The sequence below is a fragment of the Pinus tabuliformis genome, chromosome 5_2, assembly GCF_031772625.1.
Source record: "Pinus tabuliformis cultivar Carrire ecotype Pingquan chromosome 5_2, CPIR1, whole genome shotgun sequence".
Taxonomy (NCBI): Eukaryota; Viridiplantae; Streptophyta; class Pinopsida; order Pinales; family Pinaceae; genus Pinus; species Pinus tabuliformis.
The window spans coordinates 520,345,713-520,417,801 of NC_142306.1; the positions used below are offsets into that span (position 1 = coordinate 520,345,713).

At 36.1% G+C, this 72,089-nt stretch overlaps 3 protein-coding genes across 3 annotated transcripts; 1 reads left to right on the forward strand and 2 right to left on the reverse strand.

Moving 5' to 3' along the window:
- Positions 1-26,146: 26,146 nt before the first annotated feature.
- Positions 26,147-27,537, forward strand: LOC149159971 (uncharacterized). Its single transcript, XM_089433599.1, has 3 exons — positions 26,147-26,740; positions 26,896-27,267; positions 27,361-27,537. Exons 1-3 carry the CDS (start codon positions 26,147-26,149, stop codon positions 27,436-27,438), a joined length of 1,044 nt encoding a protein of 347 aa, XP_089289725.1. The 3' UTR covers positions 27,439-27,537.
- Positions 27,538-50,333: 22,796 nt separating this feature from the next.
- LOC149159972 (transcription factor bHLH36-like) lies at positions 50,334-51,232 on the reverse strand. Its single transcript, XM_089434480.1, has 3 exons — positions 51,218-51,232; positions 50,789-51,160; positions 50,334-50,701 (listed from the first exon to the last, which is right to left on the reverse strand). The coding sequence occupies exons 1-3, from the start codon at positions 51,230-51,232 to the stop codon at positions 50,606-50,608; spliced, it is 483 nt and encodes a 160-aa protein (XP_089290606.1). The 3' UTR covers positions 50,334-50,605.
- Positions 51,233-51,256: 24 nt separating this feature from the next.
- Positions 51,257-51,899, reverse strand: LOC149159973 (uncharacterized). Its single transcript, XM_089434481.1, has one exon. The coding sequence runs from the start codon at positions 51,836-51,838 to the stop codon at positions 51,257-51,259; it is 582 nt and encodes a 193-aa protein (XP_089290607.1). The 5' UTR covers positions 51,839-51,899.
- Between the last annotated feature and the right edge of the window lie 20,190 nt (positions 51,900-72,089).

The following is a 72,089-nucleotide window of genomic DNA, read 5'->3' on the forward strand; positions in this document are numbered from 1 at the left end:
ACTATTTTTAACTTTCTTATAATGTATTTAAATTTAAATTTATAATTTATTTTTAACTTTCTTGTAATGTATTTAAATGTGTATTTATAAGTTTTTTTTGTTTTTTATTTTTTAAATTTAATATTTAATTTTATTTTTAAGAAATTTGAAATATTTGTTTTTCTATTGCAGATTATTTTTTCTTAAGAGATTTGAAATATTTGTTTTTCTATTAAACATGATTTAAAATAGTTATATATAATTAATATCCAAACCTTTTAAACTATTTTTAACTTTCTTATAATGTGCTTAAATTTATATTTATAATTTTTATTGTTTTTTATTTTTTAAATTTAATATTTTATTTTATTTTTAAGAGATATGAAATATTTGTTTTTTCATTTCAAATTATTTAAAATAATTATATATAATTTTATGTATAGTTGAGATACATGTTAAATATTTTATTTTTTTATTAATAAATTATGTAAAAGATATTTTAAATTATGATTTAATAGATAAGTTAATATACCATTACATTTGAAAATAAAATTCAAACCTCAATTAATATAAAAATTTTAAGAATTGAAATATCAAATAACTTTAATATTTTTATATGTTTTGTAAATTCAAATTATTATAACAATTTGATTTAATAGGATAATATTTTTACAAAAAGTTATTGGTTCAAATAAAAAAGGATATACTATCTACATCTTTAGAAGTTTTAAATTTTGATGTTACACGGAATATTTAAAATTAATCTTCTACATCCATGATATTGACATTATTTTTTCCAAACTTTTAGAACTCTCCAATAAGGTTTATAAATAAGAGAAGTAAATCTATATGTAAAAAATATTTTAAATTATGATTTAATAAATAAGTTAATATACTATTACATTTGAAAATAAAATTTCAACCTCAATTAATATAAAATTTTAAGAATTGAAATATCAAATAGATGGAATGTTTTTATATGTTTTGTAAACTCAAATTATTATAACAATTTGATTTAATAGGATAATATTTTTATAAAAAGTTATTGGTTCAATGAAAAAAAGATAGACTATTTACATCTTTACAAGTTTTAACTCTTGATAATATATGGAGTATTTAAAATTAATCTTCCACATCCATGATATTGACATTATTTTTGCCAAACTTTTAAAATCATCCAATATGATTTCATAAATAAGAGAAGAAAATATTTAAAAAATATCAAACACTAATTTGATATCTAGCTTAACCAAACCTTAAAATTACATTATTATTGTTTTATCATCACTTACATTTTTTACAATAATGTAATTTATAAAATATTTAACTATAAAAATTAATTTCTTAATATTATTTATGTTATTAATGTGATAAAAATAAAATTAATAAAATATTTCATAACATTATTCTCTAGAAGTTTTAACTTTTGATTAGTTATATCAAGTATTTAAAATTAATCTTCCACACATTATTTTTGCCAACTTTTAGAACCATCCAATATGGTTTCATAAATAAGAGAAGCAAATCTATAAAAATCTCAAACACTAATTTGATATCTAGCTTAACCAAATATTAAAATTACATGATTATTATTTTATCATAACTTATGTTTTTGACTATAATATAATTTATAAAATATTTAACTATAAAAATTAATTTTTTAATATTATTTATATTATTAATGTGATAAGAATAAAATTAATAAAATATTTCAGAATATTATCTATATTATTGAGTCGAAGATATTCCAATGAAATGCCTCTAAGTTATTGTCATCATCTTTCAAAGTATCATATTGAGTGAAATACTTCTAAGTTAGTGTTATCATCTGTCAAAGTATCATATTGATCTCTTCGAATGAAATGCCTCTAAGTTATTGTCAACATCTTTCAAAGTATCATATTGAATGAAATACCTCTAAGTTAGTGTAATCATATTTCAAAGTATCATATTGATGTTTCTAATTACCATTTAATTAGTTATATGGAGACTCGATTTGAAATTAATCTTCAAATCCATGACATTAACATTATTTTTGCCAAACTTTTGGAACCATCCATTATGATTAATGAAGCTTATGAGATAAATAAAAAAGTCAAATCTATGAAAAATCTCATACATTGATTTCATATAATCTCATACATTGATTTCATATCTAACTTCACCAAACCTTAAAATTACATTATTATTACTTTATCATAACTTATGTTTTTAACAATAATGTAATTTATAAAATATTTTACTATAAAAATAATTTTCTTTCTATTATTTATATTATGAATGTGATAAAAAATAAAATTAATAACATATTTCATTTAATTTTTTAATACAAATTAATATCCAAATTAATAAAATATTTTATTTAATTTTTAATGTTAATTAATTTTTTTAAATAGTAGATGAATATATTTTCAAATTTAAATTTGGTATAATGTAATCATTATTTTACTAACTTTATCACTTAATTTATGTATTTTAAAATATTTTATTTATTTAAGGAAGAATAATTTTGTTATCACATTTTATATTTAAAGGTTTCAAGTTTAATTCAATAAGATATTTTAAGTGTGTTAATTTTTATTAATGATGATGATGAGAGTCTAACTTGTGTTTTATTTATTCTATTTTTAGTGCTATATTTCCTATTAAGTTTGTGATAGATATTCAGTCGAAGAGATTGGAATGAACTACCTCTAAGTTATTGTCACAATCTATCAATGTATCATATATGACTTTTATAATTAGTCTTTAATTAGATTTTAATTAGTTATATGGAGACTGAATTTGAAATTAATTTTCATATCCATGACATTGAACTTTTGGAACCATCCAATTGGTCATTGTTATTGTCTTTTTTTTTTTAATTATTTTTTTTGGTAGTTTTGAGGTGGTAAGTTATAGATGGTTGGTGGTTCATTTGGTTGTGTGAATAAGCAATGTTTTCAACAATGTATAGGGTTGGTGACCATGTAAATTTTTACAATGCTCTTTACACATGTTAATATAAATCGATGATATATAAACCTTGTGATGTTGAGGGTAAGCCCTATGTTGTTGAGGGGGAAGTGCAAAATACTAAAATCATTTATTGCTAGTGTTAGGGAAATTCAAAATGTTTTTTTACAATTTCAAAGATAATTTTCTCTAAGGAGACATTGGAGATATTGAACATCATCAACCACACTGCACTAGATTTTCCCATCAAAGTTTCATATTTTACACCAAAACTTATGAATAATTAGGAGATTATGTCTGACTCATTTTCATGACGTGGAAATTTGTTAGGTTGTGATGCGTATGTAGATTTGGAAAGATATTCATCATATTTTTCATGAATTAATATTATTTTATTTATCTTATCTGATGTCATCTACTACCTATATTTTTTCAAAATCTATCAAATATTTTCTATTGGAACTTGAAAACCCATCTTTGAAGATTAAGAGGTAATCTATGTTAGAAGAGTTATAGAATCTGTCATTTGGCATAATGTAAGTGTTTTCTCTTTATCATCTACTTACTTTTTAAAGGAATTTTGTTTACTAATTTTTATCTTCAATGATTCATTATATGTCACAATGCTTTACCATTGAAGGTGCATTTTTTACACCAAAACTTATGAATGAGCTGATGTCTTGACTCATTTTCATGATTTCTAAAATTTGTTAAGTTGTGATGCAAATTTGGATTTGGAAAGATAGTCATCATATTCTTCGTGAATTAATATTATTTTATTTATCTTATCTGATGTCATCTACTACCTGTATTTTTTTAAAATATATCAAATATTTTCTATTGGAACTTGGAAAACCATCTTTGAATATTAAGAGGCAATCTATGTTGGAAAAGTTATAGAATATGTCAATTTTGCATAATGTATGTGTTTTATGTTTATCTTGTACTTTAAAAATGCACTTTGTTTACTAATCTATATCTTCAATGATTCATCATATGTCACAATTTGTTGTGCTCTTGACCTGCGAGAAGATACTAGAATACCAAATATGCGAAGAATTATAACCCAGAACACAGAACAATGACAAATAATAGTATGTATTTTATTATTCAAAAAGAAAAGCAATGTTCACTTGCCTCTTCGAGGGGGCAACCTCTAATAGAGCAAGGCTCGATTACAAAATAAGACACGACGCTCCTCAATGGGTAGTCTCTATCCTTTTATAGGATTCATACATGCAATACCATGGGTCAGTACCATAGTTCTTATTAATATCATCTATCTAATAACATGGCCCATTTGCAACTAACTATGGTACCTTCTTTAAATGCGGGTCAACCACTTACAATTATTAATATGAGATCTATTGACTCTTTAACTAACTATAACTACGACTTGACCCTATTACATAAATAAGGGGGTTAGGGTTGGAACCTAACATTCCCTCCCCCATAAAAATAGCCTTGTCTTGAAGGCTGAAGCTGCGGAAATTGCTGAAGAACAGTGGGTGGTTCCCAGGTCACATCTTCTGGAGAGGTGTCTTTCCATTTGACGAGGACTTCCTTGATCGTGAGGCCGCACAGGTGCCATTCTTGCATGTCAAGAACCTGTTCAAGTTGGAGCCAAATTGAACCTTCTTCATCCAATTCGGGTAGACGAGCTTGAATTATACAATTGTTCCCAACCACTTTCTTGAGGAATGAGACATGGAAGACGTGATGGATTTTTTGTAGTGGGTGGCAAGGCTAGCTTGTAGGCTACTTCTCTGATGTGCTGAAGTATTTCATACAGTTCGTAAAATTTTGGAGATAATTTCTGACAACCATTGTCTTTGAGTGATGTTTGCTTATATGGTTGCAGCCTCAAGAATACTTGATCCCCTTCTTGAAATGTGCGCTTTGAATGATGTTGGTTTGCCTATTGATTCATGTGATTTTGAGCTTGATGGAGATTATCTTTGAGGTGGGAAAGCATGGTTGCACGGTTCAGTAGGAGTTGATCCACTGCTTGTACCTTAGAGCATCCTGGGATATAAGAAGTAGGTGAAGGGGGGAGTTGTCCATAAACTGCTTCATATGGAGTCATCTTGGTGGTGGCATGATAGTTAGTATTATACCACCATTCGGCTAGAGGCAACCACTGTACCCATAGATGTTGCTTTTCTGAAGTGAAACACCTGAGGCAGGTCTCCAGACATTTGTTGATTGCTTCAGTTTGACCATCAGTTTGGGGATGATAGGAAGTACTGAGTTGGAGTTGGGTACCTTGTAGCTTGAAGAGTTCCTGCCAAAATTTACTGGTGAAGATTAGGTCACGATTAGACACTATGGAAGTGGGCATTCCATGCAATTTGAAGATCATGTCCATGAAAGATTGAGCTACCAAAGAGGGTGTAAAAGGGTGGGGTAGGGTGCAAAAATGAGCATACTTAGAATGTTTGTCCACAACCACCATGATCGCTGACTTGTTGCCTGACTTCGAAAGACTAGTTATGAAATCCATAGAAACATCCATCCAGATTGAGGTAGGGATGGGAAATGGTTGTAAAGTGCTTGGGTATTTGACTGTTTCTCCTTTGTGGCACTAACACGCATCACATTCAGCTACAAAAGTAAGAGTGTCCTTTTTCATGCCTATCCGAAAGAATGAATGCTGAGTGGGAGCATAAGTCTTCTGAAAGCTTGAATGGCTTACAGTGGAAGATGAGTGCAACTCTGCCAAAATGCAACTTTTGAGGTGTTGGGTCCCTATAATACTAGTGATTAACCCATTACTATTGTAGTTATACCCCTTATTTATGTTGTTGTGCCCCTATTACCCCCATATTGTTATGTTTGTGCCCCATTGAATCCCTCTATTATTATTTTTGTGGCTTTATATTATTATTGTTAGGTCGGCTGGATTATATTGTGACTCCTTAGACTCCTATATATAGAAAGGAGGTTTTGTCATTTGTATCATCCAAGAATTGTTCATTTATGTAATGTAAAGGAGGTTTCCCCATCGAAGAGGCTGAATTCTAAGGCGTGGATCTCTCTTTTCTATCTTTTTGTGAGCTGGTTTCATAACATTTGGTATCGGAGCCAAGTTTCTAGGGTTTCGCTACTCCAAACCGGTCATCGTGGCATTTTCGCTATAACTTTTTTTCTGTGACGTTTCAGAAGTCGCAAAACAAACCCACTTGAGAAGAAATCGCTCTGAACCTTGGGTCCAAATTTCAGAGCTTTTCGCATGATATTTTCGGAGATATGATCTGAGGAAGTTGGTCTTTTTGCAGACTCCTGAATTACACCCAAAACATGTGACCTGGGGAAAATCGTCATAACTTTCTTTTTGAGCATCGGATCGAAATTTTGTAAGAAGGTGCAAAACGAGGACGGACTGTAGTTTTCTTTTATATATTTTTCAGAGTCAAAGGTTGAAGCAGTGACACGTGGCACTTCATACAAGTTCGCTCTACTGAAATAGTCTATAATCAGGTAACTGCGGGAGATTGTGCATAACTCTTTCTTGAAGAATCCAATTTGGATCAGACTAGTGGCATTGGAAAGAGGACATACAAGGCTACTACAGGTCACAATTTCAGAACTGGATGATTCAAAATTACAGAGATACATCAGATTCAATATCAGGCTTCTACAAAGTAAAAAAAGGTGTGTAGTTTTTTTTTAAATTTTTGCATAAGCTTGGTTTGAAGGAATTCAAAGGGCATAGTAAAGCATTATTATCGGTAACTGATGCCCCGAGGAAAGAAAATGCAAACACCTAGTAAGGAACCTGAAAGCTCTAGCATGATTCATGAAGAAGAGGAAGAAATGCTACATGATATATCAAAATTACAAGAACAAGTGCAACAAATGTCACACTCACAAAATCTAACAGATGCTAAGATAAATGGCGTGGAATCTAAGATAAATGGCGTGAAATCTAAGATAAAGGGCATGGAAGCTAAGATGGATGATCTGAAGACAGATTTGAGGACAGATTTGAAGACAGACATGGCAGATTTGAAGACAGATTTGACAAAGTTTCTACAAGAAATACTTACTAATGGTGAAAAGGTTGTAAAGGAAACTCATGATGTGAACAAAAGAAATGTTAATCATGATTCCATAGACTCTAATGTTGGATCGAAGACCCACCATATTCCAAAAATTGATATGAGGAAGTTTGATGGCAAGGATCCCGCCACATGGATATTACAGGTGGAGCAATTCTTCGATCTCAATAATGTGCAAAACACACAAAAGGTACGTATGGAAACTTTATATTTGGAACCAAATCAATTTGTATGGTATCAATGCCTTTGTTCTCGTAAACAATTTATCACTTGGGAAATTTTTACAGAAGAATTGATAACACATTATGAGGATACAAAAAGCAACACTTTTTTTAGCCAATTGATAAGTCTCAAACAAAAGGGCTCAATAATGGAGCACATTGAGGAGTTCCAAAAATTGAACATAAGGGTAAAAGATATTCGAGAGGAGCATAGGATTGATGTGTTCATAGGGTCTTTAAAGGATAATATCCAACATGATGTGCGCCTTTGGGAACCTGATTCATTAGAGAAGGCATTCAGAGTAGCAAGAAAAATGGAAAGTAAAATTATGGCAACTAGGAAGCATACCATTCACAACTATAAAGATGGAAGTGTTGTTGCCCATAGTCTTCCACAACCTACAAGGTTGACACCACAACAATTGGAAGAAAAAAGAGCAAAAAGACTTTGTTACAATTGTGATAGCAAATACACAAAAGGTCATAAGTGTGCTCAGAATAAATTATTCTACATAGATTGTGAAGAGGAAGAAGAAAATGAGCAAGAAAGGTCAAAAGAAGAGGATATATTCCAGGAACAAAGCCTAGATGAAGAACAAATAGATCCGACCATATCTTGTAATGCATTGGCAGGAATTACCACTCCTCAAACCATCAAGATAGAAGGACAAATCAAGAAGAAAAAGGTAATAGTGTTGATTGATTCAGGAAGCACCCACAATTTTATTCATTGTAGGGTAGCAAAAGAATTGAATTGATTCCTATATCTAGCACCAGAGTGTCAAGTGATGATTGCAAATGGAGGAACAATAAATTGTTCTGGAGAGTGCCATAATATCAAGCTATCCATGGGAGAATATGTATTGACTAGCCCAATGCTTTCCATTCCAATGGGAGGTGTTGATGTTGTACTAGGAGTCCAATGGCTACAATCCTTGGGTACGATAGCTTTTAATTTTCAAGAACTTTTCATGAGATTTTCTGTGGAAGGAAAGGAAGTTGAATTAAGGGGTATTGCAGGGAAACCAGGAAAGATAATCAGCTCTAATGGCATGACAAAGCTTCTAAAAAAGGAGCAAAGAGGTGTAATTGCATAATTATGTTCGCTAGATGTTTCCACATTGGAATCATCTATTTCTCCAGATCTCCAAAAGTCCTGGACAATCATTCCAAGGTATTTGAGACTCCCAAAGGTCTCCCACCTATGCGTGATCATGGTCATGCTATTCATCTGATTCCAGGAAGTGTTCCTCCAAACATCAGGCCGTACAGATATCCATATGTCCAAAAAAGTGATAATTGAACGTATGGTTGCAGAAATGCTAGAGGCTGGTATAATTCAACCGAGTCAAAGTTCTTTCTCAGCTCTAGTAGTATTGGTGCACAAGAAGGATGGATCATGGCGCATGTGTCCAGATTATAGGCAGCTCAACAAGCTCACTATTAAAGATAAGTTCCCCATTCTTGTCATTGATGAATTACTGGATGAATTGCATGGATTAATTTACTTCACCAAGTTGGATCTTCGTTCGGGATATCATCAAATCAGAATGAAGATTGAAGACATTCCGAAAACGACATTTAGAACTCATGAGGGTCATTATGAATTTTTGGTCATGCCTTTTGACCTTACCAATGCACCTTCAACATTTCAAGGTTTGATGAATTCAATTTTCAAATCATTCCTTAGAAAATTTGTGTTGGTATTTTTTGATGATATACTAATCTACAACAAGTCTTGGAAGGATCATGTTGAACATGTTGACAAGGTGCTACAACTATTGGAGGAGAAACAATTATATGCAAAAAGATCCAAATGTTTCTTTGGAGTGCAGGAGGTGGAATATTTGGGTCATATTGTATCTCATGAAGGAGTTAAGGTAGACCCTAGCAAAATTAAAGCCATTAAGGAATGGAAAATCCCCACATCCATAAAGCATCTACGAGGATTTCTTGGGTTGACAGGGTATTATCCCAAGTTCGTTAAGAATTATGGGAGAATAGCAGCACCTCTAACAACATTATTGAAGAAAGATTCATTTTCATGGACTCCGGAAGCAACAAAGGCCTTTAAACATCTTAAAGAGGCAATGTGCCAAGCACCGGTCTTAGCTGCATCGGACTTCACAAAAACCTTTATTGTGGAATGTGATGCTTCAGGAAATGGAATTGGTGCTATTCTAATGCAAGATGAAAGACCCATTGCTTTTGAAAGTCGTCCAATCAAGGGAAAGTTTTTAAGCAAAGCTATTTATGAGAAGGAAATGTTGGCAATACTCCATGCACTTAAGAAATGGTGACCCTACCATATGGGAAGACACTTCAAGGTAAAAACGGATCATGATAGCCTTAAATACTTTTTAGAACAAAGATTATCCTCTGAAGAGCAACAAAAGTGGGTCACAAAGATGTTGGGTTATGGCTTTGAAATCATCTACAAAAAAGGGAAGCAAAATGTGGTGGCAGATGCACTCTCAAGAAAGGATGAGGATATGGAAGCATTGTTGTGTGCCATTTCTATTATCCAACCAGATTGGATAAATGAAGCAAAGGAGGAATGGAAGAATGACGAAGAAGTATGGGCACTTATTCAAAAGCTACAACAAGATTCCAGTACTTCTGATACATTTAGCTGGAAAAATGATTCGTTATGGTACAAAGATAGCTTATACCTCTGTAAGAATTCCCAGCTAAAACAAAAGATTCTTATGGAATTGCACACTTCTCCCTTAGGAGGGCACTCAGGATTTTTAAAAACTTACCACAAGGTTAAGAAGGAATTTTTTTGGGATGGCCTTAAATCAGATATTCAAAAGTTTGTGACGGAATGTTTGGTTTGCCAACAAAATAAAGTTGAAACAATTAAGACACCAGGTCTATTACAACCTTTATCCATTCCAAGCCAACGTTGGGAGGAGGTTTCAATGGATTTTATCACAGGTTTACCCAAGTCTGAGGGAAAGAGTGTCATCATGGTGGTAGTGGACAGACTTACCAAGTATGCACACTTTTGTGCATTATCACATCCATTTAAAGCCAGTACAGTTTCTACTGCATTTATGGAAACAATTCAAAAGCTACATGGAAATCCAAAGATTATTGTAAGTGACAGAGATCCCATTTTCACTGGAAATTTTTGGACAGAATTATTTTATTGTCTTGGTACTCAATTAGCTCATAGCTCATCTTATCATCCTCAATCTGATGGGCAAACTGAGATAGTAAACAAATGTTTGGAGGGATATCTTCGTTGCTTTGTATATGATAAACAGACATAATGGGTCAAATGGTTGCCTCTGGCTGAATGGTGGTATAACACTTCCTTCCATACAGCAACAAAAATGACCCCATTTATGGAACTTTATGGGTACCAACCACCATCAATCACATCATATTTAAGAGAAAATTCTAAGGTTCAGGCAGTGGAACATCACATCGAACATCAACAACAAGTCCTCCAACTCTTAAAGGATAACCTTGTGTTGGCACAAAATAGAATGAAACAACAGGCAGATCAACATCGCAGTGAAAGAAGTTTTGATGTAGGTGATTGGGTATTCCTACGGCTACAACCATATAAGGAAATGTCCCTAAAGCAAGCTAAGAAGGATAATAAATTATCACCAAAGTATTATGGTCCGTACAAGGTGTTGGAAAAGATTGGTACTCTGGCATACAAATTGGAGCTTCCTGCAGCTTCTCGATTGCACCTAGTTTTCCATGTTTCATGTTTAAAGAAGGTTATAGGCGACAAGCTCCCAGTTCAAACAATATTGCCAGAACTTGATGAGGAAGGAAAAATTATATTGGAACCGGAAGTAGCCACAGAAACAAGAACTCGACAGCTACGAAATCGATCAATTTCAGAGTATCTTATCAAGTGGAAGAACTTCTGAAGATTCCACATGGGAGGATGAGAATTTTATGCAAAAGTATCCAGAACTGCTCAAGCGTTGAGGAAAACACCTTTTTGAAGGAGAGGGGCATGTTGGGTCCCTATAATACTAGTGATTACCCCATTACTATTGTAGTTATACCCCTTATTTATATTGTTGTGCCCCTATTACCCCCATATTGTTATTTCTGTGCCCCATAGATTCCCTCTATTGTTATCTTTGTGGCTTTATATTATTATTGTTAGGTTGGCTGGATTATATTGTGACTCCTTAGACTCCTATATATAGAAAGGAGGTTTTGTCATTTGTATCATCCAAGAATTGTTCATTTATGTAATCTAAAGGAGGTTGCCCCCTCGAAGAGGCTGAATTCTAAGGCGTGGATCTCTCTTTTCTATCTTTTTGTGAGCTCGTTTCATAACATGAGGGTGGATGTTGGTGATATCACTACTTTGTCCTTGTAGTGAAGAATCTCATCCTGCCAAGAGTAGCATGCCGTGGAATTTGGATCTACTTATAATTTATTAATGAGTTGGGAGAGCGAAGGATGTGAAAACCATTCCTTGCGAGCCTCTTCAATCCACTCTGGAATGGGAAGAGAGATTGCTAGCATGGTTCTTTCCTCCCCAAATTGGCGTGATAAAGCATCTGCTACGACATTTTCGCGCCCTTTCCTGTAAATTATCTCATAATCATAGCCCAACATTTTGGCTAGCCATTTATTTTGTTGTGGCGAAGATAGGCATTGCTCCAAAAAAATTTAAGGCTTTGATGGTCTATGTGGATTTGGAAATGCCGCCCCAATAAGTATGGTCACCAAGTATCCACTGCATGTAAGATGGCCATCATCTCCTTCTCATAGGTATATTGTCCCAAATTTGTCCCCCTTATTTGTTGGCTAGTGAAGACCAAGGGTTGACCTTCCTGCATTAAGACAGCCCCAATACCTATACATGAAGCATCACATTCAATCACAAAATATTTGGTGAAGTCAGGTAGTGTTACACTAAAAAATGTCACCATGACTATTTACAGTTAGTATGGCTTAATCAACAGTCATGCTACCCTCTTAGGCAAGTCTTATGCCTCTGCTATCCATCTCAAAACTCAAAGAAGAGAGAAAGTCTTGTAAAAAATGTGTTTATCTCTGGGGTCGCAGGTTCTCTCTAGCCTTACCTGCGGGGACGCTTACCATGTTCACAAAAGCTGCGTCCATGGACGCTCTGTATGTTAAGGGACAGGTGCGTCCTTCTGTAAAAGGCAAAATGCGCGAGTTTCATCTTAAAAAAGTTACTTGTGGTTACTTCTAGAACCTTCTAGAGGTCGGTTTGATGAAATGGATGCGCCTCCAGTTGGTTCATGTATCTCTATTAAGGGGGAACTTATCCCATCAATAAGGGAGCTATCCCACCCAAAGAGGGGGATTATCCCATTGATAGTGGACCTGAATAACCTCTTTACAGCACTATAAATAAAGACATTGAGCCAGAGGGAGGGGAGGTTGGAGCTATACATTTTCTTTGGGTAAATGCTGCAGGATTTAGGTCTTCCATTAGAACCTTTGTGAAGAGAGATTGTCTTTACTTGATTCTACTTGGAAGTGGGTGAGCTTTGTCAAAGTAGAGGAAAACCCTTGATGGACCCTGGGACGAACTTGCACAACACCAAGGCCAGGTTGTAAGAGTTTCTTTGTTTCGTTATTAATACAAACTGGTTTATTTTTCTCAATAGCTTGTGTTAATGAGTTATTTCATGTGTTCCTTGGTCTGCATGTTGAATATATGTTTTATTATATGAAATGCAAGTGCTTGGTAATTGTTTGATTGTTTGTGGTTGCAGGAATTGACTTGAAGGAGGAGCTCATCCGGATTGGCAAGGACAGACTACAACAACAGCGTTTTGGAATAAGGTAAGCCTAAACACTTGTAGTTTTCATGTTGTAAAAGGTGTATTTAGAGAAAGATCACTCCATTTTGTCTTGTTTGTCATTAGAATGTCTTAGACTTCTAGGAAGGTCAGTCGTGTCCGCACCCTTGACAGATTCCGTGTGACAGGTAGTGCCAATATGAGAGTGGAACACATGGCATGTGTTGAGAGCTATAAATGCCTGTTGCCTTTCATCATTCCAGAGGAATGAATTTTTCTTGAGAAGGTGAGTGAGGGGTCTAGCAATGTGACCATAGTTGCGGACAAATTTACGATAGTAGTCGATGAGACCCAAAAATCCTCTCAAACTCTTCAAGGTATTTGGTTGGGGCCAATCCTGCATTGCCTGGATCTTTTTAGGATACACCTTGACACCTTGACACCCCACAATGTGGCCCAAATACTCGACTTCCTTCATGCCAAAAGAGCACTTGGACAATTTGACAAATAATTTATGCTTCCGGAGCATTTGCAAGAGCAGGTCTACATGTTGAAGATGTTTTTCCCAAGTGAGGCTCTAGATGAAGATGTCATCAAAGAAAACAAGGACAAATTTTCTGAGATATGGTTTGAGCAGGTGATTCATGAGGCTCTGAAAAGTGGATGGGGTATTACAAAGACCAAACGAAATTACCAAGAATTCATAATGGCCTTCATGAGTTCGGAAATCAGTCTTTGGAATGTCTACTTCTTTCATGCGAATTTGGTGATAGCCCGAGCGAAGGTCTAGCTTAGTAAAGAATTGAGCCCCATTTAGTTCATCTAGCAAATCATCAACAATGGGGTTGGGAAATTTATCTTTGACCGTCAGCTTATTGAGGCCCTGAATTTTGGACACATATGCCATTCCCCGTCTTTCGTGAGCACCATGACCACAGACGATGAATAAGGACTAATGCTAGGATGAATGCCAGCGGCTTCCAAGAGTTCCTTGATGATTTTTTCAATTTCATTCTTTCGGGTGAAAGGGTATCTATATGGGCACACGTTTGGTGGTTGTGCCCCTGGGACCAAAGTAATGCTATGATCATGTTCCCCTCTTGAGCATGGAAGCTCATGAGGTTTGTCAAAGACCTGTAGATGGTTGTTTAAGACCTGTTAATGATCTGATAATCACCATATGAGTGACCTAAGTTGAATATTTATTAAACAAAAGGTATTACAGACTCATGTGCTGGTGTGTGTGTTCTGTTTTATTGAAACAACGGATCGATAAGATTTCCAATACATAGAAAATAAGTGGAAAGACAACAGAGAAATACAGTAAGCAACGTAAAGACACAAACAATTTTTAATAAGGAGTTCACCCTATTCTCCAGGGCTACGTATCCGGTCCAGCTTCAGTGGTGGCCTTGTTTTATTGTGTCTTTCAGCAGAGAAATTACAATACGGGGACTCAATATGAGTTCTCCTGAAGTAGATTTTGCTTGGCAGGGTGGTTCTTGGATTCCCCAAGCCACTTGGAGTACACAGACTCTTTTCCTTCCTACCAGCTCTGTGACCCTTGGTCTACAGTGGAAAGATCCAATTGTGATGCTCAGTCCAGACAGATTCCTCTATGGGAAGGCTTGAATCTTCAAGATCTCTGGTGCTCGACGCTGCCTGTGGTCAGCTCGACCCTCTGTCTCCTCTGCTTGGCTTTACTATTCTCTGTGTTCAGTCCTCCTCTTAGGGTTCACTGTTCACTGTCTCTCTTGGTCGCTTTGACTCCTCTCAATTCGCGTTCCCCCCTCCACTCTCTTGCGGTTCAACTATCTATGTTCATGGCTTTAGCCATTCGATCCCTATGCCTGTTCGATTCCTCTCCAGCCTGCGTCGATTCTCCTTCTGTAGCTGCACTTGGAGTTCCCTATTCGGCATCAGCATGAACACCCAAGGAGTAGCCACGTGTCCCCATTTAATTGCTGCCAGCATGCTTCGTCGGTTCGTTTCTTCAGTTACGTTGTGCATGCGTTCTTCCTCCAACGTGGTAGTCAAACGGACTCCAAATCTCTTTAGAATGTGACTTAATTGCCTGTAGATTCCGCTTCTTTCCATCGGGCACAATCTCAGCCATCCGATCTAGGTTCCTCAAGGTCCGATGTCATACGGACGTCGAGCGTGGTTGACTTGCTCGACCGATAGCACGCGATCAATGGAAGTTTTCTCTCACCTCTACTGCCACGTGCCAATCGGTGTATGGAATCGCTCCGCTCCTGTCCAAAACCTCTTACCATTCAAGGGCGCCCCGATCAAAACTGCCAGTTTCCAGAGCGCGGGTCCCACCTTTGTATTTTAACACTTTTACCTTTTCTCACCTATGATCATCCGGTTTCCCCAAGCAACCGGTTCCTCGGGCTTTCCCATTTTGGCTCTGTTTGCCTAGAGATGTGCGATTAGCGCCTAGGCGCTAAGGCACTAATCACGCATAAAAAATCACCTCCTTTTCCTGATTCAAGGCTCCCAGGGGCTACTTTGACCTCCCGCGCAGTCTCCATGGGCCTCAGTCAGTGCGCTTTGACCGAGGTCCTCGTCGTTCCACACTGGCTGCAATTGCCGCTGGTTCAGGGTGTTTTTGATGCCATTTTCGATTCTTTAAAGATTTGTTTCATCCCGATACAGTCAAGGTTATTTGACAGTCGTTTATGGATCCAATTCGGATCACGACCTTCCCACTAAAAAAAAAATCTTTTGGACCACCAAAAGTTGGTTTTCTTCAAGCATCGACTAAGTGAGGAAACTGCTGTCTCACTTGTCCAATCTCAATCCACTTTGCATTGCTCGGTTTTGAACCTTTAAGCCCAATCCTGAGGTATTCCATTTGTCCACTACGCATCGTCCTTACCTTCCTGTCCAACATTGTGTCTTCCCGTAATTCACTTAGATATTTAGGTAGCAAGTCGTCAACAGAGGGTAATTGACTCTATTCTTCAGGGTCCTTAATCATTGAAGGTTCAAACAACCTCAAGCAATCTGCATTCACGACTGCGTAGATGTGCATGTAAGCTGGTATGTCAAGGCGAAAAGCATTTTCACCAATCTTCTCAAGTATTTTGAAGGGTCCATACCAATAGGTTTTAGCTTTTTACCTTCACCTTGCATCCTGTCCTTGCTGATATATAGCCAGACTTGGTCTCCAACTTGAAAATTATGCTCCATCCGACGCTTATCATGCTTAGCCTTGTACTTGGCCTGGCTCTTTTCCAGCTATTCCTATACTTCCTAGTGGATCTCCTGGATCTGCTCAATGAACCTAGTTGTCTTGTCCACATCACTGTGTCTATCAACCATGGTATCTTTACCAAAGACAAAATCCAAAGGAGACCTTGGTATGAAACCAAAACAGGTCTCAAAAGGAGATCTCTGAGTAGAAGAGTGTTTGGCTCTATTGTAAACATGCTGCACATAACACAAGCATTCATCCCAAAGCTTAGGATGTTTGCTGCAATATCCTCTCAGTAAGTGGATCACCATTCTGTTAACCACTTCTGTCTGGCCATCTTTTTGTGGATGAAAAGTTGTGCTTTTCTTTAATTTGGTGTCCATTAGTTCCCACAGACTGGACCAAAGCTTCCCCACAAATCAGGTGTCTCGATGAGATACAATAGAAGTGGGTAATCCAAAATGAACCCCTACATGTTCAAAGAATAATTTTGCAGTTTATTCAGCTGTAATCTGCTTACTACAGGGTATCAGAATACACATTTTGTTGAACCTATCCACAATCACATATAGATAATTATGACCTTTCCTAGATTTAGGTAGCCCTCTAATGAAATCCATGGAAATGCTTTCCTAAGGGTGAGAAGGAACTGGCAATGGAGTGTACAAGCCTAGTTTTCTATTGCTGGGCTTGCTTTTAGCACACATAGCACACCCCTTTACATATCTAGAAACTGTCTCACTCATTTTCGGCCAATAACAGAACCTTTGCAGCTATGCAACTATTTTACTTACCCCAAAGTGACTTGATATCAGAGAAGTGTGTGCTTCCCTAATTATCTTTGCTCTCTCAATTTGTGGAATGCAGGGTTTCCCACAATGATATAAGAGCCAGCCCTTCACACGATAGTCCAATTCTTCTACTCTTTTGCCTTCACTCAAAGTTGCATATACATCTTTAAAATCCATATCCTGAGCATATTTTTCTATGTAGCTTTCATGCAGCACAGAATTATGCTTAAGTATGGTAGATGCATTTATAATGGATCTAGATAACATGTCTGCAACCTTGTTATGTATGCCCTTTTTATATCTGATGACTAAATGAAAATGTTGTAGAAAACCCATCCATCTATAATGTCTTGATTGCTGCAACTTAGTTTGGGAGTGTAGGTACTGAAGTGGTTGATGATCATTATGTATTACTGTTTCTTTGCCCATTAAGTAATGTTTCCACTTTTTCACACTCTAAACTAATGCATACAATTCTTTATCATATGTAGTATAGTTAACTACTGCAAGATTAAAAGTCTCAGAATGATAACATATGGGTTTACCGTGGTGTGTCAACACTGCTCCCATGGCATGGTCACTGGCATTAGTTTGGATCTCAAATCATCTTTGTAGATCTGGCAGTGCTAGTATAGGTGTTGTACTAATTTTTTCTTTCAAGGTGTCGAAGGCTTTTTGTTGTTTGCCTCCCCATTGAAACACCTTGTTCAATCCTGTCAAAGCATGTAAGGGAGCTACAATTGATGAAAAATTTGAAATGAACTTCCTCCAATACTGTGCTGCTCCTAAGAAGCTTCTCACTTCTTTAGCAGACTTGGGGTTAGGCCGGTTTACTATGTCTGCCACTTTTGAAGGATCTATTTTTAATTCACCTCCGCCTACGATGTGACCCAAATAATTTAGAGAGGTTTTTCCAAATTCACATTTGGAGAGTTTAACATAAAGTTTTTCTCTTTTCAACACATCTAATGTCTGCTTAACATGCTTTAAATGTTCTTCCCACGTCTTACTAAAAATCAGAATGTCATCCAGATACAGAATAACAAAATCATCAAGAAAAGGTATGAGCACATCATTCATTAATCTCATGAAAGTAGTAGGAGCATTAGTTAGGCCAAAAGGCATAACAAGCCATTCATACAATCCCTGCTTTGTTTTGAAAGTAGTCTTCCATGCATCTTGCTCTACAACTCTGACCTGATGGTATCCACTGTGCAAATCCAGCTTGGTGAAATAAACAGCTTCCTTCAATTGATCTGAAAGATCATCTATGCGAGGAAGGGGATAACAATTTTTTATTGTTATCTTATTCAGTGCTCAGTAATCAATGCACATTCTCGATGAGACATCTTTCTTACTCACCAAAACGATTGGTGACCCACATCCTGATGTGCTAGGCCTGATGAACCCTTTCTCGAGCAGCTCCTGCACCTGCTTCTTGATTTCAGCATTCTCTAAAGCAGACAACCTATACATCCCAATGTTAGGCAAAGGAACATCTTGCTACAAAATAATATCATGTACTATTCCCTTTTTGGGTGGCAGACCTTTAGGTTCCTTAAATAAGACATCATACTCTGAAACAATATTTTCTATATCAGCTTGCTGATCAGCATTACAGCCCTTAAATACATTGGTTTTATCAAGTATCTTTTCCTTTACAACCATCAGTAAGAACTGTTAGCATGAATTTATCATTCTTTTCATTTGCCCTGAGATTATGAGAGTATAATTATTCTTGAGCTTATGAGCTCTTACAAAGTATTCGAATCCATCTTTAATAAGTAGATACTTGTTCTTAGCTATATAGAAAATAACCTTTCTATCATACAAGTAAGGACTTCCTAAAACAATTGCACATATATCCAAAGGAATTACATCTAACTTAACCTCATCTACAAATGCTGAACCAAAAGAAAACTTGAGTTTACAGTGTCTAGTCACTTGTAGTTGTGCTTTATCATTTAACCAACCTAATGGGTATGGCTTCTTATGAGGTGTAGTTGCTAATCCCAATTTCCTTACAATTGCTTCAAAAATTAGATTTACTTGTGAGCCACTATCAAACAAAGTATCAATCTTTTGATTTTTGCAAACAACTCGAATATGGAAAAGCTCATGTCTTTTTCTCTCATATTCTTCATCAATAACAGATTGAGCAGAATTACTAGTAGATGCTTCAGAATTCTTACCTTTTATACCTGTGGCTGCAATGATTGTCTCATCTCCCGAATCTGACCCCAAATCTTTCTGAATAGCTGCAGCAGTCTTCTTCTTCTTGCCCTCGGACTTCTTAGGTCTCAGCTCTGGATGCAGAATCCAACAATGCTCATCATCATGCCCCTCCCTTTTACAGTGAGTACATGAAGCTTTGCCCTTCTGTGTAGTGTTAGCCTTCCTTGCTTTCCACTTCTGCTTTCTTTTCTCCTTGCTCTTGCTTACAGTGGGTTGGGATGGCCCCCCAACTTCCGGATTTCCATTCTTTCCTCTAGCTTCTAGATGAGTAGCTTGTACATATACCTCATCTATACTAGTGGGATTAAACATGAGGATCATATGCCTCATGTAGCTGTGTAGACCACCAATGTACTTCAAAAGATTTTCTAGTGAGTCTAATGAGATGCCCAACATTAATGCTCTCTTTCTGAACTCTTGAGTATACCCTTGCACACTTTGCCCCTTCAACTGCCAAAGAGTTTGCCAACTCATCATGGCTTGTCGCATGTAGGCCAATGGATAGAACTTCTTTTTTATTGCAGCAACAAATTCACTCTAGACAGAGATGGTCTTACCATGCTTCTTCATATCAACTTGGGTTCTGCCTTCCCACCAAACCAAGGCAGTGCCTCCTAAGCATAGGCTTGTGAGCTGTATCTTATCCTTGGCTGAGTCTATGTTCTGTACTCTGCAATACACATCAATTTGTCTAATCCACTTGTCCAACTTTTCAACATTTAGCTCTCCATCATATATAGGAAAATCAAATTTAACATCCAGTTTAATCAAAGATGCTTTCTTACTATGCACAGGGCTATTAGGAGGTGTAGGAAAGCTTTCTTCTTTCCCCTTTCCTTTTGAGCGATCATGGGAATGAGATTAATCTTCTTCTTTATCTTGTCTAGAGCCTGATGAATCTTCATCCTTATGCTTTCTAAAGTCCCTATACATTTCTTCTACCATAGACGTTATAGCTAGGAAACTTTCTATGAGTTGAGGGTCTGGCCCTATAGAACCTTCCTCTGACATTGTCTTCCGAGAATAGACTCTCCCAATTTCAGGATTAGTTTCCACCAACTCTCCTTCTCCTAATTTGAGCTTTGATCTAGTGAGCATTCACAGCTAAACCAACACAAGCTTGTCTAACCTTACAGCCTATAGCTCTGATACCACTTGATCTGATAATCACCCTGTGAGTGACCTCAGTTGAAGATTTATTAAACAAAAGGTATTAAAAACTCATGTGCTGGTGTGTGTGGTCTGTGTTATTGAAATAACAAATCGATAAGATTGCCAATACACAGCAAATAACTGGAAAGACAACAGAGAAATACAGTAAGCAACGTAAAGACACAAATTTTTTTAATAAGGAGTTCACCCTATTCTCCAGGGCTACGTCTCCAGTCCAGCTTCAGTGGTGGCCTTGTTTTATTGTGTATTTCAGTAGAGAAATTACAATACAGGGACTCAATATGAGTTCTCCTGAAGCAGATTTTGCTTGGCAGGGTGGTTCTTGGATTCCCCAAGCCACTCGGAGTACACAAACTCTTTTCCTTCCTACCAGCTTTGTTACCCTTGGTCTACAGTGGAGAGAGCCAATTTTGATGCTCAGTCTGGATAGATTCCTCTATTGGAAGGCTTGAATCTTCAAGCTCTCTGGTGGTCGACGCTGCTTGTGGTCAGCTCGGCCCTTTATCTCCTCTGCTTGGCTTTACTGTTCTCTGTGTTCAGTCCTCCTCTTAGGGTTCACTATTCACTGTCTCTCTTGGTCGCTTGGACTCCTCTGAATTCGGGTTCCCCCCTCCACTCTCTTGCAGTTTGACTGTCTTTGTTCATGGCTTTAGCCATTGGATCCCTATGCCTGTTCGGTTCCTCTCCCGCCTACGTCGATTCTCCTTCTGTAGCTGCGCTTGGAGTTCCCTGTTCGGCGTCAGCATGAACCCCCAGGGAGTGGCCACATGTCCCCATTTAACTGGTGCCAGCATGCTTTGTCGGTTCGTTTCTTCAGTTACATTGTGGATGCATTCTTCCTCCACCGTGGCAGTCAAACGAACTCCAAATCTCTTTAGAATGCGACCTAATTCCCATTAGATTCCGCTTCTTTCCATTGGGCACAATCTCAGCCGTCCGATCTGGGCTCCTCGAGATCCGACGTCATACGCACATCGAGCGTGGTTGACTTTCTCGACCAATAGCGCACCATCAACGGTGGTTTTCTCTCACCTCTGCTGCCACGCGTCGATCGGTGTATGGAATCGCTCCACTCCTGTCCAAAACATCTTACCATTCAAGGGCGCCCTAATCAAAACTGCCAGTTTCTAGAGCGTGGGACCCACGTTTGTATTTTAGCACTTTTACCTTTTCTCGCCCACGATCCTCCTGTTTCCCCACGCGACCTGGTGCTCGGGCTTTCCCATTTTGGCCCTGTTCGCTCGCGCATCAAAAATCGCCTCCTTTTCCTGATTCGGGGCTCCCAGGGGCTGCTTTGACCTCCCGCGCAGTCTCCATGGGCCTCGGTCAGTGAGCTTTGACCGAGGTCCTCGTCATTCCACGCTGGCTGCCATTGCCACTGGTTTAGGGTGATTTTGATGTTGTTTTGGATTCTTTAAAGATTTGTTTCATCCCGATATAGTCAAGGTTCTTTGACAGTGGTTTATGGATCCGATTCGGATCAGTTGCATCTCAAGATGAATATGCAGAGAAGTGGGCTCGAAGGCCTGGATGGCATTAAATTAGGCGATAACTTCATGGTGGCCGTTTTTTAACAACTTTTCCATCCGATGCGAGCTGATGATAGAAGGAGCACCTGCCTGGAGTCCGCGGAGGGTATGTGTGTGGTCATTCTGCTTAAAGCTCATATATAACTCGTGGAAATCCATTGTGATTGGGTCGAGTGTGCAGAGCCATTTAGCCCCCAAGACAATGTCATAGCCACCCATGTTGATGGCAAACATGTGGGTCTTTAGGTGGTAATCCCCCATTTGAATTTTGACATTTTCACAGTGACCGTCACATTTCATTTCCCCCCTATCACCAATCTGGACCTAGAAATTAGAGACTCCTCTGACAAAACAATGCACTGCTTCTGCGACTCTTTGATGGATAAATTTATGCATGCTGCCACTGTCAATCAAGACAACTATAGGGCGATGTTTAACAAAACCTCTGATTTTGAGAGTTTGGGGAGAAGAAATGCCTACCAAAGCATGCTGCGAGATAACTGGCTCTTCTGGTGTAGCTGGGAGCTCATTGTCCTGCTAGTTGTCCTCATCTTCCTCCTCTAGTTCCTCAAAGGGTGGGGATTCCTCAGTAGCATCAATTTGAAATAATTTGGGTTCCTTGCATTTATGCCCTGGGGAGTATTTGTCACCATAGTAGTAACACAATGCTTGTTTTCTTCTTTCCGCCATTTCTGTTGGTGACACCTTTTGAACCTTAAGTGTTTGGGTAGTGCTCGGAGCCTGGGTGGGGTGTCCCTTGGCTATGAAATTTGGACGAGGCAACTGGGCCGCTAACACGCATTCCACTTCATGAGCCATCGTGCAAGCTGCTAGCCATGTGGTTGGGTAGTGCATCCAGACATGGGCTTGTATGGCATCTTTGAGACCACTGATAAAACATTCCAAGTAGAATTCATCTGCTAGACCTCCTGTGTGGAAGGCTAATGCTTCAAAGGCTTTAATATATTCTTGTACTGTGCCTATCTATCTGAGCTTAGTAAGACAACCCAAAAAGTTAGATTCATGTTCAAAGCAATCAGAAAGGGCTTTTGAGAATTATGCCAAGTCATTGGCCTTGCATAGCATCATTAATGCCACTACCACCATTGCCATGTTTCTTGGTCCAAGTAAAGGCTGCCCACACTTAGCTTAGTCTCATAATCTCTGATGTGATTCAATGTGAAATATTGCTCCATTTCTGATAGCCAATGGCCGGATGAGAGCCATCAACTTTATACATGTCCAACTTGGGTGGTCAAGGGTGGGACTGTTGGTGGTTTCCATAAGGGTGAACAGAATTGCTAGATTCGTCCTCATGGTTTTCATTAAAAGCATATGCCTCCAATTGTAACCCTTACTTGCCCTTTGTGATTACGTCATTTAAGGACTGGACTTGCTTCGTTAAGTCCTCCAACTTTTGTTCAAGGGTGTCTATCTTCTCATTCGCCATAGCTTGAGCTCTGGTTTGTACCATGTATAGATCCAATGCACTTGTTGTTATTGTGAAAAAAAAATTGGGACCACCCGAAAATTTGAAGCCGAAAAGTGAATGGTACCACCTTGCTCTGCCCGTTGTCCTAATTCTTATGGGCTAAGTCTCCTATAAGCGTCTCGGGAGGGCCTCCAACTTTTCTTTTTGTTTACTCCGAACGAAGTTTTACTCCTCGCTTGGGAATACTACAATAGCCAATTATGAGAAAAGTTAACATGACCAATGTCTTGTGAGAATCACCCCAAGGTATAGGAGCCACAAGCTTCCCTGCACAAATAGTCAGATCTGTCTGTGAAACCCTCAACTACAGAGTGTGAGTAGGAATGTGGCAGTGACCGAACTCTCGTTGCTAGATCTGAATGGCGGATCTGATTGTTGCGGCTGCAACAAAACCCAAGTTGCTAGATCTGATATGCCAAAGAAGATGATGAGCGATTTGTAGAGAGATAAGGGAACTATGGTCTCAAGGAGTGTCAGGTGCTACAGATCGCAATATACATAAGGGTCCAACAGTAGTACTCGGCCCAATATTTCAGGGCACTAACTAAGGAGGATCAACTGTACCCTTAGCTGTACTACCCGACTACCCTATCATACGCGCGAATAATCTCCCCGAGTGTTGTTATCAGTGTACTGTAGCAGCAAGATGATTAACGGTTTATCTACGACGAGGTTTCAGGTGACCCTAGGGGGCTTCCAATATACCCAGAGGGTACGTGGAAGATAGTCCGTGCACGGTTCTATCTAATGCGCTACTACTCAAAGGGGTACCCACAAGGGTTATAAGGGAGTCCAAGAAGGATGACCACCTCTTGTATTTCCTGCGTGCATGCCTCCCCAAATTTGCATGTTTATGCGCTCAATGACAAATCCCGTGGTTTAAAGATGGCGGAACACATCTCTAGCCAAAAAAGAAAATTATGCTAAAAATGGAGATCCCAGCAGCCTTGGAAAGTGCTATGATACCACTTGTTATGCTCTTGGCCTACGAGAAGATACTAGAATACCAAATGTGTGAAGAATTATAATCTAGAACATAGAACAATGAGAAATAACAGCATGTATTTTATTATTTAGAAAGGAAAGTAATGTTCACTTCCCTCTTCGAGGGGGCAAACTCCAATAGAGCAGGGCTCGATTACTAAATAATGAAAATATTGATATGTGTGGTAGTGACTTAATAAGCTAGAAATATTTTCATGGTCATTTTTAAATGAGAAAATAATATTAAAATTGTTATAACTATTTACATTCGTTTGAAAAATATTAGTTTTAAATATATATTAAGAATAATGATAAATGACATAGCTATGTATATGATTAGAGATAAGTGACATTAGAACATGGCTTTATAAATAATTAATACTATAAATAAATGTCCAATCACTTCAAATATTTATCTCATTTTTGGCATTTCCCCATTTTCCAATAACTCTTATCTCTTTTAATACAACTCTTCTTATCATATTCATAATTTTATTCTATTGATACAATCCACTCATTTTAATTTTCTCTTATTTTGAGTAGATTTCAAATTTATTAATTTTCTTATCAATTATGTTTGGATGAATAAAACATTTTTTAAATAATTTTTTAACCTTTATTACAACAAAAACATTCAAACAGTATTCATTGCAATTTATATTGAAAAGAAATCAACAATTGTCCATATCATTACTTACGAAACATAATTTAAATAATTATAATAGTGAACTAAATTAAAATCATAAACATTAACATCAAGCATGTGTATCTTTCAAAAAAAAATGATGCGCATATGAATATGAATGGTCGAAGTATTTTTTAACAAGGTTTACAGCTTGACACTTGATTTAAGGAATAATATATTTTAAAAAATATTAATATAATGTGATATTTGTCCCGTCTACTTTAAATAATTATAATAGTGACCTAAATTAAAACCATAAAAATTATCATCAAGCATGTGTATCTTTCAAAAAATGTCTTAGCGGTATCCTTCAAAAAATGTTTTTAGCTATAAATGGTATGATGCGCATATGAATGGTCAATGTATGTTTTCACGAGGTTTACAGCTTGACACATGATTTACGGAATCATATATTTTAAAAAATATGGTCCATCTACTTTAAGTTATATAATTTAAAGGGCAACATTATATGACTCGCCCAAAATAATACGTTCCGAATCATTCTTTCCCTCCAAACCTAAAAATTTAGATAGCTTTCTAAGTAGGGTTAGAACATGTGCAGGGATGAGGTTCCTTCGTCTATTCCTTTTCCAATAGTGGAACAAATTCCCTAATCTATTCCTTTTGCGGGTTACCAGCTCATCGTAATCACAAAGAAACAGTAACTTGTTTACTCTATATGCTGGAAAATCATATTTTCGTTGAAATTTGGTAAAACAAAAACTTTAGAAATGATACCGTAGGGTTTTAAGGTGTTTCAAAATGTGAGAAAAATAAAAGAAACCAGGAAGAATTGTTTATCCATCGTATGAAATACCCAAAACTTTACCCCCAGAAACGCATGCAAAACGAATTAATTTTTTATCTAAAAGTCTAAAATAAACGTTTTTATCCTACAGTAAAATTCAACAATAATGATTTACTTTTACGTGTCCCTCAAATCTGAACGGAAAGAACAGCCTTCCTCTGGCAAGGAATACATCTGACTGGAACAGAGAGTTGAAAATTCTGATTTTTTGTTTGGTAACCGATCCTCAGTCCTCTTCATTTATCTGGCTGCGGCGGGGAGAGTTGAGAATGGAAGATTGGTGGAGGAGAAGCTATTCCTGTAAATGTGCATACGAGCCGTGTTCATCATCTTACTCTCAAGCAGCAGCGTGTCTTCCTCATATTGATACTAATGTAGGCATTCACATGCAAACGCAGACCCAATCGATGAATTTTCTGGAACCCGGAACTTGTATTGATGCCGATGCCCCTGCAGTGGTAATACTTGATGCTCTATCCACCGAAAAGCCGCATGATTCCGGCCTGCTCGGAACAGCTTCTTTAGGGCCGGTGGTGCAGCTTGATCAGACTCCCGAGGATGATGCTTCACAGGCGCTCACTCAATATTGGCCAAAATTCGTAGCCAACTTTGGCGATCCCACTCAAATTCTAACCTGTAACTCGGCAGCGAATTCTTTGCTGGATACCAGCAACCCTAGTTTGCCACCGACGCGGATCCATCGAAAGAAGAAAGCAGCGGGAGGAGGTGGTGGTGATGATGATCATGAGGCCAGCAGGGTACGTGTTGGGAATGTTCAGAAACTGGTGGAAAGGCAGAGGCGAAATAAGATGAAAGCGCTTTGTTCAACACTGATATCGCTACTCCCCGAGGAGTACCGCAAGGTTAGGTTTTCTATAAATAAAAGTATTAAAAGCAAAAGAAAAGAGGCAGTGGCTTTACTTGTATTTGCCATTTTTTAAGATGAAACATATTAATAAAAGTGTTTACAGCAAAACAAAACGGGCAATGATTTTATTTGTTATTGTTATGTGTGTAGACAAAATACACATTACCGGACAAACTGCTGGAAGCCATTAAATATATTTCTCATTTACAAGACAAGGTAATAGAGGTCGGAAAGAAAAGAGATGAGCTAAAATTCATGGCCACTGTTAAACCATTTTCCACCAGCTCATGTGTTTATAAAAACCTACAAGCTTCCCAGGCTCGAGCCCCCATTGAACCGGAAAAACATCAGACAATTAGGGTTGGCAAATTTGGTCCAGGCATTCAAGTCACCGTAAACACTTTCAAAAACCAGATTGAGTTGTCTATTCTGCTAATGGTTTTGCAAGAAGCCGGACTTGAAGTCGTTGATGCTACTGTTTCTGCTATAAATGATAGGGTCTTTTATAGCATTCAGTCAAAGGTAATGTATTATTGTATTAAACCATTGACTCTGGATGTTTATCTGATTTTTTTTCTCAGGGTAGTTTAACGTTTCTACTTCTTAACCTTGCAGCTCTCAGATTTTCGCCAATTTGATAGCGCTGTCCTACACGGGAGAATTGATCATTTGATGAATGGAAATCTTCCATAAGATTCCATGATAAAGTAATGTATAGTTTACTCTTCTTCTGGCTGCATATTTCTGTTGAAATGGATATTCTTGTGGCTGCATATATAGTTCACTTTTCTTCTGGCTGCATAAATCTGTTGAAATGGATATTCACTTCTCGAACAAGGCTGTTCGAGACTACTGTAAATTTAAGACTACTGTAACAGACTTAAAACAAACTTGTCTAAATAAATATAAGCACTTTTTCCTCTCTGTGGGAGCAGTTTTTTTTGGTTGGTCTATTGCGGCCATAGGAATTCTCTTTTCAATTTTCTCTGTTATTCTTCTTATCTTCTATAAATAAATATAAGCACTCTTTCCACTATGTAGGAGTAGAAATTATATTCTCTGCCATAAGCACTTTTTCCTCTCTGTGGGAGCAGTTTTTCTTTTGGTCGGTCTATTGCGGTCATAGGATTTCTCTTTTCATTTTTCTCCGTTATTCTTCTTATCTTCTATAAATAAATATAAGCACTCTTTCCACTATGTAGGAGTAGACATTATATTCTCTGCCTTATGAAATGCCTAAGCATAAAGCTTCTGTGTATGTCTTCGTTCCCATGCTTAAATAAATGAGAATAAACATTTGTTATAAGTTTTGTATTTTGAAAGGTCACATGCTTAAATAAATGAGAACAAGTACTTTTTATAAGTTTTGTATTTTGAATCCTGTTTTGTTACTAAGAGTATGCAAAGTTTCTTAACTAAGTAAGAATAAGGCATTTTTTACTATTTTTGTATTTTGAATCCTGTTTGGTTAGGAAGAGTATCAAAAGAAACTTTTGTGTGAGAACAAAGAGTATCAAAAGAAACTTTTGTGTGAGAACTTTCTTTGGCATGGCAATTTATGGAGAATTTTCATTTAAAAAAAATAAAATTATGTAAACTATTAATATGTTTGGATGTTATTTTCACATTTACAAAAAAAATTGGGTGAAGTGTCAGCAGGTTTATTTTATTTTATTGTATTTTGTGAAATTGCTAAAAAGTTTATACTCTTTAGTTATTAAAAATATGTCAGTTTAATTGTTTTAAGTTTTTGTTTTATTTTGTTAATAATATTTTTGTTATGATTGTTTTCTTTTACGGTTTAAAATATTTGATTTGTTTTAACACATTGAAGAATTATTTGAGCACATAAATTGTGCTGAGTACATAGCTTAAATTTTTGATTCAACAAATCTTTAGAGATTTTCGAGCAATATTGACTCAAAAAATTTTAAAATATAAAAAAATTAATTTACAAGGAATATTTTATTTTATATTTATATTTTAAAAATAAATTTATTTTACTGTATTCTTTTGTAAAATAAATATTTGTATTTCATTCTAAGAAAAATGTTACATAAAAGTGTTAAAAGGTTTTTTTTGGCCAAGTACTACAAAAATGTGACCATATCCAAATTTTTGTTGTACCTGTTTAAGAGAAACAAACAAGAAAGTGCATAAAAGTGTTAAAAGGTTTTTTTTGGCCCAGTACTACAAAAATGTGACCATATCCAAATTTTTGTTGTACCTGTTTAAGAGAAACAAACAAGAAGGTGCTTGTAAATTCAAAATGCAAAATATATAAAAAAACAAAGAAAGAAACCAATAATTGATAAACTAAAAAACAGATTAAGAGGAAGGATCTGAGTTCTCTTTATCTGAGTGATATAAATAAAAATATTAAAAAGAAACGTGGCAGGGCAATTACTTTTATTTGCCAATTTTTTAATATGAAACCCAAGTGTTTAAAGAAAAAGAAAAGGGTCAATGATTTCAATTGCGTTTGTTATTTTTGTAAGACAAAATACACATTTGGACGAAACTGATGGAAGCCACTAAATACATTTCTTATTTCCAAGATAAGCTAATAGAGATCCGAAAGAAAACATATGAAGTAAAGAAAATAAGCTAATAGAGCTCGGAAAGAAAACATATGAACTAAACCCACTGCTAAACCATTTTGCACCGCTCATGTGTTTATGAAAACCTGCAAGCTTCGCAGGCTCATCCTCCATTGTATGGGAGAAGCATTTGACAATCAGGGTTGGAAAATTTGGTTCCGGCATTTAGGTCATTGTTATTAGAAATTATAATTATTCCAGCATGTTAAAGTTGGTTAAATTTAGGAGAGTGAGTTAATTCAAATGCATTGAGTTTAAATTAAGTTATATTTTGGGAAAAATCAAATTAAAAAAGTGTATATATGGAATAATTTTGAATGAGTAGCTCCTTCAAAAAAAATATAAATACATCTCACAAAATTTAATTTATTGTAAAAATCAAATTTATGTAATCAATCAAAAAAAGCAACCGCTCTTGTGGTTTTTGCGAGTTAATTATTGTGTTCTCTTTCCAACAGAGCTAAAATCACAAAGCTAGAAGATATAGATTGGGTATCCACAACGTGGCTAGCATAGGCCACAGGCAACAGTCGAAGTCTTTCTGCGGCTGCCGTGAACAACCATGATCACGTACTCGAGGAAGTGAGTCCCGTTGCTAATTAAAGAGAGGCACATCTCTTCAGCCGCAGGTTATTTTGGGGTCGAAAGTCTACCCTGCCGTGAGTGTTGAAAAGTGAGCGAGCAGTTGGAAGTATGAAAGGTTTCTCATCATGTCACCGTGGAACACAAGTGTTGTTAACACAGGATAAGGTTTGAATTGTTGGAAAAAATTATTTGCGAAGTTGTTTTTAAAGAAAGCCACGTTGGATGAAGTGCGTTAGAGGTTATTCAAAGATTTCATTATTTTACTAGTTACAAAGCTTTATAAATGAGCTACTTTTATTTCATTATTTTACGAGTTACAAAGCTTTATAAATGAGCTCCTTTATTAAAAGGTGCTTTGATAAAGTGTTTTTGTAATATTTTTTATAAAGTTAAAATAAAATGTTCTTATTGAACCACTTTATGTATTTACAAAGGGTTAGTTTAGTAAAATAAATAAATAAATAAATAAATAAAATAAAAATAAAATAAAATAAAATGTTGTTTTAGTTGAAGATTGTGTTTTACAACTAGGGATATTATATATATATATATATTTTGGGGACATATGGAAAATAGTCTTATGTAATTGAGAGATATTAAAAATTATATATAATTATATATATATTTTGGGGACATATGGAAAATAGTCTTATGCAATCAAGGACGCAGCTATAAGAGAGTAAAGATAATATTGATGGGTCGCAAAGTGGGATTGAAGAAGATTAAGAAAATGAATGAAAAGAAGAGGCAAAGATTGTTATGGTGTTTAAAGAGATTGAGGCAGCAAACTAGAAACTAAGAAGTCTAGCAGAAGACAAAGAAGAAATCTAGTTTGATTGGTGTATCATGCATGTGATACCACCTCCTATGTTTACTGATTCCCTAGGGTTGAGTTTCATTCTAAAAACAATGAATGGAATGGTTATGTGCAACGTAGAAAAATCTACATCTTCTAATGAAGCATGAAAGATCTTGGAAGAAGGATTTGGTGCAAAAGGAAGTGACATGCAACACTAAGATGTGGCACAATTTTTTGAGTAAGCCCCAAATTTGAGGGTAGATGACCAAGACTTCAAGACCATAAAATTGAAACCCATTATGCAAGGATGCATATAGATGAAAAAAAATGCAACAAAGATTGCAAAGGTAAAAGCCAAAAAATCTCTGTGTGATGTAGAGAAAAAACATATAAATACTCAAAAACTCTATTGATTCAAATCATCTTGAATCTCAATGTAAAAACAAAAGCCTTATTAAATAGTAGCATAACCAGAAAGATACACTTGGGCCAACACTATTTAAGTGAAGAACAAGTAATAAGCAGTGATACGATATTATGAGGACTCGCAAGAATCACTTTCGAATTAATATAAGACCTAACGTAGATAACAGTAAGGAGGTTGGACCGGCTAGTTAAAAGAACACAGGTGCCCACACACATAACACCTTCAAAAAGTAAACCGAATAACCAAAAGGACTTAGTCCCATAGTGACAAATGATTGGTTGGAATATAGTACCGTAGCATAGATTTGGAGATGTATCATTGTATAAAAGAGAAATTGTGTTGGTACGGAGATAGGTCCTGCAATTTATGTGTCAAAAAAATGGCTCAACTTAAGAATTGAAGGTAAGAATTGAAGGTTTTCCTATGAACGACCTTGGCATGGGTTTTTTTACCAAATCCCTAAAACCTTAAGAGCTCCCACACGCAATAATAGATTAGTTTAATGTTTTTTTCCCAAATCCCTAAAACCTTAAGAGCTCCCACATGCAATAATAGATTAGTTTAAGGTTTGGCAATAATATATTAGTTTAAGGTTTGTTTAGGCTTTTAATATAAAATCGTAAAAGTGAAAGTGACGACGCTCCTTAAGAGCTCCCACTTGCAATAATAGATTAGTTTAAGGTTTGGCAATAATATATTAGTTTAAGGTTTGTTTAGGCTTTTAATATAAAATCGTAAAAGTGAAAGTACGACGCTCTCTAATTGGTGTCAAAGGTAATAACAAGCGAATAGACTCAATTTTTGATGAAAACGAAATCATTTCACGAACCATTGATTGAGTAATTGATATTTCCAAACAAATTCCCAAAGGAAGGTAATAATAACGATTGGGGGATTTTAATTTATTAAGTCAGTAACTAAATAAAACATATGAAAACGAAATCATTTTACGAACCATTGATTGAGTAATTGACATTTCCAAACAAATTCCCCACGGAATGTAATAATAACTATCAATAACGATAGGGGATTTTAATTTATTAAGTTAGTAACTAAACAAATAATGTCAAGTTTATTACAATAACCATTAGTGGTCATGAATAAGTCAATTTTTTTTTATGCCACGCGATGTATGCCCAAGGCTTAATAGACTTTAAGGGCTTCAGGTCATAGTGCATTGGGGAATGACTATAGGATGGTGAAGGAGTTAACAAAAATAACTTTGTGCAAGAACCCAAATGACATTCGGTGCAACACTTTTTGCACATTTATGGGACAAATATTGTTACCACTTTATACATATATAGACGTTAACACACACCATTACTAGGCAGGGAAAATAGGGAGAAAAAACTAAGAGAAGTTCATATTGCTAATGAAAGAAAACAAGTTCAAAACATACTTGTTGAAAAATAATGTCTGAAAGTAGAAGAAAATGACAATCTAAGGAGCAACCCTGTCACTAAATTCTAGTGCAGGGTCTAGAATGAGTGATAATAGAAGGAATGAAACCCTTCACAACTAAAGGACAACAAGAAGTGAATTTCATGGCTCGAGGTGGTGAAGATGATGGGGAGTAAATGCAGTAGTGAGTGGTGGAGTTAGTGAGACATAGGGTTTAACATGCTAGCTTGTTCAATGATTAAAGCATAACCCAGTGGAATGTGTCAACCCAACTCACTTGTCATGATTCAGGGTGAGTTGTCGTAGGTATAGCAAGCTAGACAAATAAGAGTTTTAAATAATGGGCACATATATGTCAAAGTAACTCCAACATGTCAACCAAATTTAGTACGAGATCAACAACACCGCCAATCATAAATACAATGCATAATAAAAGTGTCAAGCCTTATGGAGGCCATTTCCCATTAAATGACACAACTATGACCATTTTACGTAAATGTAATCAAAACCACATTAACCAATTTCTGTCAGTGACCCATATATTCTAGCCGATAGATTCACATATATATTATAATTTGTTTAAGCATGCTGATGTGTTTTATTGTTCAAAAATATAGATCATATCAACCATAAAATTTATAGGAGATTATTTCCACAAAAAACATTAATCCTTTTATCTAATAACACTGCAAGCTTGTGCCACGAGTGATATATTAATTCACAATGTCAAGTTTTATTCATAATGTATACCATGTGTATACATGCACTCATCCAAACCATATAGTATAAGCTTTCAAAAATTATTCACATATGTACATATGACATGCCTCATGATGGTAGTTAACCATCATAGCTTATATCTAACAAAACCTTTCGGATAAACCCTAAGCCATATCATAAAGTTTAAGACCACATATATAGCCATGTTATTTGCAAAAAAGCAATGTCATACAACAACCCAAGTTTTATATGTATCAAACCAATGGATACCACATATGCCATGATAATTACACTTCTCATTGAGATGATCTAAGAAATAACCTACCAACCACAGTCAAGGAAGGATATTCTTCAATTATTTATATTTAGGTGGGTTTCCGTGTGTTATAAAACAAAGAGGGAGAAGAAACATGTCATTCTAATGATGTGTAATTTTATGTAGTGAATATTAGTTGGAGTTTAAAAGCTATAATTTGAAAACACATGCTAATTTATCGCCCATAAATTTCCTCTTGGGAGGGGTCTAACTTATAAGGTATTTTTTTTTTTATATATATAACATATTTAATGAGTAATTTTAGTTATGAGATAGCTTGTTGGGTGTAGTGATGATAGAGAATCGCAATGGTTTGTGGGATTTTAATTAGTCAACACTAATAATTTTTTGTGACAAACATTTATATGTGCCTAATCAAGCTATAAAGTTTTGATGTACAATTTTTTGTATATATACATAGTTATTTAGTAATGGAAATGAATGGAGATTTTTTGTTTCAATGAAATTTATTTACTAATAATTATTGACAATAATCACTAAGCATTATTGTGAAAACTTTGTGATTACAAATTAAAGATTTGGTGATGATTATTAGTTTTCTTAAGAAATATTAAAAAAATCATAATGAAATCATAATGTAAGTATTATTGCATCTTTAAAGTTTGAGGTTTAGTTGATGATTAATAATTGTCACTTTTGGTAAAAGGATTGAAGATGCACCTAGCAAATTATTTTTAAACAAATTATAGAAGCACTGTAAAAGAGTTTATTGGCCACCTTTTATAATATCATATAATAGATATTCCCACTCATAAATGTTAACGATTTTTTTCATATACTTTTCAATCAACTCTTGTCACTATAAATTGTTTTTAGATACCATAAAATTCTATTAATAATACTTCTCCTCAACCTTATAAATTATTTTTTACCTATCCATAATGCTGTTTTAACAATATATATGGTTACCATTTTTAAATTCCAAACACCAATTTTTAGATTCCAAACACAAAACCGATATAAAAATTCCTATTAAGCATATACTATTGAATGCTACCAAAACAATATACATATGATGATTATTACTAATTACATCGTAAGGCGTTCCCCTCTTAAATCAACTCTCCTATCTGCCACTCTTCATTGTTCTACACCGTCGAATCAAGTGTTAGACGATTGGAGAATGGTGTACCGTCAGATTGATATAGTTTCATATAATAACTGTTTGTGTTACCAAATTGATAGTGAAAAAGTTAACCTAATGAAATGGGTTGCTGATATGAGCAGCACAGGTTGGGTAGAGAGATGAGGGGCAGAGGCCGAGCAATGGAACACAACCCAGTATCTGATAAAATGGCTTCATGTAAAATGCATGAGGAGGTGCCTCAGCTTGGCCCGCGGAGCCACCAATATCAAGAAACAACCCTTGATTTCAAGAACATTAACTAGGCACTCATACGCTCTATTCTACCCATAGGAGTACTCGGCTTCACTTTTGGAACGATTGGTGACGGTTTTTACATTTGGTGAGGGTTTCTTTCTTCTAACAGAAGAGAAAGCCCTGACTCATACACTGATTGGCCTCTCTCCTTATAGTAACTTGTGAGTGGCACCAACTTCAAAACAACCTCAACAAGAATTCCATCATGAAAAAATCTAAAAAGGTATCAACTAGGACTTCATACAACATGCTCCCTAATTATCCTAACAACATGGAAAGGTGCCTAAGAAAAATTAGGATCAAGTGTCATGGAAGTGCCTCTTCCTCACTGATAGTCTTTGCCATAATGAACAAATCTAAAATATAGTACTGAGCATCTTCAAAACCCTCTTAGCCCTACATTAAGCAGAGACATAAATCAAAATTGATGGTCTAACACAAAGTTAGAATTTGGGGGACTCTAATTCCCGAAGTTCCTCAGCAGTGAATCAGATGCAGATGGAGAAAATTCTACAAATGCACCACTTAAGGTACGAATTCAAATAATAAATTGGAATTAATAGTATGCACGATTGAATTTCTGAGTTTTAGTAGAACTAGCTTTAGTTATTTTTTTGTTACATGTCGGGTGTCAAGATTGATTTGACATTAAAAATTATATATTTTTAAGCTATAATCATATGGAAAAGTTCATATTCAAATCTAGAAGTAGTAGAGTATGTGTATCTGGAGACTTTAGTCTTGTATAGTAATTTGGTGTCAGGTCGGTCTCATACAACAATTGCTTGATGTCTCATGTGAGGGTTATCTTAAAATTGAATTATTATTATTAGTGTTGAGAAATGAAATATGACTACATTCAAGGTTAAAAGCAGATCACTAAATAAATCAGAAAACTGTCATTTTAATATTTTATGAGTTAAGATATATTGTGACCTGTTACAAATAATTTGCATAGAGGGCAAGGACAAGCTTGTAAAGCTTGCTCCATTCAACCAAATACTTGGGCAAAAGAAAGCATGAAAATAAGTTTGGAGTTAAGCTCATTAGAAATAATAGCCCATAAATTTCCATGGAATTATGGCCAATCAAGCATAACTGAAAGTGTAGACAAATAGGGCAAGATGCAATAGAAAACCTAGCATCCAGTACCTTGGATGTGCCTCGTCTTGCCTCCTCTTCGTTGAAAGTCTCTACTATAATGAACCAATCTCAACAGGAACTAGGCCTTTTGATGTTTCTCAAGTGGTATTATGTATTAGAATTCATTCATCTACTTTGGTCATTCTTTTTTATCAGATTCTATTCAAGTGGTAATCTCTATTAGAGTTCATTCATTTACTTTGGTCATTCCTTTTTACTAGATTCTATTCTAATTTATGACTATCTTATATTTTAAATGTAGTCAAGAATGATCATATCGTCATTAGGTTCTTTTCAATATTCAACTATATTTGGTTTGTTTGTCCTTACAAGAGCCACTGACATTTTCTATAGCAACATGTGAATGCTAAGTTTGTATCACAATTAGAGAGTCAACCCACAAACGTAGTCCAACAAGGTTTACTCTTTATTCTAGCCAGAATTTCAAGTTTATATTTATTCTTTTTAGATGGAATTTCTGCATTTCATTACTGTTGTTCATGTTAAGAAGATGTACATGTGTACGTTGTGACCCTGGTGATGAATCTGTTGATGTTGGTAGGGATGAGATGCCTGCAACGAACTTCCCTAGTGTTGCTATTGAGAAATATACAACAAAAGTTAGCATCAAATGTAGTACCTCAAGTAGCTCAAGCAGTGATTCTAGATCTTCCTCTAGTGCTATTGTATTTGGACAGGAGTTGGGCCTTTTGATGTTTCTCAAGTGGTATTTTGTGTTAGACTTCATTCATTTACTTTGGTCATTATTTTTTATCAATTTCTAATTCCCGAAGTTCCTCAGGTAGTGAGTCAGATGCAAATGAAGTACATTCTACAGATGCACCAATTAAGGTATGAATTCAAATAATAAACTGGAATTAGTAGTATGCACGGTTGAATTGGTGAGTTTTAGCAAAACTAGCTTCAATTATTTTTTTGTTGTGTCGGGTGTGAAGATTGATTTGACATTAAAAATTACATATTATTAAGCTGTAATCAGATGAAAAAGTTTTAATTACATATTTTTAAGCTATAATCAGATGAAAATGTTCATATTCAAATTCAGAAGTGGTAGGGTATGTATATCATTGAAGAATTTAGTTTTGTACAACAATTTGGTGTCAGGCTAGTCTCATACAACAATTGTTGATGTCTGGCATGAGGATAATGTTAAAATTGAATTATTATTGTGAATGGTGAGAAATGAAATATGACTATATTCAAGGTTAAAAATAGAGCAATAAATAAATCAGAAAACTGTCATTTTAATCTTTTATGAGTTGAGATATATTGTGACCTGTTACAAATAATTTGCATAGAGGGCAGGGAAAAGTTTGTAAATCTTGCTCCATTCGACCAAATACTTGCATAGAAGGCAGGGAAAAGACAATAAAGTTTGTTCCACTCAACCAAACACTTGCTAGGACACTAGAGAGGCAAGTCATTTCAGTCACAAGAATTTTCTTTCACCGACTTTGGCAGAAGAAAGCATGAAAATAAGTTTGGAGTTTACCTCATTCAAAATAACAACCCATAAATTTCCATGGAATTATGGCCAATCAAGCATAACTGAAAGTGTATACAAATGGGGCAAGATGCAATAAAATCCTAGAACCATGGAAAAGTCCCTGTGAAAAATTGGGATCGAGTACCCTAGATGTGCTTCCTCTTGCCTCCTCTTTGCTGACAGTCTTTGCTATAATGAAACAATCTAAAATATAGTACTGAGCTTATATTTAAAAACTGATATAGATCAGAATTAATGGTCTAACAACAAAGTGAAAATTTGTGGGGCTCAGATTTCGAGTTTTATTCACCAGCAGTAGTGACACTCTAGCGATAGCCAGTAGCTGGGGCATCTGTCTTTGGAATAATGGCAATTCAAAAGTAACTGAAAGTGTATACTAATATGAATGAATTAGATTTGAAACTTCAAGAAGATGCAATAGAAATCCTACCAACATGGAAAGGCACCTATGAAAAATTTTGATCAACTATCCCAGAAGTGCCTCTTCTTCGCTAATAGTCTCTGCCATAATGAACTAGTCTAAAATATAGTACTGAGTTCATCTTTAAAACCCTCTTGGCCCTACATTGAGCAGAGATATAAATTGAAACTTATGGTATAACAACAAAGTTAGAATTTAGGGGATTGTAATTCCCAAAGTTCCTCAGGTAGTGAGTCAGATGCAGATGAAGCACATTCTACAGATGCACCACTTAAGGCATGAATTCAAATAATAAATTGGAATTAATAGTATGCACGATTGAATTTCTGAGTTTTAGCAGAACTAGCTTCAGTTATCTTTTTGTTATGTGTCGGGTGTCAAGATTGATTTGACATTAAAAATTATATATTTTTAAGCTATAATGAGATGAAATTTCATATTCAAATCTGGAAGTGGTAGAGTATGTATATCACTGGAGACTTTAGTCTCATACAACAATTTGGTGTCAGGAAGGTTTCATGTAGTAATTGCTTGATGTCTGGCATGAGGGTGATCTTAAAATTGAATTATTATTATTAATGTTGAGAAATGAAATATGACTACATTCAAGGTTAAAAACAGAGCACTAAATAAATCAAAAAACTGTCATTTTAATATTGTATGAGTTGAGATATATTGTGACCTATTACAAATAATTTGCATAGAGGTCAGGGACAAGCCAATGAAGTTTGTTCCATTCAACCAAATACTTGCTAGGACATTACAGAGGCAAGTCCTTTTGGTCACAAGAATTTTCTTTCACTGAATTGGGCAAAAGAAAGCATGAAAATAAGTTTGGAGTTAACCTCTATCAAAATAATAGCCCATGAATGTCCATGGAATTATGGCCAATCAAGCATAACTGAAAGTGTAGAAAAGTAGGGCAAGATGCAATAGAAATCCTATCACCATGGAAAAACACATGTGAAAAATTTGGATCCAGTACCGTGGATGTACCTCCTCTTCGTTGACAGTTTCTGCTATAATGAACCAATCTAAAATATAGTACTGAGCTTATATTTAAAAAATGATATATATCAGAATTAATGGTCTAACAAGAAAGTGAAAATTTGTGGGACTTAGATTTCATGTTACATTCACCAGCAGTAGTCACACTCTTGCAGTAGCCTGTAACCGGGGTAGTTGTCATTATAATAATGGAAAATAAAACACGACTAAAAGTGTAGACTAATAGGACTGAATTAGATTTGAAACTTCAGGAAGATGCCATAGAAATCCTACCACCATGGAAAGGTGCCTAAGAAAAATTGGGATCAAGTGTCATGGAAGTGCCTCTTCTTCACTGATAGTCTCTGCCATAATGAACCAATCTTAAATATAGTGCTGAGTTCATCTTAAAAACCCCTTGGCCCTACATTGAGTAGAGATATAAATCAAAATTGATGGTCTAACAACACAGTTAGTATTCGGGGGATTGAGATTTTGAGTTCCATTCACCAGCAGTAGTGACACTCTTAACTGGGGTAGCTATCCTTGGGCACTGTAGCTTAGAGCTGATAGTGATTATACAAACTTAGCTACAACTGGATTGTTGTGCTTGGGCACTTGCTCTCTACCGTGTTCTTCTTATTAACTCTAAGAAGAATTATATTCCACATCTCGTTCATCAAACGAGGAAGTATGATGTAACTTGGCTCTCCTGCGGTGCCTGTTGAAGTATACTAGAAAGAAAATTACAACTTCAGTAATGGCTGCAATACCTAGATACAGGCCAATGGCTTCCACGGGAGCCCTTGTGAATCTCGAATTCCCAGCATGATCAACATTAGTTTTGTTTACAAATGGGTTCACCCTTAGATTTGATAAGGCTAAAAGTGGTGGATCCACTCCAACATCCAGGCTCTAGTTGGTAGCATAATGCTAAAAGGCATGGCTCCATTCCAACAACCAGGCTTTAGTTAATAAAAGCATTGATGACCATCGAATAACTTTGTGTGTCATTTGGCTACAAGGAACATAGCGAGAAGCTTGCCATAGATTTTGGTTATAAACATATGCCTAAATCAACTATCCAAATTACCAAGAACCCTCACGTTTGTGGGCGCTACCACAATGCCACAAAGCTCATTCCAATGATCACCAGGAAGGGAATTGTTGTGAGAGATGCAAATTGTTTCCATTGTTTCTCTAATGGACTGTGTTCTTGCATTGATTGTTATAACACTAATTGAAAATCATCTCATACAAAACTACATGACTGCAAGCATAAGAAATTACTTACCTTTTGTGACAAGCATGTGTTTGACAGAGGAAAATGGAAGTAATGTTGTCTTATGTTCTCTTGGTAAAGAAAAGTGAGCTCCTAAAGCAAATCAACTATACCTCAATTCTGAGTATGTTTATGGTAATGATAATATGGCACAAAAGTCTAAAGTTGGTCCTATAGGTGTAAAGCACAGATATCTTGGAAGATATGAATCGAAAGACGTGAAGAGGAATAAATTGATCCTATCCAAAGAAAGATAGCTGCTGAGTACATGAACCAGTGTGTTGATACATTCTTAAGGAAGCACACTAGTCTAAGTCAGAATGAGGAGGAAAAAAAGTTGATATTAATGCTTTTGATGATGATTCTTTATTGGAGCTACAAAACCTTGTTTCCAATTGCCTCAAAGAGATAGGCGAAGGCACCAGAAATTCCATAGAATTTTAGAACCTTTGGGAGCCTTCACTATTGTCTACTACTACTATGTTTAATTGTATTAGTCGAGATATTTAAAACTTTTGTTACGAATTTAGGATGAGCATGGTAGTGTCAATTTCTAAAGCTATACTTTTATTGTAATTCTAGCTTATTGTGTGCTTTTTATCCCCATTCAGGCTTATAATTGGCAATTGTAAGTCCTGGGCCTTGGAACCCATTCTTTAGTTCTATAGAACTGCATGCTTATGTCATGAATATATTGAATGGCCTCTCCCCTTATAGTAACTCATGAGAGAAACCAATCTTAGAACAACCTAAACAGGAATTCCATCGTGAAAAATTCTAAAAAGGTATCAGCTAGGACTTCAGACAATATGCTCCCTAATTACCCTTATGCATTGGAGGTTGCGGGGGATTCAAATGGAAGGAGGCAGAAGGCTCAATATCTAAAATTTGAAATGTTTAGAGCTTCCGCTAGGTTTGATTCTGAGACTGCCTCTGATGATTCCTATTCCCTCAAGGGAGTCTATAAATCTTACCTCTAGGAAACATCTTGCCATCTTCACAGACTAATTCTTTCTTTTATGTGCCCTGGGACTCCATGAAAGTAGAACCCCTATCTCCTGAGAGATTTCCCTTTTATTCCAGGGAGAGAGTGGCAACTATCATAATTTTCTAATAGTTGGAATTCGTTACAGGTCATCCCTCTTGAGCTCCAACAAATTTTGTTCACATAACATTTATGTAAAACTAAATAATTCACAAAGTCCTCAAGGATTCCCAAGCCAACTTACTCATTGTCTCATGTAATTAATAAAAAATAAAAAATAAATAACAATAATTTATGTTACGAGAGGGTGTTACATCTTCCCCCCTTGGTGTAACACCATCCTCAGTGTTTTCTATCCCATAGAACAAATTAGGATAGGCTTGAAGCATAAGATTTTCATTTTCGGAGGTGCCCTCCTCTAGGATAAAGTGCATCCATTGCACCTTAACATGGGTGACAACTCACTTCTATAACGTTTCTTCTTTATTATCGAGGAGACAATATGGTTCTACCAAGGTCTCTCCATCTAGTTCAACCTTTTAAACCACCATTAACTATGATTAGTTCATATTTCCTCAATTCATTGGGTACATATTTTTTTTTAAATTTAATTCATCGCTTACCTATATGTCTTGCCAGTTAACAATGTGTCTAGAGTCATACACATTTTTTTAACAGGGAAACATGGAAGACATTCTGAACCTTTACACATCTTGGCAGACCAAGCTGTTAGGCTACCGACCTTATTCTTTCCAAAATATCTAAAGGTCCACAGTAGTGCAGTGCCAATTTAGCACAACCACCCCACTGTAACGTAATTTTCTTGGGTTTAATTTGTACGTAAACATTGTCCCCCACCAACACTTTATGAGTTCTTTTCCTATTCTCATACATGTTTTGCTCATCTTGGGTAGCTTTTAAATTCTTCCGTACTCTTTTAACATCTTGCTCGATTTCCTTGAGTATGTGAGGTCCTAACATCATCCTATCTTCTAAACTACTCTAGTTAGCAGGAATTTTACATCTTCTTCCATATAGTACCTCATAGGGAATCATTTTTAATGATTCATGGTAACTATTACTATAGGAAAATTTGACCAAGTGGAGGTATTCTTCCCGCTTGGTTGGTTGTTGTATTACATACATCCGTAACATGTCTTCCAACACTTGATTCACTCATTCAGTTTCACCATCCATCTAAGGATGGTATGCGGTGCTAAACTGGATTTGTGTACCTATACCTGTAAGAGATCCTTCCAAAATGTGGATGTGAACTTCAATTCCCTGTCTGAAATCACCACGTTCAACATGCCATGTAGTCACAACATTTCTCTCATAAATATGTCTTCAATTTCCACCATCTTATGGGTAGATTTAACATGAGTAAATTGGGCTCTTTTACGTAATTTTTATACCACTTCCATCATAGAGTCATGTTGTTTTTTTCTTTTGGGTAGCCAAGTTATAAAATATAGCGTAATCATCTCTCATTTCCATTCAAGAGTAGGGAGAGGATTAAGCAAGTCTGCAGGTTGATGATGCTTAACTTTTACTCGATGGCATTCCAAACATTTATTTAGATACTTAGTGATGTATTTCCTCATACCAGGCCAAAAATACTCCCTCTTGATGGCAGAGAATAATACTTTCTACCCTAGATGAGCAACATAGGGACTATGGTGATATTCATCCAACAACATCTCCCTAATAACCATTTCATTAGGAACATATATCCTTCCTTTGTAATTCAATTGATTATTACCATTTATACTATATTCAAATTTCTTACGACAGTTCTACATTTGCTTGGTTTTCTTCCATAAAAATTCATACTCTAGGTCCTCAAGAGAAATTTCTTTAAGTTTTTCAAATACATCAAATTTAATGCAGTGATACCAAATTTCATAAACACACTACAACTTCATACTTAAGGTATCTTCTACTCGATTCTCCTTTCCTTTATGGTGTCTTGTATCAAAATTGAACTCACTCAAAAATGCAATCCACCTGGCTTGTTATGCATTCGAATTAATCTTTTTGAAGAAACTGGTTAAACTACTATGATCTGTCATTAATTAAAATTTCTTCCCCAGTAAATAATGGCAACACACTGCTAAAGCGTGTACTAATACAGTAACCTCTAAATCGTAAGTTGAATACCACTGATCATGATCCTTCAACTTAACTGACTCATAAATTAGTACCTTTCCCTCCTATATTAAGACTCCTCCCACTCCATCTTGACCTAGATTCATGCATACTACAAACTCCTTCTCTAGATCAATAACTTTTAACATCGACATTGATGTCAATAAGTATTTCAATTGTTCGAAACTACGTTTGCATTCAACTGCACACTTAAAAATTATCCCTTTTTTGGTAGTGATGTTATGTGGTAAGAAATTTTGGAAAAACCCTCAATGAAACGATGATAATACCTAGCTAATCCCATGAAATACCAAATGTCCACAACATTTCTGATTTTTTCTCGACCAACAATAATACCTTCGAAAGATATTACATGTCATAGATATTGTATGTGCTCCTAGAAAAAGTCACATTTACTGAATTTACATAGAGCTCGTTTTCTCTTAAAGTTTGTAGAACTATTTACAAATGTTCCTTATGCTCCTCTACGTTCTTCGAATATATCATAATATCATGGATAAAATCAGAACAAACTTGTCTAAATAGGGGTGAAATTTTCCATTCACCAAACTCATGAAGGTTGTTGGAGCATTTGTAAGCTTAAAGGGAAACATAATAAACTCATAGTATCTGTAATGTGTTCTAAACGTTGTTTTACAAACATCCTCATCCTTAATTTTTATTTGGTGATACCAAAATCGTAGGTCAATCATAGAGAAGACTGAGGCACCCTTAGCTTGGTCAAATAAATCGTCTATTCTTGGCAAAGGCTACTTATTTTTTACAGTTAATTTATTCAACTATCTATAATCAATACATAATCACAAGGTGCAATATGTTTTCGTTACGAACAACACTAGTCCTCCCCAGGGTGATACACTCAAGTGAATGTATCCCTTATCGAGTATATCTTGTAATTTCATATTAAGTTTAGCTAATTTAGGGATTCTCATACAGTATGAGGCTTTTGACACTGGGGTTTCTATAGGAATTATTTCTTTTGTAATGTCAATGTTCCTTCTTGCTGGTAACCCCTGAATCTCTTCGAGGAATACATCAACAAATTTTTGAACTATAGGTATGATTTCCATAGACGCCATTTTGTCCTTGTGGTTGGTAAAACCCACATGTAGTACAAAAAAATGACAACCTTCCTGGGCACATTTCTTCAATTGATTTGTAGTAATAGATTGTAAGTTAATATTTCTTTTAATACCCTGAATTTGATGTATATTCCTTCCTTCTATGAGGAAATTAATATGTTATCTTTACAATTTATCAACGTCCAATGCCCCTACAACCAATCCATCCCAATCAACACGCCATAAGGTCCTAGAGGTGACACATTTAAATCTACCTTGGTTTGTTGTCCTCCCATTTCTATAGGAAAACTTTCCACCTTGGTGACTACCTTCTATTTGGCCCCAGTGGCTAGTTGTACTAACCAAGAGTTTTTAAACTAAATACTTGTACATTGATATAACTTAACTATCTTCGGATTGACATAACTATTATTTTCCCCTAGATCAATTAAAATAGAGATAGGATGACTAGACATCTTACCTTCAAATTCTACCATCACAAGTTAGTACTTTGATTGACGATCTTTCAAAGCTACATTAATTCTTGGTAAATTTCTAGCTACAACTCCCATATTAGAGGCTTCTTGAACACTCACAGTTGGTTTTATCCTAGCTTGGTGGGGAATTTTTTTTAATGGCGCGGTTCCCCACAACCCCAACGCTACAGGGGTGGCTTTTGTGGCTGTTCTGATTCTAATTTATTTGGTACTTCTGTCTATTTGAAATCATAATTCGATCTAGCTTTTTGCTCTCTTTTTCCTGAGCATCCTCCCAATTGCTTCCTGGCTACATATTTATTACCAAGAAACTTGGCTATCATATTATGATTAAGAAAGCTTTTCTGTCCCTTTTTATCCATCCAGCTTTTGTTGTTTTCTCCTTTTTTCTACATCTTCTAATATAAAATAAGAGCTTTCCTAATGGTCTCATCCCTTGTCTTCGGATTATCAAAATCGAACCTCTCCTTCCTGTATCACAATAGGCTGCTTATAAAACATTGCACCTTCGCTTTCTCTTCTCGTATATAAGGGAAATAACATAAAAGAGAGGTAAACCTGGTTTCAAACTCATCCATGGATTGCTGCCCCAATTTTTGATCATGAAGCTCTTTCACCTTCTCATCATAGAATCTTTCTTTTAGCTTTTTATCCTTCAGATATTTTTGGAAGATGTCCCAAGTCACTTCTTGCTCATCAATTCTATGCATTGTTTTGATTTCCTCCCACCATAAGGTGGATTTTCCTTACAATTGATAATCCCTAGCCCAACTTTTAAGTTATCATTATACTCATAAATATGAAAATATTTTTTCATATTAACCAGCCAAGCTTCTGCAACCTCTTTTTCCTCTCCATCGAACTATGGGGGCTTTTTTTTAAATTACCGCTACAATTCTATCTTCCACCTCTTAGCCTCCCTATCAACAGAGGTGTTACCAGACCCTTCCTCATTATCCATTCGAGCTCCTTCACTTTCTACATGTTCTATCTGTTGTCATTGTGTCTCTTCCCTATTTCCTTATCTATACTAGGATCTAGATTCCTCTATTTTTTTCTATCTGAGAGACTTTTCAAGATCATTTCTTGTTCTAGCCTTAATCTCTCTTTATTGTCCCTTAAATTCATCATCCCATCTCGCAACTATTGGACGGTCTCTAACAACATAGCATTCAAATTTGTAGTTCCTTCCTCTAATTGGACCCACATCACCAGATTGGTTTGAGGTCCCACTGTGGGTCCCTTAGGTGGGGTGGTTCAAACTCCCCTCCTCATGTTGCTTCAAATACTCCTCACTTTCTCTCTATGCATTATGAACACTGGTTATTTTCAATTTCCCACAAGGTTGCAGTGTTGCAACCTATGGCTTTGATACCACTTGTCACATACTTACCAATTAACACATAATTTAACCAAGCATAAAAAAAATCTATTATCGTGAATAAGATCAACCACATATATTTAAAAAGAAATTGTGTTAATATAAGCCACACATCAGTATACATGTTCAGATATTTCAAAGGTGTAATTCATGTTTTAATTAATTACACACTTGATATTTACAAAGATTATAGCATTCATCGTTGACCCCATTTTTTCGGTACTCCGACCTTAAACCATCATTATATATATAGACCATTGCATAGTGGAACATTCTTGAAGGGCTTCTAACCACCAACTGCCAGTCCATAATGGCGTGGGTGGATTAGTCATAGTCGTTTATGGCTTACTCCTTGATCTAACAACTGAGGTTTTTCTAGGAAGGGTTATGGTAACTAACCCCTACCATGACATCCTCCTCTCTCCATCATTTCGCACCTGCAAGTTGGGCATAACAACTCAGTGATTCTGGGTGGATCCAACCAGAGCTTTAGTAAATTTACCTAGCCTACACAATGGTAATAAGTTAACACAATCTTTAGGTATTTAGATTATTTTCCAAGAAGGAGTTTACTTAAGTCCATTTAAATCTTGGCTAAACTTTGCAACTTTTTTACCTTGCATGGTTACACCATCACGACTTCAACTAGATTGCAACCCTTTGGTGTTCTGGAAAGTTTCAATGAATGGTTTCTCTTGACATGACAATGAATTTAATCATTGAATGTCGATTCCCAAGGTAACATTCTCGTTGCAAGGAAAACCCATAATTATTTGTTTACCCTAAATGCTTTTCAAGGTTTCTTATAACGTTGTCGAATGAACTTGGCAGGTTGAACTTTGTCCCCCAGCAAGTCCTCTCACTTCACAAATTAAGTTTTCGGGCTCATCCATGAACCCAATAGAATTTTCCAGGTATGTCTCCAAATAACGTATGTTCTAGTACCTTCCCCTCGGCCCCCGAGACCAAGCCCCAAATTTTGTCTCTTTGTAGATACCCACGACATATTCCTCGCAATCTCTTTCCTAGGAGAGTCTGAGAGACCATATCGTGCAGATTTTATATTAGGTTTTTTAGTGTTTCTCTATTTTAGGTTCGGCTATGAAATATTAATGAATTAAGTGGACCCATGTGAGGGTTCTATTTTACTTTTCAAGTTATGCAATCCTTAAAATGTCACTGAAATGGACATAATTTTGTTATATGTATATAACGTCATGTTTCTAGTTATAAATTAAACCTTGCGGACCAACCTCTAGATTATGGTCTCAGACAATGAGACTCGTGCTCGAGCACGATGTAGTTTTTGTTTTTGCTATGAAATTTCTGAAACAATGAACTTCAGTTATTAGGAAATTGTAAATATTATTGCCAAGCAGATTTCGGTTAATTCCATGTTTAATTATGGATTTTTTAATTTCATTTCCAACTTGATACCTATCTTTTTAAATCTTCTCTATTGGGTTTCTATTTTTTGGTTACATACATAGGGTTACAGGTATTTTTCCACCTGAATTTATTATCAAGTTTGGATAATAGTTTCACTCCCTAGCTGCAGAGGGGGACTGAACTTGGCTTTTGGTTCCTCTACCGTGGCCAAGTCTCAACCCTCTCTAGGACCACCAGCAACCCTTAATAAATATTCCTTATAAGATAAATATTAAAAGAAATCTAACACAGAGATTATGTAAATGGTTATTCCTTAGGAAAAATCATAATAATGGTTTGTTTGTCTTTGTTTCCCCCTGGCCTAGTTGCTTCCTTATAAATTTCCATCGTTCTCTCAAGTCAGTCATAGAAATGGGGCTAATATCGATTACCTAAGAGGTCCCCACTCTTATTGTTCGGTTATGGATTAGTCTCAGGGATAACATACAGTCAAAAATATACTCATTATGTTCATTAAATATAAACAAAAGATCACTATGTACGCACGAAATAGTTTATGTAACTTTCATTATGTTCACTAATTATAAAAAAAGGAGCAATGTATATGCAAGCAATAATTTTTGTAACTTTCCAATGACTCTTTCACATATTGCTTTTACAGTTTGCAAATCTGTCATATTAACATAAGGGGTAAAATTTACATAGATCCACTAATGTGCAATTACATTGTTTCTTTTCTTTCCACATATTCATTTCTGACACTATAACAAAATGAATAAGATTAATTAAACCAACTAATTTTACTTAAAGAATACATACAAGTATACAAATTTACTAGTAAACACTTATCTGATTCACAGTCTTCCAAGAATTCAACAGTGCTGAGTTGATCCTCCTCACCATGGGAAGGGTAATTACATCCACTTCTAGCCTCGAGCTTCCACTTTAGAGAAATATGCACAGTCTCATGAAAATCCAATAATAGACATCAGGACCACCGTCAAGTCCAATACCATCTCATTCTATATATGTTCAAGGTTTTCCTCTAGCCCAGGTCCAATTCAAGATTACCTCTAGGCAACATATTTCCAACTTCACAGACTACTTCTTTCTTTTATGTCCCCTAGGACTCCAAGAAAGCAGAACCCCTCTCAGATATTTCTCTTTTATTCTGGTAAAGAATGAAAACTATCATAATTGTCTAACGCTTAGAATTCATTTCACATCAACCCTCCTGAACTCCAATAAAAATAATTCACATAACATTTATGTAAAATTAAATAATTCACAAAGTCCACTAGGCTTCCCAAGCCCACTTACTCATGGTCTCACGCAATTTATAAAAGCAAAAATAAATAACTAACAATAATTTATGTTACTTAGGGGCGTTACATAATAGCTATAAATTAAGATCTATTTCACAATATAAATTAAAATAATGATTCTATAACCATATTTAAATTTAATTAATAAGAAAGTAAAATCTTAACATTAATATATCAAGAATTTTAACCATGCATATTCATGGCAACATTACCACTTTCAATAAACTTACAATATAACAAGATTGTTAATCATGTATATTCACACTCACTTTACCACCTACAAAAAAGTTACAATATAACATGATTCTTAACCATACATATTCACCACTACATTCCCATGGATGCTATTAACTTGTAAATAGGGTGTTTTCTAATAGCGTAGGCCAGTACCATGGATTATCAATACCACATGCCCAAAAATCATAACTCAATTCAGGATCAAAATATTTTATTTTAATTGAAGTTTATAACATTTTCTTAAATAAATTTAAAATAAAAAGGGATATAAATACTTTTGAGATACATATAAACTCTCTATTTTCATTAGTACTAAAAATATTTTGTGAATATTTTATAGAGATTAAATTAATCTAATATAAATAATATCGAGATGTGAAATTTATATAATATAAATAATATTATTAAGAACTAACATAAATTCATGTTAACTAAAGTATTTGATAAATAAATATCTTAATATACAAATATCCTCTCAAGATTTATATTAATTTTTTTATATACTATAGATTTAAATTAAAATAAATAAAAAATAATATAAAAAGTTAATTATTAATAAATATCTTCCAACAAAATACTTCCACAACCACCTAAATAATATTTAAACTTTACTGTAAAACCTAAAAAAACAAACTTATGTCCCTAAAACACACATTTTCTAAATTGGAAAATTGATAAATAAAAATGAATTACAACTTATTTGACTATTAAAAAGCGGAAATTTTTTCAAGAAAATCCACCGAAATAAACATTTGCATATACAATTGTCTTTCCGGATAAGGAACTTCTATAAGACTAAAGTTTCAAGGGTACACGGTTTTCCTGACATGATAAACATTAAACAAAAGGATTTGTAAAAATTGCTTTGCTTTCCATGATTTACAATGGGAAGAACGCCCTGACACGCGACAAGTTTTATGTTAAGTGCAGAAGCTTTATTTGTGCACTTTATTAGGAAGATAAGAGCAATAACACTGAAAAGTGAAAACAAAATGACAACCTGAACTCAAGTGACACACATGTTTATCCTCCCATATAGAGGAAAAAGTGCTTAAACTTATTTAGACAAATTGTTTAAGTTTAATAAATTGAACTTAAGTAAAGTCTGTTTTTGAATTTACACCTAGTAGCAGAGAGCTTTGTTGGCGAAGTCAGTAACCATTTTAAAGAAATAGGTAGCCAGAAGAAAGGTGAACTATATATTACTCTGTCATTGAACATTTTGGAAGGCTTCCATCGATCAGTTGGCCAATTCTCCTGTGAAGCAAAGCGCTATTGAAGTGGCGAAAATCTAACATCTGCAGGATTAAAATAGAAACATTAGAATACTTGAAGAAAAGCAATGCAGCTTGAGGGTTTACAGTGTACACACAATAAAAGATTACCTTCGAATGAATGGTATAAAAGACTCTATCATTTATAGTAGTAACCGTAGCGTTCACAACTTCAAGTCCGGCTTCCTCTAACTCAGTTAGAAGACTAGAGAAGTCGATCTGGTTCTTGAAAATATTTACAGTGACTTGAATACCTGGACCAAATTTGCTAACCCTTATAGTCTGAAATTTGTCCCGTACATTGGAGGATCGAAGCTCCGAAGCTTGCAGGGTTTTATAATTACAGAAGCTGTTGGAAAATGGGTTAACAGTGGCCGGATATTTTAGCACTTCTCTTTTCTTTTCGAGCTCTATTAACTTGTTTTGCAAATGACGAATGTGTTTAACGGCTTCCAGCAGTTTGTCCGATAATGTGCATTTTGTCTACAAAAATGGCAAACACAGATATAACTATTGTCCCTTTTCTTTTCTTTTTAATACTTTTATGATATGCATCGGATACAAATAAACCTCACCTTATTATAGTCTTGAGGGAGTAGCGATAACAGTGTCGAACCGCCTCTGCCTCTCCACCAGTTTGTGAAGATGCGCATTCCCAATACTTTCCTTGACGGCCTCGTTATAATGACCTCCTCCTCCCGCGGCCGCTTTCTTCGTTCGACGGCTCCGCGTCGGTTGGAAAATAGGGTTTACAGGACTCACCAACGAACATACCGGCGATCTACAGGTTAGGGTTTGAACTAGATCGCCAATGTTGGCTACGAATTGCTGCGGATATTGCTCGACCGCCGGTGACGAATTGTCCTCAGCAATCTGATGAATCTGCACCGCCGGTCCTATAGAAGCTATTCCGAGCGAGCCGTAATCATGTGGCCTTTTGGTGCAGAGGTCTTCAAATATTAGTGCCACAGCATCGTCATCAATACAAGCTTCGGTTTCAGCAAACTTCACTGGTTTGGTTGGTGTTTGGATCTGAACACCTTCATTAGTATGAATATTACCATAATAATGAGGAAGACACGCTGCTGCCTGAGAATACGAGGACGAACACGGTTGAAATGAATATCTATACGGATAGGTTTTGCTCTGCAAATCTTCCATTTTGAACTCTCCTGCCTGATTAATGAAGATTAGTGAGGACCAATTACCAAATGGAAAATCAGAACCATCAACTCTCTAATCCAACTAGGTGTCTTGCTTGCAAGGCGGAAGGGACTGGTTTTTCCTTTCAGATGTTAGGGAAAAGTAAAGTGGAATGATGGTTACTGGGGTGGATATGGTCTAATCGTTAGGTAGAGACGTTTGATCCGATAAGATTATATATATTTGGAAATAGTTAGATAAGGATGTTTGATCCAATAAAATTATATATATTTGAAAATAGTTAAATGAGAAAGTTTCATAATACAAAATTATACATAATTGAAAACTGTTTTCGATCAGAATTTTCAGTTAAAATATAGAATCAAGGAACCTGAATACAGTTTCTCCTTGACTCTGATAAGCCGCAAAAGGAAACGAGGGAGGAATGTGTTGAACGCTTAGCCGCAAAAGAAACAGAGGGAGGAATGTGTTGAGGACTTAGCCGCAAAAGAAACAGAGGGAGGAAGTGGAATGCACAAAGAAATCACATCCTCGCACTTGGTAACGTAGTTAATGACTGAGGTAAACTTGAAAAATAGATTGCGTTTGACGTATTGGGCGCATATTATTTTCGACGAGTAATATCGTGTGGTCCACTCATAATTGTCATTGTCATTGTCATTGGTAAAGTAGATTACAGGTGGAGACATTGCATTTGTGTTTCAGAGGTAAGGGGAGAGGTAAGGGGTTAGATGCTGTTGGATGCTGTTGGAGTGTCCTATTGCAGCTCCTAAGGTTGTTCCTAAGGTTACAAGTGGAGACATTTCATTTGTGTTTCTGAGGTTGGTTGCTAACGTTGGCATTAGAGATATTGCTTGGATTTATGTTCGACACCTTCCCTGCTCTTCTGTTGTGAAAAGAGTAAGAGAGCTTACCCATGTTTAGAGGAACATTCACTATAAAGCTAATTTATAGATCTTTATGTTAAGAGAAAATATTATGACTTTTTATTAAATGTTATTTCTTTAGTTATGGCTTTCTATAAAATGAGAACACATTTAAAGGAAAACATTGTAGATGAGTTCATGGAGGAATAAGTAGCATATTAAAAGTATAATGTGTGTAAATATGAATTGTAGTGTGAAAAGTTAAAGGAAGCAACTGGAGGTTAACAGAAGCCTTAGATGGCTTACGAGAAACTATGGAACAGTTATGGAACTATGGTTTGTGGGGTTACTCTCTTAGGGCTGAGAGGGGAATCCAACATTGCTATTTAGTGGAATTAGTAACTTTAGAAGATGTAGATAATCTGTAACTTTAATCTTAGAAGTCGTAGGATAGGCATGAGACAAAAAATACAAAGTAGTTGGGGCATACATGTTGAACGCGGTTGAGTTCAAGAGAAAGCTTAAACTATATATTTATTTTGGTAATGAAACCCAGAAGCTTCAAGTTAAATATGGAACTAGCTAAGAAATTTATGCATATCCCAACTGCTTATTTCCTGGATTCATTACATAAGTATCCATTTACTGGCAATAAGATTTATAAATTCCTAAAAAAAAGAAAATTGCAGTGCATCATTTCAGGCTTTCTTTAGAAAAGAGATAGATTATACTTGTTCAAGCATCAATCTTGTCAAGCGAAACCCTCATCCAGAAGTTGGGTTACAAGGTTCAAACACACACACACACATATAACCAGAAAATAGTGACAGTGTAAGGAAAATAGAATAAATTTAATAAATTTGAATCACCATAGTGACAATCTAAGGAATGTAGAGAGGCCAAAAGAGAAGTTGGAACCCTCACGGGTCTACATAATTCGCTAACACAAATGTGATCACCCTTAAGGAAGAAGAATAAAAAGTCAAGTGAAAAATTTGTTGGCATTATGATACAAGTGTTTTCCTTGATGGAAACTCACTGAGATGAAAGATCATAGTACAACAGGCTAACAACAAAGAATTCCAGATGAGACTACACAAAATGAAGAAAGATAGGTATACGTAGGTTTGCCTTGACAAAGCTGCATATACACGCAGGTTCACTGACCACAAGTAGCATATACATACACATGCACTTTCACAGAAGGAAAAGCGCGCATACCTTGGAAAAATAAGTTTTTGGTCCGAGGTATTTCGTAAATGGTATTTTGATCCATGGTATTGGTCCAGGGTATTTGGTCCGAGGTATTGGCCCTAGTTATTTGGTTCAAGGTATTGGTCCTAAGTGGTTTTGGTCCATGATATTGAGAAAGGCCTAAAACTACAAAAGGAGGAGAAGATCATTAGGCTAGGTGTCTAAGTATCGAATATATGATGAAGTTTGAGATCTAGTATGTAGGTTATTGGCTTATGATGTTGTGCTTGATCTGAACCAAGGATGAACCTTAACGGTTGATGAAGGATAAGATCTAATGATGGATCAGGATCTTAAGGCTTGAGATGAATTATCATTATGTGGTTTGATCATGTATAGTCTAGATTTGAATACTGATGCATGTGTTATTCTGTAATTATTATGATCTGGGTATAACTAAAGTCTGGAATAGCTACAGAATTATGAATTAATATTTGCAAATGTATATTCTGGTTGGCTTTGAGAAAACCGCTTATACACACAGGTTCGACGCATGGAAGTATCGTATACCTTATAAAATATGTTTCAGTTATTTCTGTTTGCTATTCCAGAGTTCTGGGTTCTGGTTACTGTATTCTAGTGACAGTATTCTGACTGATCAGATTGACTGTGATTTAACGAGGGGTTGTCAGAGTGATTGATTGATTTGGCTATCGTTGATTCAGAAAGTCATGATTGAGTCTCGGTGATTGGTTGATACAGATGTATTTGATGATTAAATTGTAGTTATGATGTTGTTCATGGATCCAGTCTGAAAATTTATGAAACGTGGTCCTTGGAGGAAGAAAGAAGGTCGTAGCCTTCTTTAGGTCATTGCCTACATACTATTAAACATATAGGCTAGTACAAGAGTTAGGGGGTTGTATCTCCCTTCCAGTAGAAGCTAGAGAATGAGAGAAGGTTGTAACCTTCTGCAGGCAGAAGCTTGCATACTAGGATAAGTCTGCACCATTACAAGATTTTAAATAGATTTTCTTATTATTAAAAGAAGACAGAGATGACAACAGTAGGTGGTTTTCACCCACATTGGTTTTCCACCTTATATCTTGGTGTTCATGTGTGTTTCCTATCTATGATGCTTTATTCTACTTTTACTACAGTGTCTAATAAATCTCTGATATACTGGTTACATTTCAATGCATGATAAATTGGGTAAATCAAAAGTTCTCTGCATATATGTTCGTTGCTTTAAGTACAGTCGTGTATACACGCTAGTTCACTTAGCTAAAGTAGCGTATACAAATCTGTTTGAGAAATTAAATTATTGATCTGATAATATTGATTCACCCCACCTCTCAGTGTTATTTCCAACAAAATCTACATGATATAATCCCTCAGACTCTGTCGAGAAGGAGTTACAACAAGGAATCTATTGTGGGAACCTATAAGAGATAAAAAACTGGGGATTCACCTTAGAAGTTGTAGGAGAGGAAGCAGACAAAAACCAGTAAATAGTTGGGGCATACCTGTTGAACGCATCTAGGTTCAAGACCTCATACAGAGGTTGGTTTGCAAGGTTTAGACACACAAATACATAAGCAAAAAAAAGTGACAATCTAAGGACTGTAGAATAAATTTAATAAATTTAAATCACCTTTGTCGTCAGATTAGAAATTGAGCCATCAACGGCTAAGGTTAATCCACTTGGGCTAATGGAGACTAGCAGTTGTTGGTTGGAAGCTCTTCTAGAATGCTCCAATAGGTATAAAAACATCTTGATACCAACGGGTTAAGGATGGAGTAGGGCAACCGGAGTCATTTTCAGAAGTTAAATATTACATTAACAATGATGGTAAATCAAAGGTGCCTTAATCAATTCATGCGGAGTGCCTTGAGAATTTAATAAAATATATGTATAGCCATCGTAGAGTTATTTAATTATGATTTTCGTCATAAAAAGATTGAACGGGTATTGTTAATTTGTCATTTATTTATGTTAATAGGATGAGGCCCCATTGTTGATGTTAAGGTTGTATGGTAGGTTTTAAATCCATGTGTCATTCAAGATTTTATGATTTTTTAATTTGAACTTTTATTAACATTAACCTAGAGCTCGATATGTGTAGAGACTGATAGGTTCAAACACACACACACACACACACACACACATACACACATATATAAAACTAGAAAACAATGATAGTCTAAGCATTGTAGAATAAATTTAAAAATTTAAATCACCTCCACCATCAGATTAGAAATCAAGCCTTGAATGGAAAAGGTTAATCCACTCGAGATGATGGAGACTAGAAGTTTCTGGTTGGAAGCTCTTCTAGAATGTTCCAACAGGTATAAAACCATCTTGATATCGATGCATTAAGGACGAAGTAGCAACAACCAGGGTCAATTGCAAAACTTAAATATTACATTAACAATGATGGTAAATCAAAGGTGCCTTAATTAAATTATGTAGAGTGCCTTGAGAATTTAATAAACTATATGTATAGCTGTTATGGAGTTAACTAATAATTGTTTTCACCATAAAAACATTTGAACGTGTATTAGTAATGTGTCATTTATTTATTTAAGAGGGTGAGGCCCCGTTGTTGATATTACAGTTGTATGCTAGCTTGTAAAGCCATGTAGCATTTAAAATTTTATGATTGTTTAATTTAAAGTTTTATTAACATTAACCTTGTGCTTGATATGTGTAGAGACTGATAGGTTCACACACACACACACACACACACACACATATATATATAACCAGAAAATAGTGACACTCTAAGAGGTGTAGAATAAATTTAAGAAACTTAAATTACCATAGTGACAATCTAAGCATTGTAGAGAGACCAAAAGCAAAGTTGGAACCCTCATGGGTTTGCGCAATTTGCTAACACATATGATCTAACCTTTAAATGAAGAACAATAAAAACCCAAGTGAAGAACCTACTCTACCAGGAAAGAGTTACAACAAGGAATTCGTTGTGTGAACCTGCAAGAGATAAAAAATTAAGGCTTCGTCTTGGAATCCATATGATAGGTAGTAGACAAAAACTAATAAGTAGTTGGGGCATACTTGTTGGACACGATTGGGTTCAAGAACTCATCTAGTGGTTGGGCCATAAGGTTTACACACAAACACACACATATAATGAGAAAACAGTGGCAGTCTAAGGATTGTTGAAAAAATTTAATAAGTTTAAATCACCTATATGGTCGGATTAGAAATTGAGCCAAGAACGGCTAAGGTTAATCCACTTGGACTGATGGAGATTGGAAGTTTCAGTTTGTAATATCTTTTGGAATGTTCTAACGGGTATAAAACCATTTTGATACTCAAGGGTTAAGGATGGAGTATGACCAACCAAGGTCAATTGTAGAACTTAAATATTACATTAACAATGATTGTAAATCCAAGGTGCCTTAATTAAATGTTATGGAGTGACGTGACAATTTAATAAACTATATGTATAGCTATTGTGGATTTAAGTAATTATGATTTTGATCATAAAAACATTTGAATGAGTATTATTAACATGTCATTTATTTATGTTAAGAGGGTGAGGCCATGTTGTTGATGTTGGGATGTATGCTAACTTGTAAAGCCATGTGGCATTTAAAATTTTATGATTTTTTAATTTGAAGTTTTATTAACATTAACCTAGAGATTGATATCCCCGGATGCGGGTGATGGTATGTCACACAGGGACGAGCCACATGCCCAGCATGTGCCGCCCCGTGCCAACGACTTAGAGTTATGAATCACCGCCGCCGAGGTATAACATTCAGCTGCCCGAGCGATGGGCATTCAATGCTGAGCAGAGTGAAGAGACGGGGAGGCAGGGAGCAGTTATGGAGGGCTCTGTTCGAGGGAATGTTGAGAGATATTATAGGGAAGTCGGATCATTGCAGATGCATCGGCTTGTTAAGGTCTGGGAGGTGCAGGCGTGGAAAATCTCCGGACGGGTGGGCGCTTTCCTCCCTCAAAGCGCAATCACTGCATCCTGGTATTGTGAATTTGATGAATGGCTCAGAAAAGAGCGGAACTCCAAGAGCAATTGGAGCGAATTTGAGACGGAAACTGCGGTCTCTCGCTCGGGCAAAGTTTGCTCCGGGTTTGCTACTTCTGTGCGTGGTCTTTGGGCAGTGGAGCTCCGCCCTGCATCATCTTGGGTACTGTTATCCTTTGGCGATCACAGAGGGGACTTCAAACCCACGCGCTTGGTCCTGGAACCAGCTGAAGAAGACGTGGAATCTATGGCTCGATTGCGGGAGAGACAACCGAGTAGAAGGGGACCAGGACGAGGTGCTTCTTCTCGCCCCCCTGCAGCAGATGCGCACCATCACTGCTGCTGCTGCTACTGCTACAGGAGAGCGAAAGCCACCCCAATTCAAGCCAACCAGTTCATGGAGGTCGGGAGCTCCAGCGGAGGGGAGCCGGTGCTTCCAGCATTTGGCTCAGTCATTTTCACCTTGGGCAGCTCGAAGGATAATGCAGGCATCAATGCACATATCTCGGTCCTCTTTACCAAGGTTCCTGAGGAGAATGAAGATGGAAAGCCACCAGTTTCGGCTGAGCCACCTCCAGAAGGCAATCGTGAGGAGAGTCCAGTGCTGCAGCCATCAATTGAAGAAGGAACTTCAGGGAAAGAGCCCAAGCAAGCCCCTCCCCAACTTCCAGAGCAGGAACCTCTGGCCACTGCAAAGGATCCAATGGCAATGTGGGCAGGAGTCCCTGAAGGTCAAGGATGGTGCTACGTCGTGGAGGAAGAGCCTGAAGATTGATCCCCAGAAGCACGCTCCAGCCCTCTCTTCTCTCTCTCGGCTATGGTCTACCTCAAAGGTCTCTCTCGGCTACGTTACTGTGTCAGTTTATTTTCAGTTCTTAACTATGTCTTGTATTCTGCGGTCATGCGTCTGGGAGAGGATTCACGTGAAGTTTTTTGAATGGAAGCCCCTGCGTGGGCTGTATCGCTACTGTCTAAGCTCAATTCTGTTACATGTTCTGTTTCTTGTTCTGGTATAGCCGTGTCATTATTGTCTTTGTTTTGGTCTGTTTAGGAAGTGTCTTGGTATATTCAGGAGGTGCTGCCCCTGCGAGGGAGCATTTTGGTGTCAAGCTAAGTCATCCAAGGTGCCACAGTTGGCCCTGGACAGCATGTCTCTCTGCATGTAAAGTTTACTTGTAAATATAATATAATAGATTAGCTAGTTTTACCGAGAAAAAAAAACCTAGAGATTGATATGCGTACACACTAATAGTTTTGAAAATCAACTTTATATTACATACAAACAAACCTGAACATAATTACTATTTCAATGGGTAATTTTTTTTTATTGAAACAAGATATTAACATTAATTTAGAGCATGTGAAAACCAGATATTTATTTTGGTAATGAAACCCAGAAGCTCAAAATTAAATATGGAACTAGGTAAGAAATTTATGCATAACTCAACTGCCTATTTCCTAGATTCATTACATAAGTCTCTATTTACTGGAAATAAATTTACAAAGTCTTTAAAAAAAAGAACTGCAGTTCATCATTTCAGGCTTTTTTTTAGCAAATAGGTATATTATACATGTTTGAGTATCAATCTTGCTGACCAAAACCCTCGTCCATAGGTCGGGCTGTAAGGTTCAAACGCACAAACACACACATAACCATAAAATAGTGACAGTCTAAGGACTGGAGAGAGACCAAAAACGAAGCTGGAAGCCTCATGGGTCTGCACAAATGACTAACACATCTGAGCTAACCTTTAAATGAAGAACAATAAAAACCCAAGTGAAAAATCGACAGGATATAGTCCCTCAGATGCTACTAGAAACAGTTATAGTAAGGAATCCATTGTGGGAACTTTAAGAGATAAAAAATCAGGGCTTGGTCATGGAAGTCATAAGATATGGACTAGAAAAAATCTATAAAGTAGTTGGGGCATATCTATTGAACACGCCTGGTTTGAAGAGGAATCTTAAAAGCTCCTCTCGTGGAATTGGAAGGACCTAGTGAGTAAAACGGTTCACATCAGAATTAGCATTGAAAAGTATTTAGGATAACCAAACGAAGATGGGATTTCTTGAAATGGACGTGTTACCTTCGAAAGCCACGTCCAACGAGTAAGTGCACCCTTGTACTGAGAAAATTCCCCAATGAATTCGGTCGGAGCACCATAAGTTTCAATCCTGTTAAGAACCCCAACAATGTGACCCTGCATGGTAAAGAACTACAAAAATTTAGCTAGTAGTACAATGAATTTAAGTAATCGTAAAGACTTTATAAATTGAAGAATGTACCAGTGAATACCTTTGCAGAAGTTGCATGAAACATTGTGGTCATTTGGTTGAATTTTTCCTGCAGCCGCAGATTCAACTTCCAAAACTTGCAGGAGTGGAATGGTGCTGAAAGGAGGAAATCAGCATAGAGGTTGGTTAACCTAACCCTATTTGAGTAAACCTATGCCATCGAATTAGAATGGACCTTTTACCTTCGAAAGTTGTGTTCAATGAGTAAGTGTGTCCTTGTATTGAGAAAAATCCCTAGTGAATTTGGCCAAAGTGCCATAAGTTTCAAGCCTATTGAAAACCCCAATAGTGTAACCTTACATCGTAAAGAACTGTAGAAATTTAGCCAATATTACAATGGATTTAAGTAACGGTAAAAAAATATATGAACTAAAGAATGTACTCATGAATACCTGTGCAGAACCTAGGTGAAACGTTGTGATCATTTGGTTGAATTTCACTTGCATCTGCAAAGTCGCTTTACCAAATTGCAGATGTGGAATGGCACTGAAAGGAGGCGGTCATGGTACGGGTTGATTACCCTAACCCTATCCAGGCAAACCTCCATCGTCAGATTAGAAATCACACCATCAACGACTAAGGTTAATCCACTTGGGTTGATGGAGACTGGAAGTTGTCGGTTGGAAAATCTTTTGGAATGTTCCAGCAGGTTAAGGACAGAGTACCAACAACTCGAGTGAATTGTAGAACTCAAATATTACATTAACAACACTAGTAAATCAAAGGTTCCTTAATTAAATAATGTGGAGTGCCCTAAGAATATAATAAACTATATATATAATAGTTGTGGAGTTCATTAATTATTATATTCACCATAAATACATTTGAACAAGTATCGTTAATGTGATATGTTGACCATAAAAACATTTGAACCAGTATTATTAAAGGAAAAATGTGGAGATGTACCTTGCATTGTTTCTCTCTGGTGCACACGTGACCAAAACAAGATTTAGTTACTTTTTAAATATAACACATAAACACTGAGTAATTGTATTTTTGTTCACTATAATAGTAACATTATTTTGGGATTCCAATCACTCAAACATGATCAAATATTGCTAAAGATTCCTTGCATATAAATGAATATTATGGTCCAATCAAAAAAGAACCACCTCTTTAAATATAGTAATATGTAAAATTAACTTTCAATATGCATGATGAACTGATCAGGGCTATCACCATATTTGTTTGTAAAATCATTGATTAATACCCTTGGTAAGTTGAGAGCCATAACGCATCATTTCCACTTGAATATTTGATGAATATATATATTTTTAGTTACCCAAGGAAACATCACACATCCCACTTAGTTTTTCCCTATTTGACCATGAAATACATTATAATTCTTTGGGTTTCTGTTGTACAACAACTTGTTTGATATCATTCTCGATTTTCTTGGCCTATGTAGTGGCCTCCCTTGGATTGCATGACATGCTAATTGTTGTCACATAAATTGAAACGAATATAATCTTTTTAATTTATTAAAAGTAATTGACCTTTTTTCTAAATAAATTTTTCTTATATATAAATGAATGTGTTGATGGTGCTGGACCCGCCAACATGTCAAGGGAATCTCCCCGGTAAGAATTCCCAATTGGACCTCAGACCGTTTGGTGTAGGAGTCCTAGTAGTGGGCTGTATGGTAATGCCTTGGATGCGATTTTGCACAGAGGCAAGTATAATAACTCTTTTGGTAGAAAGGGTGTGACCACTTTAGTGAGTCAAGGAAGGTGCATGAAAGGTTCTAACACATGTGGGTTGAGATGATCGTGCCCCTTGGCAACCTGTAATAGTACTCGAATGGGAAGGGAACACACGAGAGAAGATACATAACAAGCTAGAAAGAAAGTTAGTTGGAAATCCAAAGTGATGGTTAAACCAACAACACATTTTAGAAATATTGATACATACTCATATAGAATAGTCCATACATGCATGCGTAAGAAAGAAAATACATATGCCATTTAGAGGAAACAATATAGATGGACTACAATACAACATATGCATGAAACGTGTTGGTTCTTATTATATAAAGAAGTGTAAGTTCCATTCATACAATACATGCATGTCCAACCACTAGATCCAATAGTTGAACATTACAACCACATCCGCTTGCTCCTCCAAAGAGATGTACTAGCTCCGTGCAGTGGATACTATCTAAGCTCTCTCCAAGATAGTCTTATCACAAGCGTGGCTGACCAAAAGCCTTTACAATGAGTTATGAGGTTCTATTTATAGAAAGGGTGGGGTGACCCTTGACATTCCCCTTTGTGATAGTTCCTCTACCCTCATGAATCTTCATCTACTCTATGTTTGTTACATCCAACTATTGACACTTGAACTTCCACTTGACATGGTGTTACATTACCATGCACATGTGCTCATCTGAGATGAAATGGCTTGAGCAAGCCATGCAAGACATCACTGACACTCTATCCATTGTGGTGAGACCAACTATTTGACATGCTTGTGATGGTGAAGGTGGTGAGTTGATGCCAAACTTGGTCATTCGTGATGGTGTGTATGCACCCCATGGTAACATATTGTTGAATTTAACTCTTGCCTCCATTGCATCTAGGTGCATTGGTGTGGCTCCTTCATCCAACTCATCTACTAGCATGGGCATGGTCTTCTTGGATGTGGCTAAACCGACAACATGCTCATGTGTAGTGTCCATGTTGATCTTCAAGTGTGTGTTGGTGGTCATGTGCATCAACTTGCCGAGGTACATGTTCAACTCCAGTTGGACTTGCTTCTTGTCTTTGCCATGCTGAGCCTATTGAATGGGTTGGATCGCACGAGTGCGCACAATGACATCGATGTTGCTAAATACCTTGAATGTGATCAACGAAACTGCTCACCATGTTTGCTCCATGGAAACTGCTGGGATGGATCTATAACTTGTACGAGCATAGTTTCGTCTATGAGTGCATGTTACGCCCCCTGTTGTTCCTGTCACTCTTGCAACTCATTCGTTTGTTTGTGTAGCTTCATGTTCTTCATTGAGTTGCTGCTTCAGCACAAGAAACTCATACTTTTTTTCATTCTCTATCTTCCAGTGATCCTCATGTCACCCTATTACTTCATAGTGTGAGTCTCCAAAGTTGCTTTCATCATCCGTGGATCTGCCTGAGCTCGTAACTTTGTTCCACCTCTTTGTTGTCAACAAATTTTCCTCTTGCATTTGTTGTATTCGGTATGCTGCCTTCAACTGCTCTTCATGATGCTACTCACCATGAAGTTGCTTCTGTCATATCTTGATTTCCTTGTCTACAAGCAACTTGATGTCTTCGTGGGTAGGAAAGTCCATATACAATTGATCGACTGCATCCCCAAATGTGCTCTGAATGGTGTCTTCGACTCTTCTCTCTTGGAAACCATTGTACCTGGACTGCTGAGAGGCAGATGAAAACCTGCGATACCTAGAGACATGGAACCACTCATGGGAAGCAATTTGTTAGTCGAAAAAAAAAGGAACTTGAGAGCTGACTTTCAACATACCTGTGTGACAGATCATGAAGGTTATGCAATTTCGGTCGGGAGGTCGGGAGACTGACTACCAAGAATGCGCAAGGCATAGTGTGGGCTACTGGGAGAATGACTGATTGCTAGAACTGTGCAATGCACAATCAAGTGTGGCTGCTGACTCCTGGAATTGTGCAATGCATAATCTCAACTAGCAATGGTTGTAGGCTTACTGACTGCATTGCGCAATTTCCTAGGCCAACAATCACTGTCCCTCAGAAACGCACAAAATAGTCTTGGAGGAGAGTGCTTGGGTAGAAATGTGCATTTTTGTAGAGGAAGATATAGCCTTCCTTCCTTGGATTGCACAATGCTATCTCAGTGAAGGCAGATTCCAGGTCAAGTTTGACCAGATTCACCGACGGGGAATAGAAATCAAATATGACAGTGAATGCATGATGACACTAAGTGAAAGTATACCTTATTTCTCATGCATGCAAACATTGAATGAAATATTCAGTAAACATATCAACATGCATGTGGGTGAAGCGTGTCGCTGAATTGGCAACCGTTCGTCAAAAACTGTTTCGTGCATGTGATAACAGTGAGATAGCAAAAAAAAATAAAACAGTGCGGACAAGCTAGTATGCATGTAAACAATAGCAAGTGTTCAAATAAATAAAAGAAAACAAAACTCACACAAGAAAATATACAAAAATCAACAGAAATGCAACACAAGGCATGGAAGACATGCTTACCCCAAAACAGTTGAGCTGAATGTGCCGAAAACTCCTAGAAGTGATGTGGGATGTCAGAGCTATAAGGTCGATGTGAGGAATGAGCTTTGCAATGTCTGGTTGATATGTTTTTATAACATTGAAGTTCTGACGTGCATGCCACAGATCTATGGAAAGCGACACTTTATGAGAGGTTTCTGAAGTGATCCTTGCATGTAACCTCCAATTGCTAAAAGTAGATACCTAAATCAAGGGATGCCTTTGCATGTTTCCTTGGGAGAAGAAGCCCATGTATGCAAGTCTATTTTTCATGATCCTAGAGGGAACCAGTCAACCTAGCTGCACATGCAAGAGGCTACTGAACTACTCCGAGAAAATGCACATTTCTCGTTGGGAGTTGGGCTAGCTTCCCATGAGATTTTTGCAATTTCTCGGCAGAGTAGCTAACTATTACCCATATTTGTGCAAATTTTGGGCTAAGCAACCCTACTGGGAAAAATTGCACAATTTCACTATACGTGTTGACTGGCAGAATTGCACAATTATAGAGCCTAGCAAGCTGCTAGATAGGATTGTGAAATTTTTGGAGGGAAGGTTGGTTTCCCTCCAAAAATGCATAATTTCTTGGGGGAGTTGCTCACCCTAAAGATGGATCAAGTTCGAGTGGGCAGCTTGTGAGGGGAGTGCATCAAGATGTGATCGATAGGCAGCCTTTATGTAAGAAAAACACTAAATCTTGTGAACTTGATGAAGGAAGACAAGCTGATATGAAAAGGTTGCAGGGAGGCTCCAAAATGAAGCTAAGGAAAAAATTTGGAGCGTGGTTGTAGCTTCTACAACACTTGGTGAACACTGCTAGAAATATAGCTCTCCGAATATACCTTGTTTGTGAAAAATCAAGTATAACACCTCCGAAAGTATTGTTCAGTTCTTAGCTCATCTTGGTTTCACACTAACTTGATTGTAAGATGTAGTGTTTTCCAAGATCTTGGTTGATTGACAAATGTTCCAAGACAGGGAAACATTGTTGTGTCAACTGGGGTTGACGGGTATATTGGTGCACAAGTATTATAGTCGTCAGAGACTTAGTTTCTTCTTTGGTGTTGCTCCGCTACCAGTAGGCTTAGATAGTACCCCAACGGAGTCACATAGGAACACAAGAATGGCTCTACTGCCAGCAAGCCTGGTCAGTACCTCGACAGAGTTAGTTGAATCACCTCTTTGCACGGGAAGCCTTTCTCTTCTTTTGCCTTATTCATCTTTCATTTTTTCAAACTTTTTTCACTTCTTTTTTTCATTTTTTGTAATTGTGCATCGTACTTATTAATTTTAGAGGCAGAATAGGGATCTCGACTTATTAAGACCATAAGAGTTTTTTCTAGAAGAGAAGTCATTTATTATACCTCTAACGTGCATGTTAAGGTTTTCCCCCTCAACTTACTCTACTTAACTGAGCTGACAAGGGTTAACCCAAAAACAAATGACTAGAGAAGGTGACATGAGTTAGCATGCAAGTGTTGTGTTTTCACGAAGGTTCACTTCAAACAATACATATTTTCCTTCGACATATCATGGACTAAAAGTAACAAGTTATTCATACAGAGGAAAGATGATAGATAACCAAGTAGGGATAGTTGTATAATCCCTCTTGTACTCCATCGAACTCACTTAAGAGTCATACATGGTTTCTTGCAAAATTAACCTATGAATGAAATAAGCGAACTAATAAACAAACAACAAAGCAAAGAAAGAGCATAAGCAAAAATGAAAGCGAAGGGAGTAAGAAAACAAGCAGGAAAACAAACAAACAAATAAAGCATGTAAGAAGACAAGCATACAAGCAAAACAACTGAAAGAAAACATCACTCCTACCCCTACACTAATAGTGCATGGGCCTGATCACATGAAGTGATATTTCCAATGCAGCCACCAACACATTGGTTGACCCATGTTGGTGAAGGCTTGGTACACGAGCAACCCAGTTGTGCGAACTAGCAAACAAGAAATATATAAAAATGAAGACAACCACACTTCATGTTTTAAACTGTCCATAGGACATAAATGAGTGCAAGTGCATGACAAGCAGTCTGTGGAATTATCATAGTGTTGGGTGACACTGCGTGCAACTTTGAAGTGTAGGCACACTCATGACTATGGCATGCAAGGAAATGAAAGAAACAAAGTTAACTTGCATCATGCACGAGTGCTTAAAATGTAAGATTCCTCCAATGCATGAGCAATGGGATTATGCAGTTCAAGTGGAGGAAGCATGATCTATGTGTGAGATGCATATTCAATACATACAGATGAGTGACGAGGATAGTTGGATGATTGAATGGTTTCGTGATCAGAAGAGAGACTAACCCTAAGAGAGCCAGGGCCTGACATAACCATCAGCTCAAGCTGAAGTGCTTCGATAGCCTTGGGTGTTCCAACTTCATCATCATATAAATCATCATAAACTGGTAGCTTCAAAATATCAACTGCAATAAAGTTATGATCATGATCAAATGTGGGAGTAATTCGATCACGACAACCACGATCAGAAAAATCAATGATTTCATCGATATCCTCATGATCAGATGAATCAAACAGAGGGGTAGATGAAAAGTGAACAAACCAATGCTCTGTGTTTCTGGAAAAGACAAATGAAAGATCGAGAATATTTTCAATGAATAACTTATCCTCTCCATTGCTGAATGATGGACCAACATCGAGTCTATCTTGAGAGTGATCAACAATGGTTGCATCTGTAGATGAAGACACACATGCAAAATCATGTGTGGTAGGTTCACCAAAGATGTTAGGAAAGAACGAAGGGAACTTGAACTGAAGGGAGTCATCCTTTGTCGAGTGTTGATGCTCAAGCTCCCACTCATACTCTTCATGAATGACAACACATCTTGGTTGTGCTACACAAACTCTGTGAATGGCTTGTTCCTCGTTCACAACAAATAAAGAGTCTGAAATGGAAGAACAAAAGACAATATCATTCAGAGGAACAGTCAAGTGAAAAGACGGAGGTCGTGAAAGAGAATGCATATGGGAACTTGAAGGACTCAAAACCAACATTGCACAAAAATTGAGTGAAATGATGCTAGGAGGATGGGCAAGCTGAACAACTGAGTGAGCATGATCCTCAATGTCACTTGACAATGGTGGAACTATTGAATGAGGGGATGACAGACAGTCAGTCGAGACAGTGGTCGCATCAACATGAGATTGCGCAACTCCTTCAATGAATAATGTTGAACGAGGCTTGATTTCAAGCTTCTTCTTGGGATGTGTAGATTTCTTAAAGTAATACTAAAACCAGTCCCAAAGATAGGAAATTTTCATCTAGCTCCTTGGAGCTTGAAACTACAAGTCACAGAAGTGTTGCAAAAAATCCATGATTGATTCATGTGGAGCCTTCGTTTGTGATATAGTCTTGTAGAGATATCTTGGTGCTAAAGAATTTTAGTATAGATTTTCTGTCATTCCTTTTTAAATGTTTTATAATGATTTCAATGAAAATGTATGTCATTATGATTGGTTATTATATGTTAACTACATGTTTTGAATCTTCTTAGGTATGAGTGGTAGAATAGAGTTTCCACCCGCATCCATGATTTTTTGTGGTTGCATGAAGCACCGGATGTGGAAACATTGGATTGGTCCAATGCAACTACTGTTGGCGTAGAAAAGAGGTACTTCGAAAAAGATGTTACATCTTGGAATTTGCATGACATACATCATCGGAATGTGATGACCCTCGAAATTTAAATGATGATCCATGTATTTTGAATACTGAACATTGTTGCAATCCTAAAGAAGATTATGAGCATTTAGTTAATCGTGTGCAAAGGCATACAAAATGCAGTGTTGATTCTTGTTCATGTAAAAGAAGGTTTGTTATTCATGTAACTATCATGCTCTATGGGAGGTTCTTAAGGATTCAATATTTCTGATAAATGAAAAAGGGAGAAAAATATATGAACCAACATGAAATGATGATCATTTAAATGTTCACAATGTTGATGTTTTAACAAGGTGGAAAACAAATGTTGATTGTCAACTAGTTCTTTCTCAACATCAAGTTTTGAAGTATATTGTAAAATATGCTTCAAAGGTAGAGAAAAGATCATAAAGTTATCACAAAATGTTCACAAGAGTTGCTGGTGGGAGTGGGCATGAGGCCCTTATATTATCTTCATATAGAAGGTTCCTTACTGAGACGCTTGTTAAGCATGAAGTTGTAACTCAAGAGACATGTCATTTGTTGCTAAGGTTGCCTCTTATTGTCTGTAGTCAGAAATTATTATCCTTAAATGTTGTCAATAAATTCCACCAAAGGGTTTCACTGCACTCTGATGGAGTTTTGTACGGAAGCAATTACATTCAGGTTTATCAAAATCGACCTGTTTTATTGAAACATTTATGCTTGATAGAAATAGCAAGATCATGGATTTTTGAGGAGAAGCATAGGTAAGAGTAGTGGAGGCCATGTGATAAGAAAGCTATCATCTTTGTTTGGCCACATTTTTGCTATGTTCCTGAAGATGGGTTGAAAGTGTTTTAAATGTTTTGTTGGAGTCATTTTCTTTTATACAAGTTGTTTCATGATGTTGATTTAGATATTGACTTATCTACTGAAAGTATTGTTGAGAATTAGAGGAATTTGAGATATTGTTTGTGGCATGTTGATCAATGACATTTTCCAAATGAAGGTCATGAAGAGGATGTGGAGCCACTTATACATGAATAAAATTTTGATCGATATTTTGAAGAGTGGCAGTTTTTTTCGCAGTTAGGTCCACCAAGTTGTATAAACATTTCAGACCTTGATATTCTTCGTAGAATGGACTTTGATGTTGAATATAATTGACAGGAATGATGGTATCAAATTATTTTTTAGAAGAAGGGGTAAATTTTGTAAAATATGTGCAGGTTGTAGGTGTTTTGAATTGTGGGTTCGTTAGGGACACATATTTGTCACCTTCCTCTCTATCAGAAAAACAATTAGCTTCTTTTGAAATTATTTTTCCACACTTTGCTAATGGTGAGAATGATGGTTCTTTGAAAATGATTATTCCAGGAACTGTTGGAACAAGGAAGTCTTCTCTCATTGGGTGTATTTGTGATGCTCCTTGTAGTTCAAGAACAAATGGAAAAACTCCTTTGTTATTGCTTGCGCCAACTCGTATTGTTGCTTTTAACATACATTGGAAACAATACATTCTTCTTTAAAAATTCCTATAAAAGATATGAATCCACTATGTGGGCAGGCTTTGGTAGCATTCCAAGAAGAAATGGGGCATGTTTGATATATATATTGATTGATGAGATGAGATTTATAGGTCCAACGTTATTCATACAAATAGATTCGCATTTGCAAGAAGCCTTTCCTTAAAGCAAGGACTACCCTTTTTGTGGTAGGCCCATCATTCTTTTGGATGACCATGCCAAGATGCCTCCTATTAAGGATAAACCATTGTATGCACATAGAAAAATTGGTAATGTTTTGTGGGAAAGATTCAACATTGTAGTGGGTCTGGACAAAATTTACAGGCAAGGAGGTTAATCTGAGACAAGCATCTTTTCACAATATTTTAAATAATATTAGAAATGTGAAGCCTCTTGTTGATTAGCACCTTCTTATGTCACGTGTTGATAGTTTCTTGGATTTAAAGGAAAGGAATTTATTTTATTATTGTTTTCCTTTATTTGCGACGAATAATCTCGTCAATTTCCACAATCGAAAAATGCATAAAGTTTTAAATTATCCTATTGCGATATGTGTTGGAGAAAGCAGAAGAATTGAAATAAGTGATAATGATGATGAGATGTTCGAGTGTGAAGTACTGCTATGTCATGGAGATTGTGTGATGTTAACATGCAGTTTGTGGGTTCAAGTTGGTCTGGTTAATGGTGCACTTGGATATATTGAAAATATTTTATTTTTGCGTGGTTAAAATCCACCACAACTTCCACAATTTATTATAGTTATGTTTGAAAGGTATTGTGGTGTTCCATTTGATAAGGACTATCCAATTCTTGTACTGATTTCTCCTATTCTCAAGGGAAATATGAAACAAATGCCTTTGATAATGGCATGGGTGCTGACAATAGACAAATCACAAGGGATGACTTTGTAACGAGCCACTGTAGATATTCATGATAGAGAGAGTCAGGGTCTTGCATTTACAACTATATCGAGATTCAAACTAATCGATGGTTTGCGGATTTCACTTCCTTTTTCTTTTCAACGTTATTGAAAAATGAAAGATAGTGCATATGTTACACTTAGAAAGAAAGAGGAGCGATTAAAGTCAATATCATTTTTGGGGTATTTATCTTCAATATAGTTTATTGTTCATGAATTCTTCATTTTTTATTTTTTCTTCTTCATTCCAAATATTTGTATGCATGTGTTTAAGAAAAAACAATATTACTTAGCTTTAGTTGTTATTATTTTTTGCAATTATTTTTATGCAACTTGATCATTGGTTTGTTTTGTTTTTTATTGATTTCAATGCAATTGTTGATTATTGAAGTAAGTAAATTGACTATTTTGGAGAAAATTTTTGTTTGATTGATTGAATTTTAGTTTTTTTCATTTTTTTCTCTCATTATTTTTTATTCTGTTATATTTATGTTTGAATATGAAATAACCAAAATCATAAACCAATAGTTTTGTTTCTGTTATTTTGTTTTCTTTCAATGTACTAGTTTTAATTGTACCCTTTTATCAATCATGGATATGGCGAACAATGATGGTAATTATAACATCAGAGCTATTAATTCTATAAGGAAACCCATTAGTTTTGTTACCTTTATTCGTGCAAGGTTCGACTGAAGACATGGCCTCCATCTTGATATTATCGATGAGCATATCCATGTTTTGGGTGGAATGAAATCACATGTTCAAACTTTATATCATTTGCACCATAGAGAATCGGGGAGTAAAATGAGAAGGGTCTTGTTTGAAAGCATGAATTATCGTGATCATTATCTAGTTGATTTGAATTGGTGTTTCTTTTTCCACCACTCTTTGTGTGTTTTGTAAGAGGCTGCTATCAAATAATTATGTCCTGGTCGAGTATTTAGACTTGAATTTTGTTGTGGAATGGGTTGTTATTGTTATTATTATTTCTTTCAATGTTACAAAAATTTGTGTTGTTATCATTGGTTCTGTAATGTTTAAAATTTCATCTCATTTTTTTGTCCCATTGCGACTGAGATTGTCAGAATCCTCCTTTCTTAAGTATCATCAATGCTTGTTAGCGATTCAAAATAATTGTTGTTGAAGTGGAAATTTGTGTTCTCTTCAATGACTTTACTTTTTCCTATGCTTATAGTTACTCTTAAATATTTGTATTTATATTGGTTTTTTTAATTTTTTTTCTATGATTATTTTCCTGTAATTATATTAAAATTTTAATTTTTTAATTTATATTGTTTTATGTTTTGTTAAATTAAATTTATTTATATTTTATTACTTTTATAGTCTTCTGAATAATAATATTTTCCATTTTAACAAATAGTATTATTATTAATAGTGTGTTGTACGGCTACAACCACCCTCCAAAATTTTCTTTAGCTTAATTTTGGAGTCTCCCTACCAACCATCCTAGCAACATGTCTTGAACTATCAAGTACATAGGCTTCATTGGTTTTTTAGTGGCTTGCGAGCCTG

Bases quoted from the DNA above. Each gene is read 5' to 3' on its own strand.
- LOC149159971 (XM_089433599.1), top strand. From the start codon at position 26,147: ATGGAAGATTGGTGGAGGAGAAGCTATTCCTGTAAATGTGCATACGAG. The intron at 26,741-26,895 runs GTTAGGTTTTCT...TTATGTGTGTAG, and splicing joins TCCCCGAGGAGTACCGCAAG to ACAAAATACACATTACCGGA. The intron at 27,268-27,360 runs GTAATGTATTAT...TTAACCTTGCAG, and splicing joins TTTATAGCATTCAGTCAAAG to CTCTCAGATTTTCGCCAATT.
- LOC149159972 (XM_089434480.1), bottom strand. The intron at 50,702-50,788 runs GTAATCTTTTAT...TTAATCCTGCAG, and splicing joins TTTATACCATTCATTCGAAG to ATGTTAGATTTTCGCCACTT.
- LOC149159973 (XM_089434481.1), bottom strand. From the start codon at position 51,838: ATGGAAGATTTGCAGAGCAAAACCTATCCGTATAGATATTCATTTCAA.